Source organism: Tyto alba, unplaced genomic scaffold, assembly GCF_018691265.1.
Source record: "Tyto alba isolate M040663 unplaced genomic scaffold, T.alba_DEE_v4.0 Super-Scaffold_33, whole genome shotgun sequence".
Classification (NCBI taxonomy): domain Eukaryota; kingdom Metazoa; phylum Chordata; class Aves; order Strigiformes; family Tytonidae; genus Tyto; species Tyto alba.
In genome coordinates this window covers 10,567,917-10,640,005 of record NW_024881308.1, presented here as the reverse complement: position 1 = coordinate 10,640,005, position 72,089 = coordinate 10,567,917, and the positions used below count along the sequence as shown (strand labels likewise).

Here is a 72,089-nt window from a genome sequence, read left to right as displayed (position 1 = left end):
AATTCATATCTCAGTCTTTCCCTCTGTAGAAAACCTCTGCTTTTCTTTAAGTTTGTGGGAAGTTAATGATCTCTGAAACCATGACTGCAGTATAAACTCAAATGCAGATTACAGTCAGTATGTTTAAACAGCTAGGTGCTCTGACCTGAAAAATCTTTTATTTTGGTGTAAGAGTGCTGAGATCTTTTTAAAATATCTTTTCTAAGTTGGGCATCAATCAGCTGTGTCCTCAGAAGCTGGCTCCTAGAGCCTTTGCTGAGTAACTTAATATGAGGGTTTGCTGGAGGCATATATTAATGCTTTAAAAAGAATTTTCAGCAAACAGTGCCTTGGGAACACCCCTTTAGCCTGTACTTCAGAAACATTTTGAAATTAAATATAGTGAAACAGACAGCTAAAAAAATAGACCATATTAATACTAATAAAAACCCTAATAGACAACAGACTGCAAGGCCATTAAAATTCTAGTCATGGCTGGGAGAGCAGACTGCAAACTTTAGAGACAACAATGGAGAAAAAGCAAATAACAGCAATTTTTAAGAGAATCTGATATGATTGTAAGAATATCAGCTGGTTCTGCCTTAGTTGTTGTTAATAGACTCTTTTGTGACCCCCTACACAGCAGAAATATAACATAATGAAAGACAAGGCACATAAATCAGCAATCAACTCTTTCTTCTTCTCAACACATCAGTAACAGGTAAATGAAATGAAGATCTGGGATGCTCCCCTGAGCTAGTTCTGTACCGCTTAAATTGCACCCTAATCTGCGGTATTTATAATGCAAGCAACTTCAATGGATTAGGTTCTTCAAAATTCAGTGTAATTTTGTAAAACAAAGTAATTATAAAGCCAGTACTCTCCCAAGGGCTATTAAGGCCACAGCTTACTACAGTGACAAAAGCATTTGGTTCCATGGAAGTTTGAATCTCTGGATTGGTATCAGTGCATCATAAATAATTTTCCTTTGTTCTGATGGTAGGCACCAACACATTGCTTTGTGATCTAAAATCTCTTTTAATATAATGTATCTATTGCTGTGTTCTGTAGAAAATGCTTGTGGCATGGGAAAAACAAATAAACAAACAAACAAACCAAAACAGAAGGAATTATAAAAATTACAATATTTTAGGTTGAAATCGCCATCCTGATATCTATGTGTATTTTTTACCTCATTATACAGTTCAGATACCTCCATCGGTGTTCATTATGTAGTCAGCTGATTGATCACCAAAGGACAGCTTAAAACGGCATTTCACCAGGATGCTGCCAGGTCCCAGTAAGAGACAAAGAAAATGAAATCTAGCTAGAACTTCTGATTCTTGACTATAATATGGATTGTGAAAATTGGCAGCACGTGGCGGGAAAACAGTGATATTGCAACAATGCAGCTGGAAAACTCCACTAAATATCATCAGGGTAAGAAAAGCAACCTTCTTGCTTTCATTCATTCAGAGGTAACTGACATACTTTATTTTAAGGAAATCGGTTTGAGTTGCCAATCTAGTTCATATTTTTAACAGATGCACGGCATTGCATATTGGCCAGCTGCCCACCTCCGAGACTGACTTGTTCTCTGGGAAGTTCCCACATTGCTAGAGACAGAGGTAGAAACTCAGTCCTGACAAGTTATTATAAAATAAGACTAATCTTACTGCTCTTCAACTTAGTGCTCTTCCGAATGTGTGGAGAGGCCCCTTTCCACTAATTTTTCACAGGAAAAAATATCTTATTAAGTTCCATTTGAAGGGAAGGCATGAGGGATGGGATGGAGTGCTCTCCCACTGCTGACAAAACCATAGTGGGGCGGTGAGATGCCTGTTGTTGGGTACTGGCTCCCATTTCCATCTTCACCTGCCTGAGGGCAATGACTTTCCTATGGAAGTGAGCCAGCCAAGAGCTGGGAATTGCAAGGCAAAGGAATCCCTTTTGCAGGGTCTAAGACCTAGAACCAAGACTGCTCTGCAAAAACCAGGATGTCAGTTCTCTCTCCCTATGGCAGACACTGAAAGGAAGGTGAGAGTTCACCAAAAAAATCCTGAAGCTCAGACACTGCCAATGACAGCACACCTAGATATTGAGGTAGTCATTTAAGTGATAATGCTATGTGGTTCACCTACTTTTATCCCATTTCTCTTTACCCTAATCAGAGTTTGGTACTTTGACAATAAAGTACTTCCAGCTTCAGCTGATGATTCCCTTTTTGAGGGCGTCAGGAGAGTTATAAAAGAAATGTTCCCTTGCACAAAGAACCAAAACAAGCGGAGTTCAAACGTGTTTCAGTGTCAAAAAGCAAGTTCTGCTTCATTCAGCAGCAAGAGAGCTCACACTTGCCTGTATGGGAAAGCCAGAGCAATTATGTGTTTGAGTAACTCTCCAACTTCCTTGACTCAGGCTTTTCACAAAGGAAAAATAAAAGCATGTAAATCTGGTAACAAACTGCTACATCTGGAAGAAGAGGGGCTCTTTATTTCCCATCAAGATGTTTTTACTGAACCACTATGAAAATGCACCTTGGTGTACTGTGTCAGAGACAACATTATTTGGGACTTTTGATGAGAAACTTGTTCACAAGCTGCAAAAGTGGCAAAAAATAAAATGCAAGAAAATAAACTATAAAATTATAATGGCTCAGGTCTTCATTCAGTCAAACATCATCCTACTAAATGATTCCTTCCTAATAACACTCATTAGAAAGTGCTTTGGATCAGGTTATTCTCTATAGTGAGGGGGAAATCAAGGAAATGTTACCATTTAGGAAGATGAAGAAGGAACAGTGAAATCTTCAGGAAATTGCATGGACAACAGGGACAGGGACTAAACTTCCCACATACTGGCTGTGCATTTCAGCTCCTGGCTTTCTCTCCCAGCAATTGTCTGCTGGTTTGCATGGCATTTCCATGCTCACAGAAGCAGCAGCCAGATTTCCTATCCTACACACATTTGTTCAGAAAAACAGTACTTGATCCAACTTAGAGCAAGCCAAAAGCTGATTTAACCTGCAGCTGCTTCTAATAACTCCAAGCAGTCAAAGAGCAGAGGTCACACATAGGTGATAGGTACTGACAGATGCATCCAAAGGATCCATATGGCATCTTTGCTGGAGAGCCACTGCAGTAGCAGCTACCAAAAGAAAAAAGAAAAAAAAAAAAAAAAAAAAGAAATGCACCTTGTTCATATTTTACTATCATAAAACAACTTGTCTCCAGCTTATCATATTGCTTTAAGTTTCAGTCCTTGATTATGTCTGGGTTTCTTAGATGTATTTTGAATTATTTCTCTCTTGTTTTCTGACCAGTCTATTTTTGTCTTCTTTCTCATTTGCAATAAGCCTGAATGAGATATTGCTCCTGGGAACAAAAGTAGCATCCCAGCTCAACACTGGAAATCAATACAATTAGAAGATGCTATAAATCTAGTTTTCCCTGCAAAGCAGGGGTTGTATTTTGAATTCTAAATCTGTAAAACCTCCCCACATTTTGTAAAGCAGGTGAAACCACATCTGAAAGTAGCTTCTGGAGTACCAGGGTTTGTATTCTTGGCTTATGGGGCAGATAAATGAACAAGTGCCAAAAGCAGAAGGAGCACTCACAGCCTTTCATGGATAATGATGTGTCGATCTTGACTCTTCTAATAAAGCAAAAAAAGCTAGCATTGTTCTTCAGAATCCCATAATCATAATCAAACAAAATAAATAGCACAGAAACATAATCAAGTAATATGGAAAGATTTGTAACCAGCCTATTAGTAGATCCAAACAGATTAAAATTAGCATTGCGAGCCTTCCCCTCCTAGATTTCCCTTCCTTATTTCCACCGCGCTTCGAATTCTTGACTCATTTTACATGCTACAGACGCTGACTTCCTGCAGTTCCAAGAGTGTTAATAAATGGTTGCTTGATCCAAGCCCAGCAATATCAGTGGAAAGGATTCCTGCCACATTCCATGGCTCAATTGTTCACTTTCCCAGTTTAAGTTTGAATTAAGAGGTGACTATTGTGAATAACACAAACATCACCTGGGCTTGCTCAAATGTCAGCTTTTATTTTGGATCGTGTAGCTCAAGGAGGGAGCCTGGAGGAACCATGACACTGAAGGCAACCTTTTCTTATATAATCTGCTATATGCTCGTATTCAAACAATGGTTTCTCAGGAGAACAACATGCTGTCACAGGAGGTTCCCCAGGAGAAAGAAGACACACAAAAGAGAGAAACAATATTCTGCAAATGCATCTACTTAATGGATTCTTAATTCCAGTTTTCTTACAGGTAACAAGTTTTTCCAGCCAGACTCTCCTCATCTGACATGATATCTTTATCAACAGTCAAACAGCACAAACCTAACTGGTTAGAAGCTGGTGAACAATCCCATCCTCTTTTGGTAAAAATAAAGTGACACTTAAAATAAAAAACAAACAGACAGACAAACAAACAACAAAAACAAAACAAAACAACAACAACAACAAAAACCCAACCAACCAAAAAAAAAAAACCAGAACAAAACTTGAGTCAAACTCAAATCCAAAAGTGCTCTTGATACTGAACCAGATGTAAAGATTTTCAGTGTCAAAATCTGCCTATGAATTTTCATGCCTGCCTCCCTTTGTTTCACTTCTGATTCAGAGAGGGCTTCACACCACAACTCAGTGATCTTTATAAGCCAGCATAGCTTGGCATTGATGCCAAAATTCTCCCCTTTATTTGCTCCTGCCTCTGCTTTGGCCCTCTCTGTGCCAGCAGCCCCAGGGTGAAGAAAACCTGGGAACTAATTCAAGTTAAATAAACCTAACAAAAAGCCAGACCCAAACAAAACATTCCCCAAATCCAAGTGCCACTTTAAGCAGATCAGTTTTCTGCTGGCAAAAAACAAACTCCCTCTATGCCAGAACAAAAATCTAAAGGCAGAGATCTAAATCAAGGCACAGGCCATTTTTTTTCCTCTTTCCATCAACCAAATTAATATGGCAGTAAATTGGCATCTTAGGAGCCTGGTTACAATGGAAAGCCGAGCTTTAGGTACCTAGACTGCCCTATGGGAAAAACTTTCATCCAATTGAGCTGGTGCCAGATGAGGCACTAGTCGGTAAGTGGTGGATTTCAATGTCAAAAATCATAGTTCTTCAGTAAACCCTATTTCTGCCCTTAAAAACATTGACTGAAATAGAACATAACATCTGGTTCTGTGTAAACCCATCTGGAGTTTTTTAGGTAGTTAGTCATCAGCTCTAAGGATTAGGCCCATGTTAACAGGTGTATTGTACTTTTCTTGGTAGCAGGTCAGTTGGACAGATATACATGTGAGCGTGAGACTGAAGAGAAAATATATTCTTACACGTTGGTGACCTGTGCAGTTTCAACCTGTACACCTGGTTCTGCTACAAATGAAGACACACTTCAACAGAGACCACTGAGCAAGTAAAGAAATAAACCAAAAGCAATCAAAGAGCGACAAATCTTCCAAGATAATTAAACTCTAATTAAGCATTCTGTTCTCACTTTGAACCATAGATCACACAATTTAAGCAATTTTCCACAAGGATTTGACAGTCACGTGTGGCAAAGGAAAAGCAACTTTCAATTGATTTTGTTTCACTCTGTAAGGAAGTAAATTGAATAATACATGGGATAAACAAATGCTAGAAATAACAGACACACACACCGCCCCCCCCCCCCCCCCCCCCCCCCAAACAAAGCCAAATGGAATTTTTATTTTATATATTGCTGCTCTAGGTGGACCCTGGCCTTGGATCGATCTTTACTGGCGCACTGCAAAAGGTCAGCCAAGGTCTGCCACAGAAGCATTTTTTCTTGAAAGTATTTGCTACCTCTCCAGAGTAGAGAAAAGGATAGACTGTGCTAGAGACCTGCCATGGCTTTCAGGAAGGAAAATGACCCAATGCTTCTTAAAAGTATGTATTCTGCCTTTCCTTTGGTTTGATACTGAAAATGCCTTTGATAAAAGCTCCAAATGTCCCCAAAAGAAAGGGCAGAAAATAGTAAGAACATGCAGTTAGCCCAGGTCAAATCATGTCACTCAAAGTATTTCTAGTAAAGCACCTCTGCCTGGGTATTGTGCCAAATCAATCTTCTTTCCCAACCACAGGAATGCTGATTGTGACTTGGAGGGATCATCGTGGGTGTACATCCAGCCCATTCCCCACTGATGGATGCCTTTGGGTAAAAGAGAGGGAGAGGTTTTCTTCTTGAGAATTTCCACTGAGAGTCTGTACCCAAAGAGGAATCAGGTACCTCAGTGCCCTTCCAGCCCCACATCAACGACCGCTGGCTCTCTCTTGGGAAGGATCAGCCTCTGCTGGGATTCTTTTGACTCGCGTTGTGAGCTGCAGGGTCTGTGCAAGAGCCAACAGCTGGAGGCTCTGAGCAGGCTGGACCGCGGTGTGACGGACCGAGCCTGTGAGTTACTGCAGCTCATCTCTGTGAGGCATCGTCCTTTTTGCGGGCTGCCACAGTTGCAAGGTGCGGTGGCACCTGGAGAGACCACAGACTTGTTTTTTCCAATCGACCTCCTCATTTGGCTTAAGAAAAGATGTCATTTTGTTGGGGCTTTATGTGAACATCACTCCATCACAGTCACTCGTGTTCCTCCTTGCTGTCTGTGTCCAGGGGCATTCCAGTACCTGAATGTATAGAATTCCTTTAAGTCTACCCTCCACACATTTAAAAGGTACATGAAAGTCTGGCCTGGTCCTCACTTTGAGAGAAATAAATGAAACAAAGGACAGGGACACCTGAGAAAAGGGGACACCAGATCAGAGCTTCTGAGCAGCTCCAACTGTGATAGGTCCCTCCAACTCCTTATCTTTCACAGCTGGCAGAGGGGCTACAAATCTAATTTTGCTGCCGCTTCCCTTGCCACACTGCAGAACAGCATTTAGGTGTTTCATTTATGCTAAATGTAGGTACATTTTCATTTTACTAAATGTGCCAAAAATAGAGATCATACATCATTAATACTGTCTGGCTTTCAGCTGAGTCATTACATGTTTATGGAGAAAAAAGTATTTATGCAACTATTTACTTCAGTTTTATGGACAATATATTCCAAAAGGATGCATTGCCTTCAGCACAAAGGGTTTTCTAGATCATTTGGTCCGTATACAGTTTATCTCATGTAAAATTAAGCACTCTTTGTTCAGTCAAAAAGATACAATAAATTATACTAGCAAGTGAATTTCTCTTACTTATTTCTCCTAGTCATTTTGTAATTACTTTTATCCAGTGATCTCAAAATATGGACAACATTTGTTTAGAAGCCATAATTTCATACAACATGATTGCTTATACTACACATAAGTAAGTCACTCCACTACTGTGGTGGAGTACGCTAGATTTTTTTAAGTTCACAGCAAAATGTAAAAGTATAAGACAGAAGGTTAGGGAAAGTCAACCCAGAAAATTGAGAGACAAAATTCAGGCAGTTGCCAGAGTTTAAGTGTGGCTAGGGTGCAATTCTCTTAAAAAAAAAAAAAAAAAAATAGCAAAAGCATCTTAACAAGCACAGGTAATTAGACTCTCTTTTTTATGCGTCCTTTAAAAACCTAATTTGTCCAATAGGACCAGAGGTCTTCTTCACATTATTTTATGTGCTCCTTACTGTACTGTTTCTGAAAATGGCAGGGCTGTAACTACACATTTATCCTGGGGACTCCTGCCTCCGGATGTGCCATTCCCTTTTTTAAGATGTGCAAAATCAAGTGGGAATCCCAGGTTGGATTGGAAATAGAGCCTGAGCTAAAAAACAAGCCCATCTAGACATTGCTACTTTCCTCACCTGAGGATATAAAACTCTTCACTTAGGTTGTGACCTGTAGCAGCAGTGCAAGGGCAGGGTAAATCATCCGCATCCCCCATTTTCTCTGCTCAGCTGTGATGAATTGGCCCAGAAGTATGATGCTCCTTTTGCTAGGAGGTAGCTTTTTGGGAGCTTTAAAGAAGACCTGCTGCAGTTAGGTGACTGTGATGTAACATCTGTAAACTGGAATAAATTAATAAAAAAACCCCAAGCAAACAAATGAACCACATTCCTTCGGGCAAGCCTCAAGCCTGCCCCTCTCCATCACTCAGGCAGAGCTGCTGTACGGCTGAGCTGCGCCGTGCCAGCGCAGACACTTTTGGCGAGATGCAGTGGGAGCTGAAAGTGGAGGGTCAGGGCTCAGTTACAGGCTTTGGTTTCTCAAATCTACGTAAGAGGCAGGAGAAATCTGTGCAAATCTAGTTGTTCGCTTGCCACATCTACCATCCCTCTTTTCCCTCTGCAAAACCCACTAAGTCAGCAGCAAACTGCAAACGGTCTGCACAGGCTGCTGCCCCCTCAACCCTGTTCATAGGGTGCAAAAATGGCAGAAGTAGTACATAGGAAAGCATTTTTGTCCTACGCATGAACTCCAGAGTATATTCACTTCTATTCTGTTTCTATAAGGTTTAGCCACAGACATCCCTTTTAGAATAACCCAAACGTTTCACTTTGTTTCTATTGATATGCAAGCAGGGGAAGAGATAAAGCGTATAGGCTTGATACGGAGGAAATGGTGGAAGGCGCCACAAGGCAGATAAAGGAAGAAAAAGTAGGAGATATTTTGACGTTATTAGCTATAACCCCCGGGTTAGCGGGAGAGGAGAGCCGGGCTGGCAGCGAGCAGGGACGCTCCGATCCCGTTCCCGTGGCAAGGCTGGCCCCCGCCGGCAGAGCCCGGGATCGGCCGGGATCGCCCGGGATCACCCGGGATCACCCGGGATCGGCTGGGATCACCTGGGATCAGCCGGGATCAGCCGGGATCAGCTGGGATCGGCCGGGATCGCCCCGCCGGCACAGACCCGCCCGGGCAAGGGCCGGGCACACTCCAACCTGGTTCTAGTTATTCCTTTCTGTATTTTCTCACATTCATATGGCGGGAACACTGGGAATTAATTTCACCAGAGTGAGTCTAACTTTTTTCAGATGGCTTAGAGTGAGGTGAACACCTTACATCTTTTCTTTCTAAGCTTTCTACAGTATTTAAAATACAGATAGCTGGGAAAATACTCCTATACAAACCCAACCATCCTGAATGTCTCAGCACCTAATTCCCTGTTTTTTCAGCTTGTCAAGAAATAGAACAACGCCTAGACTAAGTATTAAAAGGAAAACCACTACAATAAACTTTTTCCTGGCATTTGTAAATCCACTGAGAAAGTGTAGTGCAATCAATAGAGCTGAGGCCCAAGTTCTAATTAGAGCCTTCTGTTTGAAAACAGCTTTTCTTTAAACACTACGTGGCTAATGGTAGTGATAGAATATTCCCTGAAAATAAGAAAATGGTTCATTAGTGTTCATGGAAACAGAAGATCAATCTGCCCTTGTGAAAGTTAATGAATACACAGAAATATCACATCATGACCCCCAATCTCAATGCCTGAGGCAGCAGTATTATTATACACACACCAGAATTGCTCAGCAACAGGACTCAGAAACAACTCTTATTGCATTAATTTTATCTGTGTGATTATTTAAATTAATGACATTCTGGCTGCAAGTCACAAACTTCAAGAGATGTTCATCTGTTTAAATATTAATGATGCTTTTCTGCTGTAAGGTGTAAGAATGGAAAACAAAACTAAATATTAACAATTTTAAGAATAAATATTAACAACAGTACAAGCATGAAAAATACAGCTGTTTCACTCAGACAAACGCTGAAACAATGCACTTAAACCACTACTCTCCCTACCTCAAAGAAGCAAAAATTGGTTTGTTAAATCTTGGTCATGCAAAGAGATCTCCTTCATTAAAAAAAAAAAAAAAAAAAAGAAGCATGATGAAAATACTTTGAGCTCTTAACCAACTTTTGTCAAGTTCTTGTTTGGCTCCACCTCCCTCTATAAAATGGAAATGGAGAGGATGTCAGCCATCCCATTTCTCTCAGCAGCACAACAATTTGTGGTAGTTACGTTGTCCTCTCTGCTATTTTAGATAATGGCATTTGCATTCTGTTACCTGTAATAAGAAAGTCTAAGAAATGTAATATGAAGTCTTAATATTATGATTTTTTTTTTCCCTAATGTACTTGATTCCAAGATTAGCCTTTTAAGATCATTACTTGCCGAGTTCTGCTGCAGTTTGGACTGTCTCCACTCACCCACTGGGCTATTAACAGTTTGCTGGTTCATTCCTGCTCAAAAGACAGTTACTTTTCTTACCATGCATTTGGAAAGTGGGGTAAGCAGCTCTACGCTTTCTCTTCCAATCCCTTCTTCTTTTGCCCTTAAAACATATTCTTCCATCTCCACAATTATGACTTGCAGGTTAGCCACTGCTCTTTTGTGGGATGAAAGGAACCAGGGGGTACAGCATTTCTGTCCAGTCTTTCAGGAGCAACAGTCTGAGAAATCACATGTCACTTAGAGCCATATGAACGTGAGAAATTACACAGAGCCAAAGACCTGCTCATCTGGATGACTTTGCAGAACACTTTCATGCCTTTGAAAAAAGTACCTAGGAAGATCTGTGGACATTCAAGAGAAGAAGGTTGAGGAATATAAAAGGCCATGCTGGAATTCGGTGGAGCAATTGAAACTAGTCCATAAAATTGATATCCTCATTTTTACATACAGGACAAACTCAAAAAAAAGCCTTGTGAAGTCCTGCTAATGTGGAGATCCTGTGTGTAGGGCAGAGACTGGAGAAAAAATAGTTCTCAAGGATTTGTCACACACTGAATCTTGAAACCTGTAGTAACCCTGAGCCCCACAGCTCTACAAATGGATTTGCAGCACAATTTCTGAAGTACATCTTTTTTAAAGAGAAGGTAGCTCAGGTACCTGAAGGATTTCCACTCCAGTTCTGCATCTGCCTTCTCCAGTGTATCACGTACCATGGACAACCAACTGGCACACATGATGGCATCATCATATCTGTGTTGTACACACACAGTCTGCTGCACAGTCTAAACATGCCAGCTTCAAATACAGCGAAGACCTCAGCATAAAGCCAGTCACTACAGGAGTAGTAAACCCTCTCACTTCCTTCAGCTAATAACCTTGCTAACTAAGCGAGTCAGCAATGATGCAAAGATTAAGTGACTTAATCTGTTGATATCACAAATTAAAAAAAAAGCAACTTCTTGATATTGTGTCATAAACACATGGTAATTCAAAGCAAAGTCACTTTTAGGACTTTTTTCCATCCTTTGGAGACAGTTTCACTAGAAAGAATTGTATCAGAGCTAGCTGATTTAATGACCCTTCATTTAGAGGCCAAGGTTGAAGTGGCTTTTTTTCTTGTCTTCTTTGTAATTGGACTGTTCAACCACAGATAGTCTTATTATGTCAATGATTGCATAACTGAAATGTGAATAAAAGCATTTACCAAACTGTCATATCCATGATAAAACAACAGATGCTGGCAGCTCTAAAGGGAATACATTAGCAGAAGTAAACCTGAAAGATAAAGCCCTATTAGTCATAATGTGCCTTTCAGTTGCTTATTTATGTTAGCAGTTCAGCTTTGAAATAAAGTGAACATAATCCTTATTTATAATAAACTAAGCTTACCTTTGCACTATGGTGTATCTTAAGCAATGATGGCATGTTGACTTTTTTCCTTCAGAAACACGTTTACCTTCACCACACTGATTGGTTTGCTTCCCTGAAAGCCTCCCCCACCTCCAGTTCCGTTACTACAACCCTTCTGGATGTAGAAACGCAACATTTTACATTTGCCCAATGTTTTACTTCACAATTGGTAATATGCTTACTACACTGATACACAGATCCTAAGCCCAAACCAGTTAAAAAGATCTTACTGGAGCGAGTGGTTACTTAGGACACTGGAACAAACAGAAAGGCTGAATTGACTTGAAACATCTTCTTCTTCCTTATTCCTGGAGAGAAAGCCGGTTTAATAAAGGAAGGCAAAGACATTATACAGTGCACAGTGCAATTCAAGAGCTGAACCATCCCAGCGTGTCAGCACTGTAACTACGTTGTAGTAGCTGAGCACATTTGCTTGGGATCGGCCACCATACGGGACTCCAGCTGAGACCTTGCCAGCCTTAAGCGGCGCAGAATTACTTCAGCTGTCTTGAAATCTAAATGCTTTTACATTCCCTTATGACATTCAGTTGTTTTGCAGAAAGACGGCCTTGTTGCCTCATGTTCCACTTGTAATCTGCTATAAACCTTACATCTCTTTCTAAAGGGCTGCTGTCGTGCTTCTCTTCCCATTATGTATTTGCGTAGTCAATTAGCCTTGCTTAGACGCACTTGTCCCTATTGAATTTCTTCAATTTGTCCAGATCATTTTGTATTCTAATCTCGTATTCCTGTGTCCTTCCTTCCCATTTTCTAGATCTGCACTTTTATTAAGCATACTCCCTACTGCTCCATCCAAGTGACTAACTAGGACTGGAAGCAGACCCAGAACCACGTCACGCAGGACAACCTTCCCCAGCACTGAACACTGACAGCACCTCTGAGCACTGCTCACTGTAACCATCAGTATAGTTTTGAAATCTACTTTTAGTCATCATGTGGGTCATGATCAACATCATGTACGCCCAGTCTGCTTTGAAATTTCATATTCAGAATTAAAAGCCAAGATATTTGCTATTTTTCTCAAACTGTAAAACCATTACCTCTACCATATGAGAAAACTAGCCTGTGCTAACTCATTCTCTACAAACATGAACAAATGAAACTCATTCTCTACAAGCTTACTCTGGCCATTGCATTCTTTTCTTCCAGGATATCTGCTGAAAAATTGGCTGCTAACATTATACATGCCTAGATAAATTCAATTATCATTAGATTTGGGTTTGTTTGTTTGGTTGTTTTTTTTCAATTACAAATATGAAGAGACCATATTCCCCACTGGTGCAATCAAAATAAGGCCTAGTCCTTGAACTTGTAAGGCAGGCAGGAATGAGATGGTTAGTGACAATCAGTCAGACTCGTAAGCTGAATAGGCATTCTTACTCAGAGCTTGTTAACAAAATGATTTAACTACACCTTGTTACACACAGTGCTTCACCTGCATTCAGGGTAATCTCAGCTTTCTATCTACAGCTGTTTTACATTTCTGATGACTTGGCATAGCACACAGTAGTCAACCATGCTGTTTTTGAAGTCTGTTTACTGTTAAATGAAGATGCTGGTGACAAACTATGAAAGTAGTGCCATAACATGGATGCTGGTGACAAACCAGAAAAATCAGCTTTCTGCCATAAAATGTTTTGTAGCATTGTGAGATTCCTGTTGAATCTACTACTCTGCTTCACTAGGACACCTGACAAGTGGTTGTGTGTCTTTAGATGTGGAGCGAGGACACACAGCAAACCACTGTCCCCCTCCATCATCCCTTCTGGTGCCCTAGGGACTCCACAGCAGCTCTGCTCATGATGCTGATAGTGATGACAGAAAGAACTATACCACAAATTAAGTGAGACTTTTTTTTTATTTTAAACATTTACAGAGATGGAAATAAATACAAGCAATAGAAGATAAAGAAGGAGCTTTTAAAAGAAATCAATCAAGTCTTCATCAGGCTTCAAAGAGGAAAAATCGTATCCAATAGCTGCTTAAAACTGGCCACCATTTCAAAGGTCAAGGATTAGGCTGAACAGTTATGTAAATAACTAAAGATAAGCATTACAACAAACGAGGATAACACAGATGACATCAGTGAACACACAGCTGTAATAGACAAAGTGGAACCACACTACAACAGGAAAGTCTCATGTATTTACAACATACCTATCATACAAAAAATTTGGAAATATTTAGGGAGTGATTTCTTCTTTGTTCAGCTGTAAGATATAAAAGATACACTGGAGGGTTTGTTGGTTTTCTTCCCCTCCCCAATATCTACAGAATAGTTTTAGCTTTTGGCAAAGTTTAAAAAAACCTTTGTATTGCAAGAATTTTTCATCCAACCTGAACTCTTCTGTGTTTCCATCCTTGCTTATCATCAGCACTGTCATCCACTGGGGCAGTTTGTCAGAAGACAAAGAGTCTGTAAAGTTCTTTACAGTCTTTTATTGATGGTCTGACCTGTAGGTTGGAAAAGTGTCCGTGCGATGAAGCTTCACTGGGCTAGAAACATCTTCGTCAAGTCAGATGCAAAAAAACAGAACATTCAGTAAGACATAGGCACCTTATTCAGCATTTTATAAAGGACTATGTGAACTACACATTACAGCCTTTTAATTAAACTTATCCCTGTTTAATCTGCTGCTCCATCTCAGAAACACCTCCACTCAGATACCCCTTCCCAGTTTCTTAAGAACAGAAAGTTGTATGAAGCAAATTAACTTTTTAAAAATTCTGATTTTGCATTTTAAATTAAAAATGCACTTTAGCTCACAATATTATTATCAGTTCTTCTATGTACATTAGAAAAGAAGACGAGCAAATTCAGAAATCATATATTCCAACTTTGGTGGAAGAAAATTTTTGCATACAAGATTTCAGGTGCCTCTACCACTGAGTGACTGAAATGCTGCTTCATATATATGGAATTATACAAGTCACTACAACAACTACTTCATATTTCTTTTTCTAGTAGTAAGTGAAGCATTTCAGCATTTTGGAAATCTAATCTAATTAGAGGCAGTCGGGGTACCAGGGAAGTAATAGCCCTGACTGCTGAACTAGACAAGGACTTCAATGTATATCCTAATTACAATGTTGGCTGCATGGCTTACTTATTTTACAAAGACTTTTACGCCATTCTCATGATGACAATCTCCTAGCATCCTTTATTTCCAGTTTAACAGGCATGCTATTTCTCTAAATATAAAACAAGTGGTTTGTACCCATACAATCTATTTATCTTCTGTCAATTCAATGGTGAATTATTGTTTTAATAAAGGACTCTATAGTAAGGCACAGTAAGACCAATCCACTGATTGTGTCAGAGTGCTGCAAGCAGTCTTGTTCATGTGTGCCACAGGCTGCCATCAGCAGGTCATCTTCCCATGCCCTAATTTCTTGAACAAATTTGAACAGGCATCTAAGTGCTGCTTTTATTATTCATCCCTCCTCTGCAACATTTGCTGGGTTTAGCTGGTTCTTTTTATGTGCTGCCTGCCCCCTCTAGTGTTGAAAAAAGGAAAACGGAAAAATACTAGCTTTTATGATTTGCTGGAAATCAGAGGACCAGAATGGAATAAGGCTATATATGTCAGGGCTGCCAGCACCTGTAATTTTTAATCACAGCTTGTGATATTCCATGTTACGGAGGTGCTAACCTTTACAATTTCTGGCTTTATTAAAAAAAGTAAAATAAATATCTATCATTCATTGTTCCTTGTGAAATTGCTAGTATCAGAGAGGAGGAAAAAAGAAACCAAAAAAAAAGATGATTCGGAAAGTTTTCCAAACCAGGATGTTTAAAAATATCTGTTTAATGATTTCTGAATGCTTGATGTTGGTAAATGGTATCTCCGTTACTAGAAAGCCCTGCCAGCTCCTGAGGTTTTCTGCTAAACACAGGTTTAGCTGTGGGGGTTTTTTACAGTAGGATGAGGCACCAAGAGCAGGGTTGCCCTTTGGTGCAGCACACACCAGGACTGACCTTCAGGGATGACAGAGAAACAACTTGTATCCTAATGGTGAAGCTGAGCTTCTCGTTCTAATACCCCTGATGGTGAAAGGAAACTGCTTCAGGCCATCTTCATCATCCAAATGTTTAATCAAGCTCAGCCTTTATTCCATACAATGCAAAAATAAAGTTTTGGCAGTTATTGGCTCCTTCCATTTAGTACTGCAGGCTGCTGCACTCCTATTAAGTGTTTAATCTGTTTGCTGCTGGCTTTTTCAAGTAATGCCCTGATCCTGACTTCCCAACTCACCAATACCAACTTCTGTACAAACACTAACTCAGCCAACCCACGTAGCTTAGAGTAGAAGAGTGTGTTTTGAAGTACAAATGGGGTGTTAGTTGTTTGGTGGTTGTTCTTTTTTTTTTTTTTTAATTCTAAAGATACCCATGGCTACAAGATGCTGACTTTGGACCAGCTCCTCAAAGGTACTAAGCACCTGTAGCTCCTGGGGAAACAGGCACAAAGCAACAACAGTGCATGTTAGGTGCTGCAGTTCTCACTGTCTCAGGACACTGAAGTTCAGTTTTGAAAATACCCGAGCAGAGATGGCTCAGGCCAGCACTGCTGTGGAGGCCCCGCTAGCCATCCTTCCCGCAGGCACTGCCCCCTGCATGCTCACTAGCCACTAGATGGCCCTTGGTGACCACGAAGGGACAACTGGGTGCAGAGACCTCCCTGGGGAGCGATTCCTCCCTCTCTGCAGCGTGGGGAGGTTTTCAGGCATGAAGGGATTGAGCTGTGCTCCACCCTGGGCTGACAGCAAGGAAGGGATTTGGAGAAGACATCTGCCCATCTTCAGGCCACGCTGCAATGCATGGTGGGCAGAATTGCAGCTGTTCAAGCAACAGTTTTCTACAACTACTTATCATGGCCATTTCCTTTTACCTTCCCTAATTCAGCTGGTTTTGAGGATGCAGTTGTTTTGGTTGAATGTTAGCAAGTACACAAAATGGATAATGAAGACTGCATCGTTCTTAGTATGAGGCAGCCATCTAAAGGAGAGGGGAGCCAAATGGATGTAAATCTGGCAAAAAATCAGGTGCCATTAAAAGAGTTGGGTAGCAGAAAGGATCGGGCAAACCTTGGTAATTGGCCATCCTGTAAAAATGGTCAGAAAACTTGTCAAATGAAGGATTCCTTTCTAATGGCAAGTAAGGAAAGCACCTCCTGATGTCAACCCCTCTGCCAAGTTGTCCATTTTAAGGCGGGATGTGCCCTTCTCTCCATCAACCAGTGGTGGCAACTGGCTTAGACCAAACATCAGCCTTCAATGAGATCAACAGATATTGAAATGATTCAACAATGCCATGTTCTGATTTGTACAATGACATTTTCCACCCCAGCCCCTTACCTTGCAGACCGTAGAGCTGGCCGGTGCTGTGCTGTCGCGTGATGTGCTGCCAGTAGGCACTGCGGGGCAAGGGCACCATGGTGCTGAGGGACACGGCTCGCTCGCTCATTTTCATCTGAAGCTGCAAAGCAGTAAACTGATGTGAAGGAGACACTCTGAGAATAGCACAACCACTGGCTGCAAGAACTTCTAATGAGATAGCCAGCACAACCTCTGCCTCCCTCCACGAGCCCACCCTACCCGAGCAGCGACAACTAACTCAGGGGTTAGTCTCCACGGGCACACACCACTCAGGTTAGGAGGCCACGCTGCTGTTGCACACCAAAGCTCACCTTGGTGCTCCCCTGGTCCTGGGATAGCACTGCTTCCCCTGAGGGGAGTTTTATCTCAAGCAGCTGAAACAGAAACGGGGAATCAGCGGAAGGTAAGAGTGCCAGTATGTTCCCCCTTTAGCAGCAAAGCCATCAGAGGGTCGGCCCAGCTAGGCAAGCAACTTCCCAAAGCTAAATACAGACTCAGCACATCGTGAACCCAATGGGAGATGTTTCACATGCGTGAGGACAAGTTGTTCTTGTTAGTTTTGAAGTATTTTCTCTTCACCTCCCCTCTCCTACAGCTGAGGAACATGCCAGCTGGATGGCACAGGAGTTCAACAGGAGATAACTGCATTCTTCAGCTGCATTCCTTGAACAAACAGCACATCCAGGTGTGCTGAGAGGAGAGCACACGGGCTGCAGTGCATTGCTGGAAGCACATCTCACACTTCCCCCTCCATACAGGGTCTTCAGCTACATTTTCCTACATAATCACAGCTGTTATTTATACTATACTTAACTCAAAAATGCATGAGAACTGACTACTTTAGGGCTTTTTTTTTTTCCCCATGAATTCAGCAAGGTGTATGTGCAAGCTGATAAAAAAATATTTGGATTTTACTTCACAGTACAGCTAAAATTCTCTTCCCAAAGCTTGGGAAAACATCAGTTCAAATATACCAAGACTTCACTTGACTTTTCTAATTTATAAAGACAGCTTTTTACAAAAGAGTAAGTTTTACATTTACGTTTCACAAAACCTGAGGTGAAAGGACCTTTTACAAGATACTCTGGAGCAAAAACAAACAGGTGAAGCAAGCACAGAAAAGAGGTGAGGGCTGGCTGTATCCGAAGAGACCCATTTCCAAGTTTTTTAAAGGTGCCATCTACCTTCAACCTCCTCTCTGTATGGTGGACACTGTGCCTGTGATGTGAAGGTAAAACAAAACAAAACCAAACACAGATCAACTCCTGCTCTTAAAACACCCACCTCCACGTCAGCTGGATGTGAATCAGTGCACCATGCAAGGTTCCACCTACATCGTACAGCATATTTATTACAGCTCCTTCACTAAAGCCCCGACACCCTTAGCTGTGTCACCACACAGACCTCAGCACCATGGAAACAATCAATGATAGATATTTTACTGAAAATAAAAATCAGCAGAGCATTGTGAAGATGGCATTTCTGGGCTGTAGATATCTTTTTTTGGTGGTTCCATTTATTGGCGTGTTGGGCAGCAAGCTAAGGCACTTTGAGCAACAGTTCAGCTGTCAGGAGGAGTGCAAAAAAAACAATAGGCAATTTTGAGTGAGGAAAAAAAAAAAAAAAGAAATTAAAAAAAGGAGATATGGCTAGAGAAAGATTAGCTGAAGACACGGAAAAAGGCCAGAAGGGGTGTCCTTCCTGAACTCAATCAGCAGCAGTAAAAATTAAAAACCATACAGCTGGAGATAAGAATTAGTATATTATGTCCTGAATACACAGCATTTCATCAAAACACCTTGGACTGTGAGCAAAAGGCAGCTTTAATGACGATTGATTTCATTCTTACAATTAACCTACTGTATCTCTGTGGCAACAGAAAGAGTAGGAATAACTTGATAATGACCTGGCTTTATGCCACAGAAGCACCTGGCACCGTAAGCAGGTCGAAAAGTCAGAATTAATATGCTGGAACACACATCTGCGAGCAGAGCGCCAGGTGGGATGTGTGACTCCACATCCCGTCAATACAACAAATAAATTGTTAACTGAAGGGCATCTAATCCATAGCCTCTCACCCTCTTCTGCCCAGAGGTGAAGGAGGATGCTGAAACCTGAAAGGAGATCAGGATCCCCAAAGCAGTTCGAACGCAGCTCCCTGCACACCTGGCAGGGATCAAGTTATGTTAAGTCACTCTTAAACCAAAGAAGCAGCAAAGATATGAGAACTGGTGAGGGACAACACAAAGCCACCCCGCAGCTCCAGTGGCTACAAGAGATTTGCAGAGGAAAGGAATGGAGAAGCAGCACTTGCAGCCATCAGCAGTCAGTGCCAAGAGCAGCTGGGCAGCTGCTGTGCCACCTCTTGTCATTTCTTGTCACCTGAATGAGAGATGTACAGAGCTATACTAAGGCAGTTTGCTGAGCTAAGGCACAGGTCTGGGTCAAACACAGAGTGCAATTAGTCCCCATAAGTCCTGGAGGCTCAGGGAAGAAAGACTAATATTTTCTTTCTTGGATCCCACCTTAACAAACTGGCAAAATTGCATTAAAAATTAAAGAAATTAAAAAGTACTGCTGAGAAAAGAAAAAAAAAATCAAAAAAGAACCAACATAAAAACACAACCTCCCCACCCAAATGTTGGAGTGTGTGTGGATTTACATTCTTCTCAAGTTAGCTGTGAACATGGATCCAAAAGGAAAGAAAAGAAAGATGATTTAAGATTTGTTAGGTTTGGTTGGTTTCCTCAGGCTGGACAATCCAATTTTCAAAGATTTTTCAGAACAACTTGCACTAGGTAAACCTTCATCTTGAAATCTAATTGATTTTGATTGATGTATTCAATCAAAATCAATTAGAATGGTAATTGCTTAAGAAACATTTGCTAAATTCATTACAGCAAAACTACAGTATAGTAAACTAATAGAAACAACTTCAGAAATTAAAGGGCACTAATGTATGGCTGCCATTTTGACTACTATCCATCTTACACTAATACTCAATATTCTCCTCTTGTTTCTAAAGTTAGTGAGCATCATTTCCACTCTTAATTGTGAATCTCTGTGGAAGTGGTCAGAGAGAAAAGCCAGCTCCAGCCTGGACAGAGGCACATCAGATGTATCAAGTGCAAAGTGTACACCTGAGTTGCTGAGAAGGAAAGAAGAGTCAGGGAAGGCTGCTGGTAATCTGGCTGATAATATCTTTTTATGAAGCACTGAGGTTTAGCTGCCAAAACTGGGAAGCTCACTGTTATTACTTCTTAGTGAGATGTCAAGTTGTAATCTTTTTTAAAGCAGCCTGAACTGAGAGCTGGCATAAATGACAGCAGTCAAGTCACAGCACTGCTCCCGTCAGTTTTCATGGCAACCAAATACTCATGAAAATATAACCTGAATAGATATTATCTTTCCATTGTCTGGCAATGCAAAAGTGAAAGGAAAGAGACAGTTGGATGAGATGAGTTACCAAATGACCAGAATGGCTTCACGCATCACCAAGTAAAGCCAGCTCTTTCTTCCCTTTAAAAAAAGAAAGGAAGAGATATTTGATTTCACTGAAAAGGAAAATAAATGAAACCCACTTGTGGAAGTGTCACAGACTCTGGTCAGCATATGCTCAGACCTCAGCAGAAAGCAACAGCACATTAACAGAAAGTGTCAGGGTGAGGTTCCCACCTGAGGAACCACTATTGCATCAATTTTCCACATGCATTTCAGGAGCCAGAGCCAGTTATAGTCACAAACTGAACCAACATACTGTAATATAAAGACAGTGACTGCTAGGGAGGTGATAGACACATTATAGCCCACATTCTCAACAGTACTTGGCAGCTTTATTTCACTCTGTCATCATGGGATATTCAACTCCCCCTCCCCTTTTTTTGTTTCCACAGGCTCCAGGAGCCCTCAGGTAGCTTAATGCCATCTTCACCTTACTCTCGGATAATCATATCACTGGTGTAGCAGTGGTCAGGATTACAGGAGCAAACAGAAGACACTCAATTTAGACTTCATTTCTCACTACCGTATCTCCTACTTCCTTCATTTATTTACCCTTTCTGTAAATAATAGCTCAAGCTTCACTGAAACAAAAATTCACTCAGGGTAAATAATTCTTGGAGATAGGAACAATATAGACAGCCGAGCATGAAGTTCAAGCATCTAAAATGAACTCCTTGTTGAGGCGTTCAAAGGCAGAAGAATAATACAGAGAAAATCAATCAATCTGAACAAAGATGTACTTTGCAAATATTTTGTAATCATCAAAATAAGCCACCTGAGTTCTACACTGATACAATGATTCTCTGTCTCGAACCTCAGAGAAGCCACCAAGTCTTACTGAGTATTTTGGAACCAGACAACGTTTCTATGACAGACTTGGGAAACTTGCATTCAGAGGCATATGAACTCATCTGAAAAAAATATATTCTGCTACTAAATTACAGGACTTTCAGTTCACCAGGAATATGTTCTTATGCCCCACTTAGCACTATAGGGTCTATAAATTTAGATTTAGGGATTGTGGTTGGACATAGTGTTCATGAAAAAGCTTTTAGAGATTGTGCAGCTGCTCTCTATTGAAATCTATAGCAACTGTGCATCTGTTGAGTCTAATGGCACTTGTAAGACAGAAATTTTACAGTACAGCATCAGACATCATCTATTAAAGATGCTCTTACATAAATGTAAAACCAACAAATATGAAATTGCCTGTAAGCTTATTCACTGTTGTTACAGAACTTGTCCCTGGTTTTTAAAATTAAATTGTGCTCTCAACAGGTTACTCAATCACTTTTGATCCTGGTGGGCTGCAAATGTTAGCTCGTTATGCTGAGTTAGCATAGGTTAATTTTAATCTGCTTAATTTAGTTACTGTTTGAGTACTTGTATCATCTACCCATCTGTCTCAACTTAGATAATTTTGGCTATCTTTGAACAAGAGCTCCCTTCATTAACTAGAACGAAAAGGTTCTTGGTTTTAAAAAAAAGTCAAAACCAGCAAAGATGGTGCTAGATGATACTTTACTGGGAAAAGGAAAAATGCCAGTGCTGCTGGCTCCATAATTCACTTCCTAGTTCTAATGTTTTTGAAAGAAAGCAAGCAAAGCATCAAGCTGTTCCTAGTGAAACTGGAAGTGCTAGGAAAAGCAAGTGGTCTAAATAGACCCAGGGCAGATGCTGTCACAAGAAAGGCTCCGCGTCAGGACTTTATCCTCACAGACACAGCGCTCTCCCACAGGCTTTACAGAAGTGACCACGTTGTAATGACACCAGCCAGAAGTTAACAGAGAAGCCTCAGCTGAACACTGATATATCACAGTATATATAGTGTGCAATTTATATACAAACACTAACCAGTCCCTTTCCTGTTCAAAGTAAAGACATTGTATGACCCATATAAAACCAAAGCTGAATTTGGCTCACTTTCCCATTTCAGTTATCCCACCTGCTCTACAAACATCAAAATTACCCATTTGCCTGAATGCTTAGCTGAAGCAATCAGTTGTTCAGTCCACAAAATTGGTCAGGACATTTGGAAAGAGTATCCTGCTGCTCCTTCTCTCCTCATTTGCTCCTCTTCATCGGACTGTTATTAATAGAATTAACTTCCCTATCATATATTCTGTCTCATGTCCAAGAAAGTGGAAGAATTAAAAGAAATACAAGTACTTAAGAAAATTTTTTCCCTTCTCCATTCCCTCAGCATCCACTCTCATATCTTCTCAAGTTTCCACAAATAGTAATGGTATTTTCTATTTCATCCCAGCTGGGTCATCCAGTTAATACTGGGATAATTCATCACAACTTATCCCTGAAACCAAGATGTTAGTAGAATTACTGAAAGGATTAGACATGGATGCAGATAAACAGCAGTGCTTATGTTTACAAGAAGAAAAAGACATAAGTCTTGTTGCAGATTACATAAACCAAATTACTACTGCCTGGAATAGAGATGTTGTTTATAGTCAAGTTCTTCCACAGTTGTCCATTCTGGATATTTTATGTATTCCAGAAAGTCTGTTATCTTCAGGATACTAATTTTGCTGCCAGGGTCATCCTGATAGTCCTCGAGTGTAGAGATCAATTGTGATATGGGATAAATAGAACATTACTTTTCACTCTACAGGCTTCATAACAACAACAAAAACAAAAAAAAAAAAAACTCCCAAAAGTTAATAAGATGCTGAAACTCATTAGGTACAAGTGCCATAAAACTGCCTTCCCTAGACATAATGCTTTTAGACATCCCACACTATCTTTTCTCAATCTCTATGTTAGTAACCTACCAGCCACGTGTGTCATAAAACAAGTTTTGGATACAAAAACCACATGTGCAAAACAGACATCCACTGAGAGATCAGAGAAACATCTAGTCTTTCCGCATAGTTTAATCTGAACCATATGACTCTTTCCAAATCATCCTTGGAGTATAGACATCAATTAGCAAATGGAAAACTGAGCATGAGCCACAACATTTTGCAAATAGATTGATGAGAAATGCTTCCAAACAAAGTCATGATGCTGATTAATCAAAGGAACCCAATAAGAATGTGCAGTGACAGGAGGTTTTCATCTCTGTATTAATTCACACTTATTGATAGCTTTGCAAACACAAAAATCAAGGACTATGTTTCCCTGTTGTTTCGATTCTTGAAAAGCAATCCCAGTTATATATATTACCCTAAATATTATAATCAAGCAGAATTTAATAAGAGTGATAATCAGACTGCTTATTATCTGTGAATCAAAACTTAAAATCACATTGAAGAAACACTGTTCATTGGTGCCCCATGGGAAATAACAAGCCTAATGAGCAGGCGTACCATTGAATTTTTCACACTCTGCAACAAGCGCTCGTGTTGTTCTGCTATGGCCAAAGCAGCCGAGTGAACCTTCTGATAGATCGCTTCCCCATCTCTGGTCTGAAAGATGAATAGTCCTTCTCCTGTGTCACACATCCTGCCAAAGCAAGAACAGATGGGATCCACTTGTGAGATTTAAGTTTACAGGTCACCACGAACAAGAAAAACTTTACCATGCTGCTCTAGAAGCACCATTGCACAAGCAGTAAGAAAACAAAGGCTGTTGAAATATGGAAAAAAGTTATCTAAAAGACTTTGCATATGGGTCTTAGCAGCCCTGGTCCAATCTTACTATTTTAGCCCATATTTGTATTGCTCTTGACAAACATGGACTCAGCTGAGTACCACTGATCTACCATAAATGCTTAAACTCTAGAGAGTTCATGCACAAGACCCAGACTTTAAATATTTAGACGCAGTCTAGAATCTATGCCAGGTAGGATAAATTTGTCTTCCCCTTTCAGACTTTTAACACCACCTGTAATGAGTTTTGCAGAGTTCTGTCTTCCACTTGAAACAAGAAATACATATCCTCAGCATCCCAATTGCACTGTCCTATCATGGCTAATGCATGATCAGCTAAATAAAAATGTATCCTTTCCCCTCCCCAGAGGACTAAATTCTGCAGTAATATGAAGGATGGACATTTAAATGCCTCTTCCCTTTCCAGATAATTTAATTGTACGATCTGTTTCCTTTTCCTACTGTAATTCTTTAATGTGCCTATCTAAAATAATACATCCATATTCCTTAGAAAGGATTTGATAATTTACTTCAGTAAACAAGTGTTCCAACTTCAGCCAAAGACTTTCAGCTCACTAAGACTGAGCTGCAGGAAGCTATATAGAACAACTTATCTAAAACAAGGAATTGCATTTGAATGTCTTAAAAATCCATTGGTGAAAAAAATGGAAAACAGGAATATAATAAATGGAAAACAGGAGTCCCTTCTCCATTACTTTAGTTTGCTTTTAGGAAACAACTTGGCACTCACTACTCTCAACTTCAAACTCCACTTCTCCTAGTACAGAACCCCAAAGGCCCACGCTGTGCAAATTCTGGAATGATGTTCACCCTTTCTTCCCAGATCTGTCCATCCAATTCTCTGGCTCATATACAGCTCTATTTAAGAACAACCCTTATACAGTAATATACAATGCTGTCAGCCTCCACCCTGCAATCCCCTGGGATACCTCAGCTCTCCCATCCCCATCCTCAGGCACTGTTATTTGGCAGCTGCTTCCATTCAAGCTGTAACCTGGGATTAAGAGGGGTTTTTACTTGGTTTTATATATGTTTCAATATTTTTTTTTATTATTTTTCTTTATCAGAGGACACAGACTAGACTCTGTCCGAAGACAAGCTCTCATGTCCTTCAACAACCTTCAGAACTGCTCTAGAGCATCATCCAGCACCACCAAGGAAAGCAATGCAATATAGTCAACACACACCTACCTCCCTGCTTCAAAGGTGAACCAAGAGGGGTCCCGCCCGTAGCGTCGGAGGGCACTTAATGGCCAAGAGATGAGTTTGACTCTGGGATTCTGGATGTCCCAAAGACAGATATTCTCAAATGTTATCTGCAAGGTACATTCCCCATGCACATCTAAATTAGGGGATGGCATCAAATACACATTGAATCTCTCTGGGAGAAAAACAAAAGGTTAGTCTAAAATCCCTGCCCATTAAATGTGCAAGTCATTAAAGGAATTTCTTACTTTCCATCTCTAATACAAGATCTTATTTCCACTTAGAACAGTTCATTCAAAAACAGAGACTCAATTCCTTCCAGTAACTCAGTAAATTCTGACTCAAAAAGTCAGAATGCTGAACTCAAAGGGTGTCAAACATTTGCGTGTGCATTCAGACATGGAAGAGAACTGCACTATCATAATCCTGATATTTGCAAACAATTAATGAAGTTGTGTGCATGAATAAATACATTGCAATTGCATTTATGCATGTAATTAGTCAATTTGCATAGGAAAATAAAGTATCCATGGGCTCAGGTTCTGCATGCAATTACTATTATTTATTATTTGCTTTACAATGCTGCCAAAGAGCTCAGTCACAGACTGAAACTGCTGTGCAGACATCATACAAGAAAACACACACCAAAAGATTATCTCCATCTCCAAGATCAACTAACTTTTCTGAGAAAGAAAAGTACCACACCAAAATAATTCTCGTTACCTTACTTATTATCTCTGGTAGCAATTAAAAAACAGAAAAGCCAAAAAAATCACAAACAAACAAAAACAATCCCCACAAAACAGGAAGGACGACTTGGAAAAACAAATCTGCTCCAATTTATTTCTGATATTCATATGCACAGCCCCAAAGACTTTAAAATAATGCAGTGAAAGATTTAAAAGGTCAATATTGCTGTACCTACCGCTCTGCTCCCTCTCTACTCCAGATGCCAACAAGTCAGGCTCTCCAAGGCTAATGTCATTAATTCGTGTTCCAAGACACTCCATCTGCAGCACCTTGCACCACTCATCTGCCTCAAGTTCTGTATAAATGCCCAGAAAATCTGTGTGTAGGTATAATACATTTATAATTTCACAATTAATGCTCTTATATTTTCTAATGTGCGTTGCCATTTTACGCACCTGACTCACAAGCAAAGGTTTTCGATGTGTCATCATTGAAATAAATTCCAACAGCATGCTTCTTTGTGCTTTTTGGCATTCGTAATATATCCTTCACATTATTGAGCTCTGTGACCTGAAAAAGCACAATTTGGAGTTTTAATTAGGAGCTTGAAAAGCTATACATCCATTATTGACTGAAGAGGGAGAGAAAAGAATTATATCGTGTTGCAAAGGACAGAGAAAAGGAGAGCATGAACATGCCTATGATTGCTCTTAAAGAAATGGAGCCTTGACATGAATCACCTTAGACAATCAACTTGAAGACCTTGGATGATGAAGTAGCCACGTCCTTCACTTCTCTCTTGTCTGTAGGCGAGCTTCAGTGCAACACCATCTGAACAGGATTTTAGCTAAGAGGCAGGCAGAATCAAAACTCACTCCAGTTTAATAAATATTTACATGAGGGACATGAGAAAGACCAACCTTATGTAGCAAAAGCAAAGAGAGGTGAAGATAAAAAACTAAAGGATTCACCCATTTGTAGGAGCAAGTCCAATTCCAATACAGCTTTCATCATGGAGGACAAAACTGTAAGTATGGTGAAGGGCTGCTCTCTAAATTATTTTTTTGATGAAAAGTTGAGGATTTGTTAGAATGGTCCATTAAAAAAAAAAAAAAAAAACCACACAACACATAGTTTTGATTATTAGAAAGCTTTTTAGCTTTAAAGATTCACAGACATCTGTTGCTTGGTTGACAAAAACTGATTGGAAAAACAGCTTTCACACCAAAAAAATACACATGTATCTGTTACCTTGTATATAGCTTTAGTAAATACAGACTACAGTTGATTCGTATTTCTAACTTCCACTTTTCACCCTCACAATGATAAGTAACACTCCTAAATTTGACTGAGGAGGAACTCTTCATTATTTAAATTTCTTTTAATATAAACACTAGCACCTAAACAGGAAATCAAGAAGTTATATTTAAATGTTCATTATCAGAAAACATTTCAATGATTTTTTTACATGGTAGGGGTTGAAGAGAGAAAGAGGGGGAATTTAACAGAAATGTTCTCAAAGCTGTACAACCTAACAACTTCACTACTTTGGTGTCATTACTTCTGTGAAACAGTCTCCTATCAAACTTTATCAACTCTAAACAAAGAAATGCAGCAATTTTCTTATAGGTAAGACTCAGGAAGTATAAAGAGTTACCAGTGTGGTAGGGTCCAGCAACAGAAACCTATACAACAGATGCTCTAGAGCATCTTGGGTTCACCAGCACACCTGCTGCATCTCTTCTGGCCCTTCATCCTAAATTGCTTTCTTCTTGGAGTCAGTTTATTGCCTACTCCCTTCCAGCATAGGAGAACAGACAGCCAAAAATCACATTTTCAAGGAAGATCCCTGAAAAGGTAACCCTACTGTGAATGGAAGGAACAAAGAGCAGTTGGTGGGCAATATCTCCCCAAAATAAAAATAAATAACAGATACAATGTCTGGAAATGCATTCTGTAGGCAGTAGCAGAAGAAAGTAATGGAAGGAATATCCCATGGGGAACACACCAAACCTTCTGCATAGCTGTCAAATTTAGAACTCAGGTTTTTATAGCCTCCAGGTTCAAGATTTGAGAAGTGTCAAAATTGAGACTTCCTAATTGTGCTTAATTTTGCATGAGCATTTTTTACTCTTCCAGGAAATCCTGTGATGGAAGCACATCCCCCAGTGCTAACGAGACAGCGACAAACTCATTGTTAAATATGACAAATCTGTCATAACCTATTCCCATCGTGTTCAGCACATGACAGGTCAAGCACAAATTGCCAGATGCCAAGTTCAACTCTCATATTTTTCTCATATGCCAAGAAAAGATTCAAATACAAGAGGAAAAAGAGCTCTAGACTTTTTCATTCAGGACAGCAACTACCTTGACATTTATACTAAGCACATTTACATTTTCTGCAAGTGAACATACTAATGAAATTTTGTACCTACGAGTACAAAAGTTAGCAGAAGCAGAACGTACGCATACATTTTGGTAATGAATCATTTAGCTATCTAGGATTTGTCCTAATGGAAAGCTCATTTCTTAAAATCAGGCATGTCACAGTCCTACTGCCGGATCTCCCGGTAATTGCCTCTAGTGTGATGAATCCCAAGGATGCTGTGACAGGGCTCAGAGAGATCATGAAAGGTTTATATTTGTCAGGGAACAGCACACTGCCTCTCCATGCCAGCTCAGGAGCCAAAAGCACATTCAGCAGTTGGGAGGCTCAGAAGTACCAACTGGTCGGCTGCTGCCCATGCCCCCCGTCAACCCCCAGTGATGGGTGGCACGTGGAGACACCCTACACCCCAGCAAGGGAGGCCAAGGGCACTTCACCGTGTGGGTGGCTGCTTGCTACTGCACAGGGCTGCGAAAGAAAAACAACCCACTCAAACAATATCACTAATGACCCTGTGTTCAGACTGCCATGCACCTCCAGGCCAGATGGGAGCAGACGTTCATAACACTGCTGGGAATGTGAGAAGGACAGGAATAGAACATTTGCTTTGTCTGCCTACAGTAAGGGAGGGACATTTTTGATCACTGTTTCTTTTACTATGACTCCAACCTTGTACATCTTACATTCACCACACCTATCATCCCTAAGACTACACTCTAGCCCCCAAGTTGTCATGTTTTATTCTCATTAGGGCTGCAAGCTGCAACTACCGGCCAACCTACCTACATGAGCTTCTGCAGTCTCTACATCCCTGGCACAGAGTATTCATCACCCATTTCCTCTCATTTCTGTACTACTAGAGATATCCTGTACTCTCCAGTCTCTGAACTCTAATCTCCAGCTCACCCCTACGCACCCAAAGCCTTCCAGCCTGGCACACTGATGCTTATGAGTCATATCCACATTGCAGCTCTGGGACTGCACCACCGCTGAACCCAGCCGCAGGGACTGAGAGTTGCTCCTCAGATACCTACAGTCTCCCTCCAGGCTAGGGCTTCACACCAGAAGCAGCTGGTCATCCCCACAAGATCCACCCGGCACACAGAGTATGACAGCAGCCACAGATATGCCTTGCAACCAAGCATTTTCTTTCCTTAGGTCTCTCAGTCAATAAAAGTTTCACCAAAAGTCACACAGCAGCTCTTCCTCCATCCTATGGCCCAGCACAGCAATCTCGCCTCTCCTCCACCCACTTTTGCTACCGTCACTTCAGTGAACCATTAGGGAGCTGTGCAAAACTCAAGGTGTCCAGGAGTATGGTGGCTGGGTGGCTTGACCTCAAGACAGCATAACTCACAATTCCTGCCCTTTAGAAACTACTAAATACAAAAAAGAGCACTAATATAAAAGCACCATTATTTTGGAGCTGAAATAATTTTTCCCTTCTTATCATAAATTCCTCTCAAAAGCCCGTTAGTTACTGCAGCAAAGTACTTCTTTGTAATCTCAAATGCAGAGTAATATATTCCAATTGAGATATAGCAAGAAACAACTCATGCTTGAAGTCCCAAAGTTCATCTTTCTGAACAGAAAAATTTGTTTTAATTTCAATACACCTTCACCTACATTTGCTTTTTATTACTGTACCCCCTCTAAGCATACTGTGTTATGAAGAAGACAATGCAGGTTAACCAAGACATTATTTATTCCCTCATCTATTGCCTTTGCAGTATTCACAGTGGTCTATTTTGCTTTTCTGGGGTGCCAACCAGCAATTAATTCATCTTTCTAAGCAAAAACTCTCCCTGAGTCAACATAAGAGCAGAGGATGATGACAGAGAGCACACAAGTGTGCCACTGACCTGGGTGTTTGTGGAAGGGAAACTCAGACTGATGGGCTCTTCCCTGGGTGTGCAGGATGGGTGTACAGGGAAGGGAGGAAGGAAAAAGGGGTACAGAGATGGGGTGAACATGAACAATTTAATTATAGGAGGATTATTTTTTTTAGTGTGTTTATAAAGGTCTATCCTAAGTCCCTTCTTCATCACTTCACCGGACCTTCAAGTGCTACATGCTGGGAGAAGGGACAGGACGGGGTCCCAACGTAAGTCCATATGCTGCAGCAGTGCTCAGTAAGTCAGATAGTTACAGGAATCCCCTTACGCCCCGTGTGATTGCAGACTCGCTGCACAGCAAAGCACAGCAGCCATGTACCAAAAACACACTCCAAGAGCCCTGGCTTACAGCCTGGTCAAGTAAAAATGCAGGTGATTTCACCTCTTGGGTGATAACTTGAAGAAATACTGAAATCAATAGTACTGTGTCATTAATTTTACTGATCATCAAATCCTTTGTAACTCATGTTTTAGCTTTGAACTGGGAAAAAAAGGGTATTTATATTTGGAGGAATTCTAGCTCCAACATTTAGTAGCTCTTGGGTTATTTTGTGCAGTATTGACTGCTTGAGAGCTCTTGTATAACGACATTTCACAGGGCACGGTCTCAAAGTCCTCACACGCATCTGAAGATTTCCTGATGGCACTTGCTTCTTCAGAGCTGCACCAAAGCATCTCCCTTTGAAGTGTGGCAGACAAGTAGCCCCCAGTTCTGATCTCTCACTCAGGTCTGAATGTCTCCAGTAATATGCACATACTTTAATCTCCTCCCTGATAGTTTCAGACTATGTTTGTCTTCAGTACCAGACCTAGCAGACACAGGTTGATTAACAGAGGGACAAAATCTGGCACTCTGGGACTCCTTCTGAAGTCAGTGGTACAAGTGTTAGCATGTAGAAGAGTTGCTTCCATTCAGTCTTTCAGCTCATGCATGTCTTCTATCCTGGGTACACAATCTTGTGGCACCTGATTTTTATGTCTGGCAAAAATACATTCAATAAGCAGCTGCCCTCTCTTCCATTTTGGGGCTGAATTTTCACCTCTCAGAGGTTCAGAGGTACTCTAGCACAGTAATAGCCCCTTTGGGCAAGATCCAGCTTCAGCCAAGAAGCTATTCCTGCTGCCAAGGCTCCACAGTGCACCGGTGCTCCCAAGGGAGAAGTTGTCTAAAGATCACTTGGTAGCTGATCTGCTGTGTCACCCAGCAAGGTGCTTCAAAATGCCATCATTATCCCAGGTGCCTAAATAGCCTTCCTGTTGCTCACCCTTGTGCAACAGATTGTTCAAATTGCCTGGCACATATGCACCAAATTCACACTGAAGGAGTGGCAGGCTGCTAACATCCCCTCTACTGTGCTTTTGGAAAGGAGTCAGGAGCAGATACCAAACACCTGCAAATATTTGAGGCTGAAGTTTTCTTTTTGTTGGTTCGTGGTTTTTTTTTTTTGTGTGTGTGTTTTTTTGCAGTTTTTAAAAAACTCTCCTCCTGTCAGGCTCTTGCAAAACAGTCTTTTCATGGGTTTTAGTTTAATTTCTGTTTTATCTGTGCAAGATTAGTAAATAATGTATATTTATAAACTTAATTCTAAAAAGGTGGGTAAACCACAAATATCAGACCTAAGACAGTATTAACAGAGAAATCACAAGAAGAATAATTATATTTTGTTAGGGGTTACAGACCTCCCTTTGCATACTTCTCTGCTCCCCTTTACTTTCAAGCCTCCTTTATGTTAAGATGACAATCCATACAATTGAAATGCATTTCTTTAGATTAAAAGCTAAATACTTGCAGAGCTGTGTGGTAAGAGTTCTGAACTAAGAACGGGGATTAATCATTCATTTCCCAACCGACAGCACAGAGCTTCACCCTGACCAGATACACTCAGACAAAAATTCTTCCGTTATTCCCATTCCCTTCAAAAATATGCCAAACACACAGTTCACTAAAAAGGGTGTTTAGCATTCAAATTATTGTTTGAATTGGTACATAATTCTCAAATACAGGTAGCCTTTCAGGGCACAGCACAAAGGAGTTTATTTATTGCCTACATAACTGCCACATTCAATGGTTTTCAAGTATTTTGGGTTTTAATCTTAATTAAGGACTTCATGGTTCTGTCTTGGCTTCCTGAAAACTCCCATGATGAGTACAGGTAGAATGCTTGCCAGGATATGCCAGGGGAACATTTAATGGAAAATGCTGCTTCAATTCCAGCCCAGTCCTGCTTATAGGATTTGCCAGTACATATCTAACTTATTAAGTAGATAGGTACATAACATACTGACATTTTATACAGTTTTAAAAATATTTAGTAAAAAATGTAAATACATATACACAAATAAAATCTACAGCCATGCCTATATCTCCCTTTCTTCAGTTGGAAAAATCATCAGCTGCTAGTTTTCACTTGCTCACATACAGAATCACACACACTTACCACAGCCCTGGTGTAGTCCAACACTGCCTTATTAGAATAAATTAAAGCCAGGAACAACTACCAGATTTAGAGACTCAGTTTTCACCATTACTCTCCTTCACTCACAGGTTCAGCAGACAAATGGACAAGATCTGTCCTTCCATGTGGAAGGACACGCACCTGCACTGCAAACTTGCAATGAGCCTTGCCGTATGGCATTATAGTGAAGACACCAAAATATCCTGACAAGTTACTTTAATTCTTTTAAAGCCTCAAACTAGACATTTCATTCATAGTAAGTGATAGTAATCATTAAGATAAATGTTTAACAGCCAGTTATTAGCAGAGTGGTCATACTTTAAACATTTAATTTGCTACCGATACAGTTTTGCATTAGCAAGCTTGGAAAACAATTACAAATTACACAATTCAATTTTCCAAATGGATTATTCCATAACTAGACAGAAAGACTGTTTAAATTACTTCTGCTGTTTCAAGGCAAGATTAATACAATCGGATTAAAACTTAGATTCCCCTCGAGGAATCAGTATATTCCTGTCAGCAGTATGCAATTAGTTGGGTTTGTATTGGAATTTTAAGGATTTTTCTGGCACATTGCAAAGTGAAAAGTCACTCGGAGAAATAAGAATTTCTTCCTTCCTCCAATATTATTTTGTTAAAGCATATGGCGATTTGTGGTTGATTATTTACATTTAACAAGTGAAAAACAGACAACTACCTGAAAGGCAACGCTCTGCGTAGATTTTGTAGCCTGGATCCTAATTATTTGCTCTCCCTTGGGGGACCAAATGAATTAAGTGGGCAATTTGCTTTGTGTATGCAAATTTCCAGTTCACTTAATAAGCTACAGATGACAGTTCTCAAATGACCGGTACTTTAGGACACTTTAACCTTTCATTTTTTTAAAAAATAGAACACAATTAGAAAGTATTTAAAGGTCAATATTCTACAAAAAAAAAAAAGTACTTATTTCTTTTGCTGTTTTAAACTTCCATCAGCAAGGATGTCAAAATTCAGCCCCTGGTGCAGGGCTGCAGAAGAGGACACATACATTATGCATTCAAACGCAAACAAGTCGGACCCCCATTATAACAGAAATATCACTGAGACATCTCAGAAACACTGCTTGTGACCCAGACTTCAGATGGATAAGGGGGAGACCTTGACTGCATTAAGGTGCAAGGAGATGTTTATGGTCTCAGAACACAGCAGCTCAGCTCCAGTGACTGGTACCACCGTGGTGCCAACAGAACAAGTGCTCTGGACAGCCTCTTTCCACTAATAAATGGAAGTAACATTTGCTCTTTAATTTATCACAGGAAAAAAAAAAAAAAAAAAAAAAAAGCAGCAAAATGAAACAATTTAACACTTCAGTGAAGGAGGCAGGTGCTATTGAAAAATTAGCTCCATTCATCATTTTTCTTTTTCTACCCTTTACAGTTTTATGATGGATTAAACCTTTTCTGAGATTGATGGGGTGAGCAGTGGCTCCTCAGTTTTTTAGATTTGATGCTGCTTTCAACAGCATTTGAGAATCACTTCAGAACCCAGGTAGGAAGTTAACAACCGTATTTCTGAAATGCTGGTAATCTTTAAGTGAGGTTTTCCTCTTACAGTATCATCTATCAGACTGAACTGCATTCATCCTTCGATTCATTAGCACAAGCTTATGACACAGTGACACTTGACATGTTAGCAGGACTGGCTGGGCTTCTCATTTGTAGGATTAACTTTATTGTCAGAGACAGTGAGAAGCAGCCTTCTGTCCAGGACAGAATTAGAATAGTCACAGAAAAACCTCTACACACCATCAAGCTATTATTACACCAGCTGCTCTTGCTGACCAAATGTGTGTCAAGACAACAGCAATGACTATCCTAGACCTCTGGATGATGTCTAGAGTACCAAAGTACCATTAATACTATATATCAAAACCAGGTGATAAGTAGTGTTAGCTGAAGACTCTGCCATATTAAGTTGTTTGGGTTTTTTTATTAATAATTAAGTATGCTTTTTATAAGAATCAGTTCGATTATAGAGTGGTATAAAGCAACAATGATGTTCTCCTTTTTCAGCACCTCATATTTAATACTGTTAGAAGCTGCATCATTCACCACCTTAGAATTTCACACATTTCAAAGCTTTTTTAAAAAAGAAGCTCATTTTTATCCACCTGTGCTCTTTGTAAGTTAACACATTTTAGTCAGAAAATGCTATTTAATATTCATTAGCTTCCTTTCAGAAAGGTTTGTTAAAAATAAACAGGACCCATCAACTAGTATATTTGACATGTATGTTCTAGAACTAGAACACAGACTCATTTACTATCACAGCGAAAAAATGGGGACACTGCAGAGCCCCACTGCCAAATACCAACACTGACTAAGCGCCAACCCACTGTCCTGAGCAATCACATTTAAACTGCTCTGCTTGGTTAGCACTGCTTCATTTACAGAGTGGCAAAGAGGAGTGATAAACATGGAGAACAAATGCTGATGGCAATGTTCCCAGAGTGGCTCCCACAAATGGCAGGGAGATCGCTGCCCAGCTGTTCAGCCTGTCTGCACCCCACTGTAGAAAGCTCACCCACAGCGCCCAGGCTGGCGCAGTGCTGGGAAAAGACATCTCTCCATTTTATACAGGACTACGGGTGTTCTGGCAGAAACCTCAGCACTGCATCCCATAATTTGGGTCTACATATCTGGGACCTGAAGCAGACAGATGTTTAGGGGAAGGGCACAGAGCACTGGGGCTGGCAGTCTAGCTCAGTAGGTCCAAGACTCAAAAAAAAAAAAATTAGAAACTCAGACTGATCATCTTGAGTATACTCAGTGTAAGTCTCAGACCCCAAGACACCACCCTCCAGTTCCTGAAAAGGAGACTGAGGATGCAACCTGTCACTTCACTCCAGCTGGAACCAGTGCTTTCAGGAGTGCACAATACATTCAAGTGTCCTGCATTCCAGTTTGTTTTACTCCTCCACAAGTTACTGATTGCGGAGTTTGACCATTGTTTACTCCTGTCAAATAAGCTACCTGAGAAATCCAGATTAAGTTTATAGAAGAAGCAGTAGTTTAACATTAAGTAACTGTTAACTACAGACTAAGCTTTAAATAAAGTTGAAAATCCCTCAAAGGTAGTGGGACTTTCTACAGTGCTTTAGTCTGCAGATCCGGATGCTGGAAACTGATGCTAGGTTACATACGTGATAAGTCCTAACCTACAGATTTTCCTGGAAGAGAAAAATTCCAGCCTCATTTAGATTCCTCTAGGGTTTCATATCCATTACCTAATCTGAACTTCAAGTCAGCATGTACTACTGATATAATGTATTAATACCATGGAAGAAATACAAATTTGCATCAATAATTGACAGAGCCATACTAATATAAATGCAACATTTCACACAAAGCTGGAAATTATCTTATACACACTGTGCAACCCTAACACACAACAAATGAAACAAAAAAATGCACTTCTCATTACTTTTGAAAGTTGCTTAATATAAATTTGAAGGAACTATTTCTGGGCATGACTTATTACAAATAGCCACAGGTTTTAGGACCAATAAATTATAAATTACACAGCATGTAGACAGACAAGTCTGAATTCAGATTCAGTATTCCCTCAAGATTTCCTTCTAAATGTATGTCAAAGTGAGTAAGTGCAGATCAGCCTCAAGCTGAGCTTTGCTCGCCCACTCCTAAGAATTTATGCACGTAATTCCTAATCTTCTAATATATTAAGCTTTTGCCAACAATGAATATAAATTAAAGGTTTTCTTATTTTCATCTTCATGCCCAGGAGAATTACACATGTAAAATCTCAGATGAATATGAAATGTGCACATAACCCCAGAGAAGTGATTAGTGGAAAAAACTTCATCCTTTTAATACCAGTGAATTTAGCAAATGCTTTCATATCATGTTGCCCTTCATATCTGTAGCTGTCTACTGTCTCCCATGGATCCAAAATCCTACTGAGATGGGAATCTCTAAGTAGCCAGCTTTTTGAATTCACATGTTACCTCAGATGTTTGGTCCTGTAATTATGAAGAGTAGTAGTCATTGCAAAGTATTTCAGCTCTAATTTTAAAGGGCTGAGGAGAGGAAAGGACATCTTCTCTAAAGATAAAGTCATTCTCTATTAGCTTAACAAGATGTTTGCTTCAAAATAGAAAACAGAACACCTACTCTGCCTCTACTTTACTCAATGAAGGAATATACAAGTGGGTTTAGGACCTCGATAGTAAAAAAACTTCCAATTTTCAGGCCAACTAATGCATGACAACTTCATATTTTATTCTTGATTGTATGTAGAAAGAAGTTTGAGAAACAACCATATTACCAAGTCTTACCTTGTGATAGCATCTAAAGTAAGCAGCTCGTTCATCTGAGAATTTCTCCAGCCTCTTTGGCCCTTTGCTTGAAGCTTTTTTGAATACTAACCAGCATCTCTGGTAAATCTACAAACACAAGAGAATAAACTTGGCATCTCCAATGACTTGAATATCTCTAATATTTGCATAGAAGTTAAACTCATAAATCAGCTGTTGCTCTGGAGCTACAATGAATGGCTCTCGGTAGCTTAGACAAAAAAATAAAAATCAAGTTAATGGATAGTTACATTCTATTTCTTTTGAATTGTGATACCATCAGAAATTCTTTTGAAGACAGTGCATGCTTGCATGAAAGGTGCTAGGAAGAAAAGCTGTAATTATGCTTGCAAATGTAGGACTTTCTAGGAAACAGCTTTTTTAAAATGAAGTGAAACACTCTTCCATGTGGATTTGTTACTGGATCCAGTCTTGAATGCTGAAGACAGACATGAAGAAACCTTGACCAGACATGCAGAAATGGAACCTCTATCACACAAGTAAGAGATAAAACTCTAAGTGTATATTCCATGTATAAAGGTAAATGAGGATACACAAGGGAGAAGGAATTGAATTACTGGGTAATGGAAAAGACATCATTTAACTGTAGAACCCAGGACCATTCTGACAACTGGTGTTTTGCCTTCAAGGTCCAGCTGAATATAAATTGGAGCAGAACATCTGTGCAGAGTGGTTGAAAAAACACCTTTCCACCTGCAGCACCGATCCATTTCATCTCTCAAACTTCTGCCCCCATTTCTTGCAATCTTCCCACCTATTCTTTAACTGTGGTGCACTTTCTACCATCCTCTTACATTCAAAACCATAGCTCTCAGCTTAGATAACATACTGGCTGTATAGAAGGAAAGAATTATAAGCCTTGCCAACTGTTCACAGCCTACATTTAATCAGTACTTCCAAAGTAACACCTGGCAAATTAAAACTAAAACAAAACTGCCACTAAAATTAGTGTGACTTCAAAGAAAAAAATCTGATCAGCCATTATCAAGTAGTTCACAGTTCTGACAGAGCTCCAGTGCAGCACAAATTCACTGGAGCGATCAGTGATGAGACTCATCAAAACCTCTCACTGCCTCCAACTAAGCCGGCACCCAACAGGTAACCAGCAGACAAGGCAACTCCATCCTTTGAACCTTAATGGGTTTCTAAACCGTGTATTCAGCACAAAACAAATATGTCCATGAAAAGTAGCTATAACTTTATTTCTGTGCCCTCAAAATGATTGTTAGCTGACTAGCTGTGCTTTTTTCACTGGCTTTTAGCTGTTTCTATAAAGACATTCAGGGAACCATATTATTCCCCCCCCAGCTTTATTATTCTGCCTCACATGTGGGCAACTCATACACCTGGTCCACTCGGTTGCAGAAGCATTTAGCATATGGACAGGCTGCTCTGATGCCAGGCACCAGCTGAACTCATCAAGATTTTCTTCCAATTTTCCAGCTTATTGGCCACTCAACCTGCTCTTTTTAATGCAAGGGTTTGAATTAAATTGTTCAAGAATTACTAGACACTGACCAAAATGAGGGTTTACCACCAAAAAAGCAATTCAGATACGCACCCACTTGCACTGGAAAAGACTTCCTACATTTGCTTTCTGAGAAACTTGTTTGCTGGGCCCAAATAACCTCATCACACATGACAAGAAAAACCTCTCCAAAACCCCACCTAAAAGAGATTGTTAAAAGTTCGAGTATTCAGTCCTTTTGCTTTTCAAGACCCCATAGTTTTAACTTAGCAATTAGAAGCCCATAGAAGAGTCCAGAATCCTTTAGCAATGCATTTGACATTGTACAACACACATGAGGACAACAACAACAAGATGATGATGTCCTACTCAGACCATCTGCAATCAGAAGCACCCCTCTGAGTCACCAAGCATCTCAAAGCTGTAACTGCCACAGTGAGCCCAGCAGCACATAGAATTGGGGACAAAACAGGAGAATAACATTTTAATACAAATAAGGAAATAAAGTTTTGCTCTGCCTCCAGCAGGGCACACATCCAGGATGGCTATTGCCCTTCCAAATGCTACTAGGAGCATAAGTACTATTAACAATCAACTCCAGTCAAGCATGGTAGATGGCTATAAATTGGTGCTACTGGAATTTATTACTGCAGTTCAGCAATGACTAATCCAAGACTAACTCTTGGATTTAGGTCAGAACTGGGGCACAGCTAGGGGCGAAAGAAAAAAAGAAAAAAAAACAAAACAAAACAAAACAACAAACCCCCAAAACTGTTACATGTAAGTACCTCCAAGGATGCAAAAGCCAAACCAGCCTACAATACAAATACTGGTCTCTGAATTTTGGTTCTACTCCCATATTACAAGAATTTAACAAAAGAGTCCCAGGGCGGGAATATATTATGCCAGTGCCTCAGGACATCATCATTACGACCCAAGTAACTACACCTATGAAGAATAAATGGCATTCATGATGATAACTTGAGCAAACTGGAGGAAAGTCAGGTCATGAAGGTTCCTCCCTTGAACTTCCTCCTCCTTCTGTATGAGCTATTCAGTTCTCTCCTCTTATGAAATCTCCAGGCAGAGATTCTCCTGCAACAGTAGTTTAAAGTAGAATAAAGTACTTTGTTTTGATTAGAGACAATGAGTAATTTTTTTGCCTGAACATATGTCTCAGAATCCCATTAATGTTAGTGATCTGATGGTTAACTCCCCTCTGCTGAGTTTATATAAAGAAACTCAGAAAAAAGATACATCCCCTCATTTGAAACCTGCTTAGCACCTTCAACAATGAGATAATGGAGCCATCAAGAATTATCACAGTCCCATTTCTGCACTCCCGTGACACACAAATCTCGCAGGTGAACATCTAACACCGTATTAACAGAGTATAAACTACATGATACCCAAAATCCCTAGCAATAAAGCAATTAAAAAAAAAAAACAAAAAAAAGGGTTGGACTAGATGACCTTTAAAGATCCCTTCCAACCCAAACCATTCTATGAACAACCAATTTGGCAGCATCTGCTTAGGAGCAATGAAAGCCCTTCAACGCAGTCAACGCATAGAAGAGATAATGTGCCCAAGACAGAGAGCTAATCATAGACCCTGTTATGAGTTACAATACAGGGCAAGTAATTAGGTCTTTGATGCCATCATGATCTAGTATGTGTCTGAGACTTGTCAGTATTTCTTCAAATTGAAGACAGCAAGTGAACCATTTCCATTGTTACAGCTGTTTTGGCAGCAGCAACAAGAAACATCCCCAAATGCTTAGGTGCCTATTCTGTCATGAATACTTAGCTCACTTATCCCTCAGATCAACATTTTCACTACTACTCCATGAAACGGAATTAGTTGAAAGTACTGCTGTAATTACTTCCACTCCAAACACTTGGGCTGACAGTGATTAGATAATCCAAACAGCAAATCAGGATCTGATGTGCTGAGAGAACTGTAATACCTGTCATTTGCATAACACCTAAAACTTACGAAGCTCTCTCTGACAGATCTTCTGAGAAAGCCTAACTCAAAATTTAATTTGGGTATCAAAAATTAGCATCTACTTCCTATGGTCTCTCCTGAAAATTTCAGCTTCTAACAACCCACCAAGCAGGTAACAACAGAAAACTCGAGGGAAGTAATGCAACTGTTTATGAAGTAGATCATCCAAAACCCAGATAGGTGATTCAATATGCATGTCCAAGGTCATGTCAAAACAGTTCTATTCTTGGCTCTAAAGATCAGCTCACATAAATAATTACCACAACTGAAGTCAAAGAGGGAATGACTTCAAAGGAATGATGCAATCTGAGTATTTGGATTCCTGCTCTCAGTGCTGTGCCTTAGGAATCTGGCAGGATTGCTCAGCCATCCCAATGCTCCTTCTGATGCTGGAAATACAGTGTGAAGCAAAGGAGCTATTAACCTCAGCTGGAACTGGTCAGCATCTGGCTGAGTAAAGTGGAAAAATTTCTTTTGACTTCCTGGGTTTCATGGTTCAGTTGTGGTTTGAGAATACTCTCATGCAGAGAGGGAAACTGAAACCAGAGGCTTGCTGTCCTACATGGTGACCCAAACCTGTGGTCCGTCCTGGAAATGGGTGTGGAGAAGAAGACCTGTCAGCATTCACCACACCTCCCAACTGATCACAAAAGCAAGATAACAAAGAGCTAGATTTTTGAGTGCCTAAAATGTCGTTCTTTATACATGAAACACAAACTATTCCACACAAGAAACAAACACCTTAGTTTATAAACTAAAACTTGCATTTCAGTCCAAAGCAAGTTCACCTCACCCCTCAATACTTTTGTTCAGCAACTGATCTAAAAAAACATCCGGAAATAGCCAAATATTTAGAAGTTGGAGGGGGAGGCTATTTTCATATCTTGGTGCAGGATGTTTAAAACTGTCTATTTTTAAAAACTAAGATATGTGGCTTTCACTGCACTATAGCAAAGCAAGTCTACTTTACCTCAGGACCAAAAAATCCCACCCCTTTTTGTTTGTCATTTAAGAGGAATACAAAGGTCAGAGACAGTATCAGAGAGTCTCATCTGGCAAATTCCTCCTTTGTGAACAAGTGAACCTTCAGGGAAAGCTGCCCTATTTTATTCTTGTGTTATGTTTTTCTGCTCTCTGTCCTAAAACAAAGATTCCAATGAGCTGCATTTACAGAGACACTGAGCTTGCTGTCAAATAAACACAAACTTTGCTTTTTCAAAACAGTAGCTAAAAGTACTATCATGAAGCTTAGGATGCTTGCCAGAAAGCCTGAGCTATCGCTGAGAACTTGCCTTTTGTGACCGATAACCTGTAGAAATAGATAACCTAGTAAAGGCACGGCACAATAGCACAAGAAATTTCTCACAGTATATTCTGAATTTTTTTTTTTTGGTAGGAAAAAAAATGCTGCCACTTTATCCAAGGCTGGTAGATAGCTCACCCACTGAAGTACCTCTGTTGCATATGGAAAATTATTTGAGCATTTCTGTTGAACTTTACCAGGGAATCTCCAGTGAATTGCAGTTCCAGGTACAAGGTCTCGTCCAACAGAGTTGTTCACACAGGAAATTAGCCAGCTAATGCTAAGTGTTTGGACCTGAATTCTTCTATTTTTAAAAAAAATTCCATAGTAAGTCACTTCTCATTCAATAGGTAGTAAAGAGCTCTGAAATGGAATTCTTAGCCCAAGGGAAATTTGTGAGGAGACTGGATCTAGAATTTTGCTTTCCATCTAGAAAAATGAAATATTGCCAAAGGCAGACTGAAGCTCATTCATTTAATTATATTCACTTCTCAGACACATCTGAAGCAGTATATCTCCATTACGTACCCATTTCTTCATGAAAAGCTGAAGGACATCTTTCTAGTAAAGAGATCTAGGTTTCAGCATGTGTGATGATGCCTTCTGTATAATGTTGAATGGGACTGTGCGACTCTAGTGAAGACCCCACAATCTTTCTGTGACTCCACAAAATGGAGGTACTTAATTTGAATATTTTTTTTCCATAAGGTTATGACTCGCCACTACTTTTCCAGCCCAGTTTTGTCCCTTGCCCCCCTTCATTCCTATATTGGCATCTGTCTTCAGCTCTATTTCATTCTGAAAAAGCACAATGTAAGTATAAAACAATTACAAGTACATGGATTACTAGAAAGAGTCACATAGCTGTAAACATATCTAAGTTGTACTGAAATGTGGTGAACATGACTTAAATGGTGCATAGAAATGTAGACTGGTTCACTGGCTTTGCAAAATAAGCAGCAAAGTTGTCCACATGTTGTCTGTAAAGATACCACTGCACTTGGCAACAAGACAATTTCACTTTCCCAGAATACTCATTTAATGTGAGTGTGTTATGAGTAAGCGACATTGCATTATTTGTTGTGATCAGGTTATAATGACTACATAAATCAAAGTTGGTTTACATCAAGCTACCTTATTCTCTGGAGGACTAAAGAAAATAATCTAGATTTCTCCTTCCCCTGAGAAACACATTTGTGGAGAGAGAAACCTCACTCCTTCCCCTCATTCTGCGTCCATATTCAGAAACAATATTTTACGCTAAGAAGTCATCCACAGCTGCTAATAGGGAATGAAGCTGTAATCTTGTCTCTGTGTCTGTTCAGAATGCACAATATTGCTCAGTATTGCAAAGTTTTTTCATCATGCTACAAAATCCAGCTTTGGCACTGGTCAGAACTTGCTATAAGACCAGCGCACAAAAAGATGCTTGGCAGATCTTGATCAATCTATACACCTTCTTTTACTCTTACATTTACTAATGCAAGTCACAACAGATGCCTACTGATCTAAAATATGAGGCATTTTAATCAGTCTTTCCTGTTCAAAAACTCTTTCTTTCTACCCCTTCCCTCCCAACTGGAATTACATCAACCAGAGGTAGGATTTTTGGTTTTTAATGGTTCAGGCTCAGAACTCAAAGCCATTCCTCCAGCCCTAGTTTAAAACAACAAACAGCTGGAGCCTACAGATGCATTCCCACTTGGCACACTAGGTAAAAGTCAACTTTGTTCTAATTTTTTTTTTTTTTTTCCCCTGGTCCTTCATGATTACATGGGATTCACTGCACAGATGAGATTTACTTACTACCAAAACATCCTCAGCAACTGACAGTTTGTGTGCTGTGGTCTAGGGCACATTGTCAGAGTCATGGCATAGTGGTGAGGAGCATATCTAAGCACAGACAGTAAAATGTTTCACCCAAGATTACCTAACAATTTAGTAATGGAGCCTTAGTTTAATTTCATGGCTATACTACGCTCGGTGACAATGGACATTGACAGAGAAACACAAGCAGCATTTTACAGTTTTTGCTTCTAACTGGTATCTATTAATCATTGGTTCAGGCAAAGAGGAAAAAATGTTCAACAAAAATGCTGCTGCTGCTGACACAGGTCACCTCTGGAAGATTTCAAGATGGAATGGGCTCCCTGAAAGACAAAAATGGATTTGCTGATACAATCCAGCCTGGTAGAAGATTTTTTGTTTGTTTGTTTGTTTTTCTTAATTTTAAAGGGACACCCAGGAGCTTATCGGAGCCCTTTACAGTGAATCACTGCAACCATCAATAAAGTAGTTCAGAAGTGATGTACCCCTTCAAATTGTTAATGCACTCAGCAGCTGGAAGTCTAGAGTTCAGATGCATCTTAATTACAATTCCTGGCTGTATGATGAAGCACATTACCAGTGAAATCTCTCTGACATACAATGTTTTGAGGGCTTTAGGATACTATGGTTCAGTCCAAACAGGGCAGAGAAGCCACCAGACTTGGAGGGACACCTAAAACTGCATTCTGGATCTCAAAGGACAGGAACGGGGCTCCAGGAGCTCAGGACACCCAGGAGGTTGGCACCTGGAACAGAACGGTAATAGCTCCTAATGCAAAATGTCATTAAGAAGATGGGGCTGGGATTTAGGACTTGCTTGTCCCACACGAGTATCGTAAGTGTACTGCAAAGGAGTCCTTCCTTTCCCTTCTCCATTCAGTTCATAGTGCCTTGAATTTGCATTGGCAGGTGCTCCTTACATACAACTTACAGGAAACTTGTTGGATAAACTAATGCGTAAATAAATTACACTGTGTAATAAACTACACGGGGTAGTAAGGGATAAGCAGTCATGCTGTTTGACGTGATGGAGGGCAATACAGAACTTGACAATTTTTTAGTTTCTCTAGAATTTCAGGACCTAAAAGACATTAAAAGCAAGACTTCAACTTCCAACCTACTCTCCCTACAGAAAAGATGAATTGGATGCAGTATCATTAGAAAGAGAGCATTACCTGAAATATCCTTCCACTTTCAGCCCTTCTTTATGGACTTGCAGCCTTCAAAGTATAGAGATGCTGGTTTGTTGGGTTTTCTTAAAACCATACACAGAAAAGGTTAAAATTCTGGGCTGCATAAAGCCATTAGAGGAGAGTGCCTTCAAGTGCCAAGAAACATTTACAGCAGAAACACTCTCCTGCTAGTGACAGTTTAAAAAAAGTCAGACTGGAGCTAAGTATCTGATTTGGTTCCTTGAACATCTGCTAAGCTTTATATATGGGCACAGTTAATTCTAGGCATGAAACTGGATAGGAGAAAATCAGCCTAGGACTCTAACTGCTAAAGGAAGAAAAAATAGTAAAGGCTTCAATGCAGACTGAAAACTGGCTCTGTGCAGCCAGCTCATGCTGGCTGAGCTCTACAGCGTGCGGCGGGATGTGCTGTCCTGCTGGGTCAGGCCGTTAGAGCGGTCCAGTGAATTAACACAATTTAGTACAGTGTTAGATTTACGTAACTACTGAATAATTTAAAAGGAGTGCAATGAATTATGGTTTGGAATTATTCCTTTTTGTCACTAAGTATCTGATTTGGTTACTTTAATTACATGGGCTATAGGGGGAAAATGGCATTGATACAGCTCATTAACAGTTCACTGTGCTCACTAATTAGAACATCAGATGCAAAGAGGCTGCAGAGCACACATACACTAGCCCTGGGTAGCAGCCACTGTAACAAGAACACAAGCTCATCTGCTAAAGCCATGGTGATGCTCCCCTGAACTCAGCTGTCCGAAAGCACAGATGGGACTTGCTCCGTGTTTGGAGATGAACTGTACTTGCCCACAAACTCCCAGCAACAGGCTTTGTTTCAGCCCACCTGAGAATTTCAGAGTGGGGCTTGTAATTTTAAGACTACACATAATGAGACAAAAAAAAGGGCTGAAAGTGAACATTAATTAGGCCTTTATCTCAGTAGAGTAAATTCTTCAGCAGTAGGCTGCCAGCATCCAAAGCCAGACGCAGGAGAAGGGCTTTAGTTTCTCAGTCTTCAGTCGACAACTTGAACAATTCAGCAATACCTGTAGCCACTTGTCCACCTGTTAAATTCAGTTAATGATGCTTGTTGTGTGCTGCTTGTAGTGCCAAGGATGACAAATGCCTTGCAAGCCCATAACTAACAGATGGGTATAACTGCCCATTTCTGGCCTGCTGTCATTCTTTGACATTCACCAATTAATTTAACCGCAACCTTCAGAAAGCATCACAGGTTTTCTGTAACAAATACATTACCTCCCATCCCTACAGACACGCTCCAGATACCTCAGGTAAGTCTCAAGGTTAGTCCATCGTACTGTCCCAACACAAGGTAAACTTATTTTATTCCTTCCACATTTTTCTTTTAACCCTGACATCAAAGTCATCATAGCTCATTCTCCCAATCTCTCTGGAGCTTGGATCAGTTTTAAAATCAAAGTGAATCTGCATGAAAGAGCAAATAATGCTACCAAGTGAGTCACTGCAAGATGGACTTCACCAGAATATAGTGCTTAGTTAGGAGTGACAGAATTACAGCCCATTAAATCATAGTAACAAGCACTCCAGCATTGCCTTACAGGATTGCATCAAATAACTGAAGCCATTTGCCTAGACTGCTAGATGGACTGATACTCTGATCAAAGCTGCTGTGGGGAGAAGTCCGCAACAGTCAAAATGCATTTCCCTTTTCAAGCACTTTGGTGCACTGGCTTCACAGTGATAACCTGCAGTGTATCCTGAATTACTGAAGGCACGTGCACAAAAGCATCCAAGTCCCATCAGAGAGCCCACAGGGCCTGTGATCAACAGATGGGCTCCATCCTGGGCGTAAACTGGTGCTCCTGTGCACAAGAGCTCTGTTGCTCTGCCAGAACTTTAAAGCTACTGAGCAGATGAAACACATCACCAGCTTGTCCAATATTTTAAAAACAAAATTCAGTCAATTTTCTAGTAAAGGTGCAACTGAGGATGGGGAGAGTGTTTTGTTTGTTTACTGGGGTGGGTTTTTTCTTTTGGTTTGGGTTGGGGCAGATGGACTAATACTGACTGAAAGAAACACAGATTAAAACAAGGATTCCAGAGCCAATATTTCCTCGGTAGACCTCAGCTTTCCACTGGCTCTTGCAGTCCTCTTGCATTTGCTCAGGCTAATCTACATGTTAGTTCAAATGGACAAACTCAACTTCTATTCATTTCTCATGTCCTAGATGTGTAGTACTAATTAAAGAAAGAGTTCAAGAGTTCATTCACATCTAGGTAGACTCCATCCTCAAGAAAGTATGACTGCTGCATAAAAAATGTCTGTGAAAGCTTAGCAGAATACTGTCTCAATTTGCACTACTTCATTTAACAGAGAATAGCCACTTTTATTTTACCATAAGCACTCTGCCAAAAGCATGCCACTCAATAGTATGCAGTTAATTCAATATAATCAGCTAACATCCATCCTCACTGGTGTGGAGACATTAGTGAGAGCATTAAGAGGAATTTTTCCTTTGCTGACCGTAGGGCATCAATAGTTACCCAGATAAACAGTACTAGGTGAGCAAAGGGACAACTTAATCTCCTACACTAACATTACTGGGGAGAAATACCACAGATTTTACCGTATTGATAGTTTGAATTGAAACAAGTTACATTATTTTCAGTAAAGGAGAAAAAAAAAAAAAAAACAATGAAACAAACAACACTATTCATTCCAATAGCTTGAACTTCACTGGTATTTCTGACAGCACTTGATGAAGTCAGACAAGAAGATAATAGGAACAGTCCATCAACTTCCATGGCATACCTAAACCTACACAAACATCAAATTAAGATGTCAGTCTCAGGTGCAGACCTTACATCTGTTACTTTCTTTCAAGTGTTTCCACAAACACTGAAAAATGTTAATTTACCACTGATCTAACTATAGGGCAATGCCCAGATACACCAGCAGGAGAATTACCTCCACACTGTGTAACAAACTGATGATGAAAAGGCATCAAAATCACGAAAGACTAAATTTCACCTGTTCATAATTGGGTTTTCATTTTCTTTCACTGCCTTCACAATCATTCCTGGCATACCTTTTCATATGCAGAGCAGCTAGTACAGTTGCCTCCAGAAACCACACAGACCTCTGTCTAACAAAGGAAGAGCAAATAGTGAAAAATCCAGAACTGGGACCCACAACTGGCAGAAGATGAGGGAGGTATTTGAGATAAAAGCAGAAGAAAAAGTATGTTCAGGTCAGGTTTGCATTATACTTGTTAAAATGAAAACTCCATTTTTAGAATGAGATAACAAATGGGTAAGAACCACTTGTTTATTAGTTAACTCAGTTTATGAAAAAAGGCAAATTCGAAATCTCATTGTTTTGCTTCACAAACTAAGCCCATCTTTAAAAGAATGTGGAGGGTAATTTGCCAGAAAACATATGCTGGAAAGCACAAGAAAAGCTGTTCCTGCTCCTAAAAAGGGCCACCATCGAAACAGGAATTTCATACTCCAAATCACGATCTGCATAATCGCCCATCTTCTGCTTCTTGGAGAAAAATTGGAACAGTTCTTAGGCTTGTTTTCTGGTATTTTGGTGGGGTTTTTTTGAATCCAAATTAGACTCTCTTTTGTATCTCTGCACACCATCCTAAAGGTCAGATTTGCCTATTTTTAAGATACACAAACCTCCAGATTTCCCAGCTCAGTTTAGAAACATAGCTTGGGCTGTGAGTGTTACCCAAAACAAATGCAGATGCTGCTCCAAAATGAAACTCAGATAAGAAAAGCAGTGTGAAGAAAAGGGGAAAAAGGGAAGGATAAGACAGACAGCAGACCTCTGCTTCTGCGTTCTGTTTTCACAAGACAAAAACTAAGATACCTTAAAGAGAAGAAACAACATGTAATTCCACCACTGAGTTGCAAAACCTCCTTTTAACTCATCCTGAATGCAGTGCTAAGCACCCTGGTGCTCTAACACATAGTGTGTGCAAGGTGAGCTGCTCCCAAATGACAAGCACTGCTCACTTTCCCCCAACTCAACTTCTTTGCTTCAGCTCCAGAGATAACCCATCAAGACACCTACTGACTTAGACTCAAACCTCATTAACTTTGTGCCAGAAGAAATCCAGAAGAGACTTGCTCCTGGGATGACAGACCCAATGCCTGCAGCCAGATGGAGCTGCATTAGGTCTCAAACAACATTCGCAGGTATTCCTCCCCTTACCAGCTCAAAGGTAAAAGCTCAAACTTTCTAAGCAATGTCCTGGATCCTATCCCTGCTGCCACTGACAAGTTCCAAGCAGTAAGAAATCTTAATACTTGTGAATATGTTTCAACATGTTATCTAACAGTTTTCTAAAAATATTAATATCCAATAGGCTTAATATCTTGCAGGTTGAAGTTGGTACATAAGACATCTGGTCAGTTTTTCTCTGTCTCAATATTTCCAGACTGAAAGGAGCTGTATAGGTGAACACAAGAGTTTTATTAATAGAGCTGCTTCAAATTTAGATATAAACAGACAACTTTTCCTTCTCCCCTTCCCCCCACCCTAGCATTACATCATTCTTGTTTCCAGTTTTCGCAGCTCATACTCTAAAATCCCCATATTAACTTTCTGGCATGCTTATTCAAGCACCAATCTCTTTAACCATATGGTTCCAGTCCTGCAGATTGTCTCTCCCCCATTTTACCTCTCCTCCCACAGGGTTTCACAGAAACAGTGCTATGCAAAACTTGTAAAAGTACATGTCATTTTAAATGTTCAACAACAATCTTCTCAATGAAGTTTCTACAGAAGTCAGTTTAATAAAATCAAGAACAGAAAACCATGAAAGGTTTTGACAATCAAAAATTTCCCCTGAAGTTCTTACAAAAAAAAAAAAAAAAAAAGGGGCTGAAGTAGGCAAGTCTAAAATTTTTGTATAAAGTTTCTCCAAACTATTGAGCATGAATCAGAAGTTTTCCCATCTTGTCTCAATACAGCTGTATGCAGGAAGTGTTAAAGCTATACTGAAGAACAGTCCATAGCACAAAATTGTTGTATTTTCCCCACTTTAACCTAGCACATGGCCACTGTCCAACATGTACATTCTCAGGCAATACTCAAATACACAAGAGATTAACATCCTTCTAATTTAGGGGAACGTTTAATATTGCTGGTAAAGCATTAATCAAAGTAAGAAGTGGGAAGTCCAGAAACCTAAGCATGATTTCTTCATTCAGTTTTTAAATTAATCCAGAAATATTTGAGTACTTTTCATGTTACTCCACTTAATCAAGCATTTCCTAGAAACAAGCAACTAATTACGAAGTTGTGAAGAAGTCAGCTCCCTCCTGTGTCACAAATCGAAGACTAAACTATTACAAATTCCTACTATGAGGTTGGACAGGAGAGCCCTAGTTCTGCACTGGAGGACACCACTTACACTGCACTCCTTCACACTGATGTGTTTAAGAGTTTTTGGGCTAGTCAGATCCATCAAGCAAAGCAAATTGACACACACAGATGTAGTTTCTGTTCTCAACAAGGTTGATACCAAAGAGAGAAAAAGTCTACTGTTGTAGTTCCAGCAGTCACATCTTTCAGAAGAGACCCAGTTATTGTTACCTACTAATTTTTACTTCCCCAATTTCACTATGATGAGGACTTTACTGAATTGGGTTAAACTGGTTCAGATCAGTGTTAAACAGTGTTCAGAACAATGGCACCCACTTTTTCTACTACACGTTAATATGATCCTTACACCAGTGAGATCAATGGCATCAACACAACTGCTTTCAGAAGTACAATTTCTGATTTTTCTCCTTCCCTCCACGCCAAGAAGTCAGGCCCTACTTAGCAGACACATTTCCAGTCACATTCATCATTTGCATAAGGCCATCCTTGTAATGTGAAATCACTTAATCATGTCCAAGTTGATTTGGAGAGCTGCAAAAAATCAAATTATGCTGCCCCATCAGTGAGGGCAAGGGCACTGACAAAGGGCTGAATCCCCTGACCCACACTGCCGCCAGCCCAGCCAGGAAAGTGCCCTGCAAAAGGAGCAGTTGGAAGGAAGAGGTCTGGGCTGAGCTTATTTCATTTGTAGCTCTTCAAATTACCTTGTTGCTAGATGTATGGGCAGAAGTTTCTCCATTTTAACAGAAGTGGTGAAAGCCATAACTTAAAACTCCATTCTACACGTTTAATCCCAGAAGATCTGGCCCCATCAGAGGATAACGACAGAAGCCTCCCCCAGGCAGGACTTCAGGAATATGCCAGATGCTGGACACCCCAGTGCTTGCCATGTCTGAAACCCTGGAGGACAATGGCTGGTTTCCATGTCCTTAGGAAACTCCCATGGACAAACACAAGTAGTATCAGAAATGCGCTTTTGGGCTTCAGATGCTAACACCCTATGAACCCTTACGTTGGGTGCTCGGATCTTTTCCTTGGACCCAGACCAAATTTCTGTGGAGGACCCGCTCTAATGTACAGATGAGGCTGATCATTCCTTGCATAACAAGAAGGTGCCTCCAACAGATGGGGTTACAGACAACCCCAAGAGCAGGCTGTGCAGACTGCAGATTTAATTAGAAGTGTTGTTAAACAGATACGACTGCAAGAAGAGTTCTGTGCCTCGCCTCATAAGTGCAAAGTGGAAGATACCTCATGAGACAGAATTCTGCAAAAATCTGTTAGCAGCGTTTCCTTTGCCAGACAGAGGTACAAGAAACAGATTGCTAGGTGAAAAAAATTCCACTTTACCCCTCTCTTCCTCTCTGTGAGCTTTATTCTCTGACAAAGAGATACAGAAGTCTCTGCAGAGACCTGCATTTTAGGAACAGACACTTAGCTGTTAGCACAGCTCCATTAAAGTCAATGGATCCTCCCAAATGAGTGTTTTTAATAGCCTGTAATAATCTGATAGTAATACAAACTTGTAGAGCAGAGTCCCAGACCTCCACATGCAGGAAATACCTCCATAAAACCATGGCAATAATAAAATAAATCAGGCTGCCTGTTAATAATGTCCAATTTTGAGAGCTCTGCATATTATTTTTAGTGTTCAGATTGTTTTTCTGGGTTGTAAACATCCAATGTATCTAGTTAGCAATAGTATATGTTCTAGAAAGATAAATACTTTGTAAGGCTTTTCTAACAAACAACAAATTGCCAGGACTATTTGCTTTAAGTACTTCTGTCATGCAGAAGCAGTAATCTATGTATATTAATTCAGCAGCACATGCTGTCCTACACTTTTCTGATTTTAATAACCCTGCCTTTTATAAACGAAAGAACTTCATCCTCTTCTAGAATACGTCACCTTTATTTTCATATGCAAATTATTCCAGCATTTCCTATTCTGCTTTTGGATCTATATGATCTTTAGTGTTTTCTTGAATCCTTTGTGAAAACATGCATTTAAGCTTGGGAAGGCAACTTCTCTACATCTGTGAGAGCCAAAGTTGTTTAACAGACCCGATTTCTGCATCTTCACCATGAAAGTAAGAGACAGACAACCTGAAGTAACATGTTGTGAAGAGCCAGGGAAGAGAAGTAGTTTCAATGTTAAAGAGAAGTTTGATGAAGCAGAAAGCATCACAACTGTTGCACTTCTTTTGCTTTATAATGAAAGAAAAAAGTACACAAACAACTGTACATTAAATTTTTTAACCATAATTCATTCCATATTTCAACCTGGATTTATACTGGATTATGGCATAGATCTCTTATATTAAAAGTCTTCCAGAATAAAGACATTTTAACAGTTTTATTAGCAAGATAGATAAAGATTACTTCAGCATTGGGAAGTTTGTGACAAGAGGGAAGAGCACACAAGAGCACAAACTACTGTAGATGGCTCCACACCTATTTTTAAGCCTTAAAAATTTAAAAGATGCTGTCCATCCTTTCTGCTGGATTTTTCCCAGAAGATTGTTCAGTAACACAGTCTCCTCACACTGCATACACAGAGCTTTGATCCACCTTGTACCACAGCAGATTGGGCATCACAGTGTACAGAACGAAGCTCACATTTTTATATACCTGTTATATTAATGAGTTTAAAAGCGATGCTATATGAGAAAGGGGGATACAGTGGAAATACTTGCACACAAACCAGATGCGTTCATAATAGACAAAGCTTGGGAGAAAGAGTACGATTATATTTGTATCATCTTAAAGTATGCTCAGAAAGGTATTCGACCCCTCCTGGAAAGCAGCAACATGTAAGCCACCACAGCCAAATCCTCTGTCAGGAAGAAGATACCTAGTTTCCAAGCAAGCCAAAGAGAATGTTTTTGGAAGCTAATGTTTTCTAGGCAATAAAGTACTGTGCAGAGCCAATCCAGACTCTGCAAGGCTTTGCATAGCTGTGATATGTACAACTCCTTAACAGAGACATCTCTGCTCACCACCAGCACATCTCAGCTGGTCCTTTGAGGCACTTCTGTTTGATCAGCAGTATTTTGCTTTTAGCTGCAGACAGCTCAAGGCAGTTGCTGTTCATTGAAGAGATTGTTTCCCTCTGACACCAACAGTACTTCATCACTTAATGCAACAAGACACTCCAAACGTGTTGCTGGCATACCAAAAACTAGGGGCTGACAGCTAACCCCATGGCATCTTGCTCCAGCAGTCTCCCATACATCAAGAGGCAGGGACAGGCCAGATGCCTGCAAACTCCCAGGGTATTCTGAGGGCAACAGCATCACCCCCGAAGCCCCGTGTAAAGGAGGGCAGCCAGCAGCTTCCCAGTGCCACGCCACCAGCACTCCCAGCACTGCTGCCTGTACTCTGAGGGTACAGACTTCAGGAACGTCACCTGCCTCCACTGTGAGCCTCCAGCACTTACTTCTGCCTACACCTTGACAATGGCAGTACAGGATATCCTTAGAGCAGCTTCTGTGCTCCTTAATCCTTGCTCAGATTGAAACGTGGCTTCCAGCAAACCTGAGTTCAGGTGGGGACGCAGGAGGGGTAAGCTGAGCCTTCACAACGGGGAGTTCAATAAAATTGTTAGACTGCAACCAACACCCGCTGCTGAGAGCCTCCCACCCCACGAGGAGAGGTGGACTGGCTGCACCCTGAAGAAGACTGTCAAGTGCCCCTTTCCTTATAAAGCTCTTTGAGCTCACGAATGTAACAGAGGCTATTTCAAATATTTGTTCTTGTTTTGATTTTTAATTGTTATTTGAACACTCAGTTGAACCAGTCCAACCTAAAATGAAAGCTCAAGCATGTTCACAAGCAGTGCGCATCCACCCATCCTTAAAATGAAAACACAAGAGCTAGACTTTTCATTGAGGAAACAGCTCCATAATATATTCTCTCTCAGAAAGGTCACATCTGTATCACAGAACAAGACATTATTTGAAAATCATAAGCACAAAAAACCCTTTTTAAGTACAGAGGCCATAAAACAACTCCCCTGTTTCATATGTAGATCTAAAGCACTTAATCAGATGAAAGATGACCGCAAGCAAAAGCGCTCAGTGCAGCAGAGTAATTTCTTTCCCAAAACATAAGTCCAGTGGTCACTAGTGGTCATTGTTGGAAGCAATGCTCAGAGAGCAAAGCTGGTTTTTTTTAAGGAACTGGGAGGTTATGTTTTTACACTGTCAGCAGTTTTCTAGCACACAACCTCCCCTGTGTCACTGCTAATGACATAACTGAGGGAGATCATCGGCTGAGGGAATTATTTTTCTCCCTACAAGGATGGAAAGAATCGGGAAGAATATGCTTTCTTCTGAATATATTTGGCTCTGCAGAAGACATATGTGATACAAATGTTGCTATGGAAACTATTCTATTAAATCATATTAAATTAAATTTACATATTTAAAGTGCGCAAAAACAGTCCAGGTACAAAACCAATTAGCCTAAATTCAATCCTAAAATTACAAAGTAGGGCCTACCAGAATTGACATTTTTCTTTTAAAAGAGGTTTGGCTTCGAGCAAGCTACTTCTCTGCACCCCTTTCTTTCCAAATGTAGCACCTGTACCCCAGTTATTCAGAAAAGTCATTTCTGGACATAATTTGTATATACAAGCTCTGCTCCTAGTTCCCTTGGTGATGGAATTACCATAGCATTACAGAGAAAAACCCAGGAGCTGAATGCAGTCTAAAAAGACAATGCACTGATTACAGCTGTGCCACCACAATATTGGAATGTATTTTAATAACTCCCACTTACATCTCACCACACACACAGTATTGAAATCCTTCCCAATTCAACAGGAGTCCTACATAGGGCTGAAGTAGGTTTGTCCGTCCTAATGTTTTCATGGTATGGGAAAGTTCTTTAAAAGTAAGTATTTTAAAGTCTAAAGTATTTTTTCCCCTTCCCACCTCCAGCTCCTGGGTGTCCCACAGCCTCTACAACACAGCTACCAGAAAACAAGCTGTTTGCATAGTTCCTTCCCCTCTGAAGCAGTCAAGCTCTCATTAGCCACTGAGTAAGACTGAACTCAAACTCTTGCTAAAGCCGGGCAGCAGCCCCAGGTGCTCAGCCAGCTTCAGTACCAGCCATGCACATACACCTGCAGCAAGGGGAAAAATGCACAAAGGATTACTTTTAGCTGGGGCTGTGTACTGAGAAGTGGGTGCTGACACTTGCACTGCTGCCACGAGCAACACAAGCTTGTCCTGCATTTAAAGAACTCAGGTTAATCATAACTACCCATTTCTACTTGTGTGTTGTGAATCAGGGCGCTGGACTTTTAAGCAGCTTATATAAAATACAAGTTACAGAAAGAAATCTGCAGCCACATTTCAACCACCTGTTCTTAAGTAGTGGGCCAATAATCTAACAGAAAACTAGGAGAGAAAAGCATTACTGCTGGTGAAACTACTTATTTCTAAACAAATGGAGCAGCAAGATTTGAATAGGTCACCTCTCCCTCATAAGCCAGGCCTCCATCATCAGACCTAAAGCAGTGACAGACAGATCACAGCAGCTACTACCTTCCCTCCTAATGTCCTCCGCAGCACGGGAAAGCCGGCGGGACAGCACGCCCAGAGCCAAGGGCAGCTTAGGGCAACAAGCTCAGGGTTCTTCATTTTAACAAATCTATGGCCAAGGGAACTCTCTGGGACTTTGCTTGGACTTCTTCACAAAAGCCCTTTCCATCACCCCTCTCACACTTTCCAGCCATTGATAATGATACAAACCTTTGGAATTAGAAGGAATGAGATCAAATAGAGAAACTGTCTTTTCAAATAAAATATTTAACTTTTGTTCGATTTTCATGGACTTAGTGTCATTCTCCATTTCCCCCTCTGGTTTTGCATTCAGCTGTCAAATGCACTTCTACTGAGAGCGCACTGAACCTCACCACCATCATGCTCGAAATCCTTTGGAAAGCCCTAAATGAAGGCAAGACACAGGCATTAACAGAATTTACATCTATCTCAGTTAGATGCACCTTATTCACATGCCCAGTGGGTTTCACTATTACAGTATGGAAAGATGTGTCAAAGTTTAATCTTACTCTTCATTTATGCCAGAGCAAACTGAATACTAATATACATTCAGTAATGAAAAGATAATTACGATACACTAATTCTGCCAAATTTACTACAAGATCTCTCATAATGATGTTATCTCCATCTGTCACAGAATCATGTGGTTCTTAAAGAATGAACTATGCCTGCAAGTCCAGGTACAAGAAAAATAGCCTGCTGGAATACTGTAAAATGCTTTCCAGTTTCCAAACACATCAGGGAGGTGCAAGTTAACCAAAACCGCAGAGAAGCCATTGAACATGGATACAGCAAGAGAATGAAACTATAATTGTAATGAGCCAGCAAAAGCTTTCAGATGACCGCATACAACCCCCCCGTAACAAATCTTGATGCAAAACTTACGCTATGAACAATTCAGAACTGCCAACCCATCATTTCTCAGTAAACACAAGAAATTAGTTTCTGTCCTGAGAGGCAGATATAGCAATTAAAACATTTTATATAGACAAAGCCCCCCTCCAGTTTGCATCCCCCTTAAGCCACGCTGGCTCCCTAAGGGAGGCAGGAGGTGTGGAGCACACAGGTCCCATCGCTGGGGCGGCTCGGGTACCTGGCTCAGGGGAGCAGCAGCAGCAGCCCGTGAGCTGTAGGACCAGACCACGCTTTCAGAGAGCACATGCCAGACCAGGTACTGGAGGGGACCGGCCCACCACCACTGCATATCTGGTACCTACAGCCGGAACCAGGCACACTGCACGGTAGTAAAAGAACAGCCTGAAAATAAGTTTAAAATTAAAGAAGGAGCTAACGGGGGGTCCTTGGATTTTCATTTGACGCAACTCACGTGAACTTAAAAGCCCTAAAGGTATCGCAAGGTCTCCACCTGTCCCACACCTTAAAGCCCCGATGTGCAGCAGCCCCCCTCCCAGGAACCCCAGGACTCCCGCAGCTCTCGGTCCTCACCCCTGCCCGAACTTCCCCGCACCCCTCGACCCTCACTCCCGAAGGCACAGGCACCCCCAGACCCGGTCTGCCCCCGGGCCACCCCCTTCCCCGCCGGTGGCGGGACCTTCCGCGCTCCCTTCCGCGGCAGCCGCGCAGCTCCGGCCCAAAGTTGGCGGCGGCCGCCCGGCTCCGGGCGCCCCGGGGGGCTGGGGGTGCAGGGCAGCGCAGCCAGCCAGGCAGGCAGCATCCCCATCTCCCAACGGGAGAGAGAAAAACCATATTTTTATATATAAATATAATGCATATCTATGCGCATTTAGGTGCCTTTATTCTTCTCCCCATCCCCCCAGTTTTTTTGTTTCACGTCTCCCCAGCGGAGACACCCACTGAGTTCAGTTTGCAAAAAGAGGAGGACAAAGGAGTGGAAGAAAAAAAAAAAAAATTTAGAAAAATATGAAAAGCCCAAAGGCAGGTGGACCTCGGGCGAGCTCAGGAGGGGGCCAGCACTCACCCCCAGCCGCCTGCTCCGGATCCGCACGTAGCCCTGCTTCACGATGTCGTTAAAATTGGAGGCCATCCTTCCCGGGGAAAGTTGGCGGCGGCCGGCGCCGCTCAGCCCGTCCGCATGGCGCGCAGCAGCCTCCGCAGCCGCGCCCCGCTCCGCACCGCCCCGCGGAGCGCCCGGCGGGCCGGGCCGGGGGAAGGGCTGCGGCAGCGCCCGCCCCTCGCAGCCCCGCGCCCCCCCCGGCTCCGCGCCCCGCGCTCCGCACCCCGGGGGGGTTGTCTCCGCGCCCGACGGTGGGTTCCGAGGAGCAGAACCCCGCAGGGTGCCCCCGGCCCCTCGGGCGATTTTGGGGAGTTGCGCTAACGGCTGCCCACACGTTCTACCGCACCCCGCGTTGTGCCGAGCGCGTAGGGTTTCCTCCAGCCGCAGGTGGGTCAGCTGGCAATAATCAGATCTGCCCCCTCCTGCTGAGGCGATGTGGCTCAGACCTGCGGTTTTCCCCGGGAAAGTGGGGTTCCCATAAAGTCTTTCAGGTGCCTGAAAGCCTGCCAAGCGGCGCAGCTCCGGAATCTCCTTCTAAAGACTGGTAACCTGAGCTGCTGTCCTCTGGTGCACTTCATGTCGTGGAAATGTCACACGAGCACATGCTGCATTTTCTAGGCGATGTGCTGTTGCAGTAAGGAGAGACTTTGCCTGGCACTGGGCCCCGGGGTTGCCTTCTGCATCCCCTGAGTTCTCCTTTTCCGAGAGTGTGCAAACATTGCCAAGTACGCCAGTGAGCCCAGGAGAGAGGGGCTCCAGTCACCCCACTTGCTCTACATGGGTTACCTGTTAGTGGTACACTATAAATACTGTGTCCTGGAAAGAGGGACTGTTCATCTCTTCATAACATCTTTTAATAGCATTACAAATATAGGCAGTCTGAGGAGGTCAGCCAGACAGATGACTTTGACTTTGAGAACTATCATGCCATGGAAATTACAAACGAGGTAGCAGGGACGAAGGTAGAGCAGAGAATCACTGAGGAGCATAAAAGAGAGAGCACCTCGCAGCTGTGCTGAGCACAGGGCGACACGGAAATGACACCCATTTTTATTTAGTTGTTCAATGACTACAAAGCTCACTTACACTAAATCTGGCCCATCTCTGGTTTCAATATGTAGCTCCTTCACTTTAAGAGCAGCCAGAAATGATGCTGGTTGCTCTGCTGTGGTAACAGCATGGTGCTTTCAATTCCTGCTTGAAGATGTGATTCTGCCTTGCAAGGCTTTACAAAATATTAATTGATGGAGTGGATTACAGAGACAGAGTGTAAGACTCTGTAGCTAAAGGGCTAATTCACTTAGGATGAAGGAGACAAGTCTGCAGTCCTTGCCTCGGAGTCCACTTTATTATTTTACACTTCCCTCTCCTTTTCACTGAGCTATTTTACAGAATGCATAAAATAGAACAGCTTCAGCTAGAAACAACAAAAACTTCCACACCAATGCACCAAAATATGCCAAAAGTGAGAAGAATATTTTGAGGCAAATCTGTCCACTAGAATAATATGACCCTAAATCAACACAGAAGTTGCACATTACAAAGCATAGGTTCCTCACTGCAAAACTGCCAAATAAGGTATTTTTGTTAAATATATTGTACAGACCCAAGAACACTGTTAATACCAGTTCCATAGTACCATGTTAGATTTCATTGCTGGTCGAAAGCTAGAAAAGTTAAGACACCCAGCCTGCTTCATCTTGTATAGAAGTGTGCAATCAGCACAGAAACATATTTCACAGTCTCAAGCACCATAAAAATACTAATGCTGGAAGCATCAAGTATATTCTAAACCCGGAAAAAAACAGAGCGCACTTATTTTGGTTTCAAAGACATTTGTAGCAGGAAACAAATTACAGAGCCACTTTAGATGTCTTTTCAACAAGTTTAGACGTTTCTTCTAATCCCTTCCAGTATCTGTAAACACATACTGCTGATTTCATTAGCCACCAGCATATTCTTTCAGGTAAACACATTCCTAAGAGCTTTGCTAAATAAAGGTGGATTTAAGCCTGTGCTTATTCTTTGATGAATTGGGATATTAGCGTCCACTTACATCTTGACTTTGAACAACATAAATCCCTTACACATGCTACGGTTCAAAGAGAAAATGCATTTTAATTCCCATGTGTGCAGTATGTTCCAAGAATGTGCCAGAAAATCTCATTGTTCAGGTTTTCAGCACAGTACTGTCACTAGAAAAAAACTTGTTTACCAGGTGCTCAATACCGATGCAAATGTGTGTTCTCATTGTTTTGACAGGAGTCCTTCTTTCCCTTCCCTAGGGGTCTATTGACCATTTGCACTCCCTTTAAGGAAACACGGAACATGTTTATCTATATTCAAAACTGTATGAAACCTTTTTAATAAGTTTTCATTGAAATTCAAATTCTTTTCCTTTTAATGACAATGTTATTGCTATTATTTCTTACGAAGATAAGAGTCAAGGGTCACTTCTGAAGTACTAGCCTGCTGTTAATAATTTAAGTGGATTATTGTTATATTCTAATCTCATAATAACTATCATTGTATTGCCCTACAATGAGCTCATTTCCTTTTAGGGCTCTGGAAACAGAAATCATTGTTATGCATTTTAAATGAAAATGAAGGCATCATTTTTTTTTTTTTTTCAGAATGCCATACTGACATTTTTAAAAGAAGTTACATTCACCTTATTATATTTGCAGCATGTGATCCCCTGTGTCCATGACATTATTTCATCACAGTCTACAGGCAAAATTTGACAACCATCTCTGAGACTTACCAAGTTAAAGAATAAGAAAACTGCAGAGGCCATTTTAAAGAAGCAATATTTTCTGTGGAAGTTATTTCCTTGAACAGATGGAGCTAGTACTAGTCAAGCATTTCCTGACAAAAAAGTTTCTCATTTGATCACCCTGAAATGATTTTCTGGAAATGTATAACATGCATCAATATTTTTTTTATTAAAAGCTCCCATAATATTTTGTCTCCATAAGGTCAAGATGTCAACATTTTTCTACTACTGTTTTGGTTTTTCAGAGTAGTTCAGAAATTATAACATCACAATATAGTGTTCTGACCTTATCAAGTATTTTGAGGTTACTGTAATACAATATTTCAAACCCAGTATCTCCATGAAAAGCTTTTTGACATTCCTATGTTTAATTTTGTTTCGGTGTGAGATAAATTTTTGACATTTCATTCTGATTTTTGCAATGGAAATTCTGAATTTGGACCAGTTCTAGCTGCAAGGAAATGAAACAGATAGTGAGCAAAAATAAAAAGAGTATATTCTTTAAAAAAAAGTATTTTTTTTCCCTATGCAAACCTTGAAATCCCTTATTCTCCTCTTTGCAAAGCGAAACTCGTAGTGCTGCCCTGGATCATTAGGCCAGCCATATTTAATTTTGGAAAAAGAAAAAAAAAAGTTTATTCTGAACTTACTTCTTTCACAATGCACAGATTTCATTAGTTTTGCCTTATAATTAGCACTGATGCTAATGCAAAACCATATGCTGGATCCACATAAAAAACTGCTCAGAAATTCCTTTCCTTCACTATTTACGTATCATTGTGCTAATTAATTTTGAGTGAATGAATTCTGCAGAAATTAAGTTTTCTCAGATACTTTTCTCTGCTGTTACGTCTTCTGTGTCTTTGTTTCTAATATGCTGGTAAGGCTGCCTCTGCAATGGCCAGCACTGCCAAGCTTCAAGCAGAGGAACAGTATGTTGGGTCACAGAATTTAGGAAACCCTCATAAAAACAGAACTAACCCTTTGAGGTAGCTTACCTGGTGAAGAGAAGGCAGGACACTTGATTAAAACATCCACATTTGCTCCAGGGACTTTTGAATACATTAGGTATAAAATTGCATTAGTGAAACGCACACATAACTTATTGGCAGAATTAGTATGCAGATGTCAGTCAGTGCCAAAGCATGAAAATTCATGAGACTGAACAGTTAACTTTAAAAAAAAAAACCTACCATAACAGAATGTAGGCATACAGCTACTTGCACAGTAAACAGGAAAGTGCCTGCCAGCATAAGCCACTGATAATCAATATTTAATGAAAATAAATAATCTATTAACCAGGCTAACATGTCGTTTTGCAGAGTAATATTGCAATATCAGGCACTGAAATTACCTTGCCACTGCACGATTCATTCAAATAATTTTGCTTCATGTAGACCAAGGTGGTGAGAGGCGAGAAGATAGGGGAGGAGGGGAAGCAGCAAATGAAATGCATCCTTTTACTGGAAACTCTGGTTCTGATTGTAATATTTTGTCCCTAACAAAATTACTGTCAACACAGTGGATGTTAAGATAGAAATAAATATATGCTGACTGAATCTGCAAGCAAAGTGAATCCAGGGTAACATTAGCTATTGAAAAACTCTACATTCATTTTGCTTGCTTTGTATTTCTGTGACAGTTACAAGCATTTAAGCAACTTTTTCATCCTCGCTCTCCTGAAGACACACATCAAGGGACCTTCCTGCATCTGCAGAACATGGCTGGAGGGATTAAGCGGGACTGAGTGGTGGGTCACAAGGTCACCATCCATCCTCCCTTTTTCCTATAGGTAATTTATCAGCATCTGCAGTGTCTCAAAGTGCAGCTCTGGGACTGGCAGCTTGCTCTGATCTTTGGCGATGGCAGAGCTGGAGTGATACAGCCTGTGCAATGGCAGCTTCCCTGCCTGCCTGTTTGATATTTCCCATCTGAGCCAGCACAAGAACATTAATGCCAGAGTAGGTCCCAAAATATGCGACTGTAGTCTTTGTCGAGCCGTGAGTAGGCAATGCAGCAGTGCCAAAGGCTCAGACCTCAGCAACAGCTGAGTTCAGATTACGCCATATGCACATGAAAGACTCATTCACATTTATCTTTGTGTTTGGACTTAACTATGTTGCTTGTGTAAGGGGATTTCACTGTCCAGCATAACATTGTTGTCACTGGTGCTGGCCCAGCTAAACCCCCCAGGCACACTGAATAATTCTTCCAAGAGATCCTTCAAACCAGGACCTACCACCACTGATGATAAAATCAGTATCTGCTGGGATAAGGCAGAATTTTCCAAGGCAAGGAAGACAAGTCTGCTAAAGGGTATCTCAAGACTCAAATTGCCAATATCAAACTGTGAGATTTAGCAGACAAAGGTGTAGAAATCATACCATAAATGAGCATTTTGCCTACTGTATGCTCTCACAAAGGAACTTGACTGGGAAAGTATTAATGGCACCCAGGGACATATTTCAGTCAGGGCCTATATTTAATGGTAACTGAGTTCTTTAAGAAGGACATTCTGTAGGAACCTAGACCTTGTCTCTGCTAACATTGTCTAGGAAGAAGGTTTGCACTCAGACTGAAGTATGCCTCATAGGTGCTGTAACAGGATGCTGGTTGCTATTATTATATAGTATTTGAATAAATAATTTACTATTATCACACTGCAAGAAAAGCATCAGCTAAATTTCAGTCAAAACCCAAATGTTAAGGGTTTCACTTGAAAATTCAAATAGAAGCTTCTTTACATTACATCACAATTTTAAATGTGAGAAGTTGTTTCTAAATTAGACTTCAATTTATATATTTATAAATATTCCAATATTGATTGATTCCAGTGAAATTTATTTTCTGCTGTTTTGGCCTAAATACTCATCACTGAGCCACTGTCAGGCTAATTTGATGTCTGTGTTAACAATATGTCTACAAGGCAAATTTTTATCTTGACTCAGTGCATATTTCAGCATTTATTGCTGCATGTCTACTGAAAATTTATGCCTGAAAGTTTTTTGATCTTTTTGTTGCTGTTAAATGAGTTAGAAAAAAAGTATATATTCTAATTATAGTATTTGCAAATGGCATTTGGAAAAGATATCAAATAGTGTCAGTTTACGATGCAGCATTTGGGATTATGTGCTGCCTTATATAATCAATAGATTCAGGGGCTGGATTTTAACATTTCATTGTGCAGTTGCAAGGTTAAATTTGCATGAGTATTTACCAGAACAGGGCACCTGAATAAAATGAATGAATATGAAAACAAACACCATTCCCCTTTGCAGCATGACTTGCAGGTAGGAAAAGCCAAAGCTCTCACAACACTCTGCATCCTGGAGCTATTGAACAGGGAAGGCATGAAGGGTGGATCTTGTTCTCCATGTCATTCCCCCAACATACCTTTGCATGGAGGTGGTGAAAGTAGAGTTGTGCTTTGCAATGCACTAAAAGGCTAAAGCAAGTTATTTGCCTTTAGAAGCAAGACAAGTTACTAGGAAAGAATGATGACTGAATCACAGTACCTTCACTCCAAAGTATCAGAAAAGATAGCTAACTAAAAAAATGTTTTTTCTGACTCTCCTTAACTAGAGCTGAGACAAAAGACTGCATCAATCACCTTCCTACATGTGCAATTGGAACCATTTGGTTCATGTGTGAAAACCTGCATGTCACTTTTTTGAAAAGGCAGCCCAAATTTACAGATGTTCTTTCCTAACTTCGAAGGTGGAAATTCAAAACAGCCATTATAAAACAAAGACTAACTCAAATAAGGCAGACACCAGGACAGTAAGTCATTCTCTTCATGGCATGCAAACAAAACTGGAATTTGTACCTCAGTACTGAACTAAAAATATTATGAAGACTTTCAGAGTGGTGAAACGCAAATGACAGGCACTCTACTCAAGGGGTGATCAGAGCTATTTGCATGACTTCGTAACACCATATAGCAAAAATCTCTGTATAGGATACAGATTTTGTAAGCTTCTGCTAACTGCCCAGCAGCTGCAGGTACCTCAAATTGAATCACTTGTGACATTTCTTTGCAAAACACCATTTATTCATTGCATTTGCACTGGTGATGAAGTTAAAGCCTTACTGAGGATTCTCTTGCTAAACCTCACCAGCAAGTCTGGTATATAAATGGGAAAGGATTCTCAGAGGCTGAATGGTTTCTCAGATTTCCCAGGGTCTTGGTCAGAAATAGTATGAAAATTCATTCCATGTGCTTATACCTCCCGAGGGCTGTAAATATTGCTGTTGTTGAATATTTTGAGGAGCAGATTCCAGCACAGGCCTAGATTGACTAAAACAGGAAAAGTTTGCCAAAGGGTTAATTTCAATTTTATGTCAGGCCACTCAAAAGCAATGCAAAAAAGTCAGAGGTTTTGGCTATAGAATGTATCAGTATAATATTTGTTTACTATTACCCAAAGTTAACAAGTTTTCTATGAAAGCTGCCATAAACTGAATATCTGGGTGTATTGGATGGAATTTACAGACCTTTCTCATGCAGCTACTTCCCTGAGGAACTGAGAAGAATGACTTAACGCCCAATTATCCTTTATTTTCATGGAATTTACACAGAAAATATTGTAAATTGCACCTCTCATGTAAATTATTTCAAATGAGTATTCATTAACACAGGTGACTTTGCTTGCCAAGGCTCAGCTGGCTCTGGGGACTCATCAGTTGTCCTAAATGGTGGATACACACACTGATTAGCAGGAACAGAGAGAGGGAGAAAAGCACAGGCATAAATATACAAAAAGCGCTCATTTATAAACAAAACCAACAAGGACAACTTGAGAAGCATCCACTGCCCAACGTTAACAAGTCTTGTCAGCAGTTCCTTTGTTTCCCTACTGATATTTAAATGTTAGATTAATTCAAATTTAACTGTCATTATATGTGGCCAGACATATCTATCTCACTTTATGTTAACATTCTTTCAATAAGTAGTTTACAACACATTAAAAATGTTAAATTAATATTAATAATGTGTGAATTTGGGTGGTAAAAAGCACTAACCTAGAGGGTATAAGTTGTTATAAAATGCAGTGCTGAAGAATTACTAACACACTGCACAGCCTGTGTACTCTATAACCCCTAACAAACCGTTTGCTGAAATAAAACTTTGCAATATCTTTATAGACGGGACTTTTATGTGTCACTCAAGGTAATTCAGATCACTCTGAAGCACACCACCATGCAGTGTCACAGCCCCTCCAGCTCGCTCCTGCCAGGACACAAACCTTTGGTGGCGAGATGGTGAGGAACAGCAGCCCTGACTACATCCAGCCCACTCTTTGCACAATAAGTATCTGAAGGCCCATGATGAGTTTGTCCTCTGTGCACTTTGAACTGTTTTTTAGTTCTGATCATTCTTTGACACATGTACAAACCCAAACCACCGATAATTTTCCTTTAAATAGATTATACTGAGTATTACTTTGAAAGAATAACTGCCGTGAATTTCTATACAGCACAGGTCATTCGGGTGCATGAGGTTCTCTGCTGCTTTGTGTCCCAGCCAGTGACCACCCATCCTGATAATTATCTACTCAGCTTTGCATTAATCTTTTTCCACACATTTTAGCAAACAACAGGAAATTGAATGGAAGGATTCCACGTACAATTTACAAACAAACTAAACTTGCCCGGCGTCTTAAAGTATTGAAATTCAAATTGTCATCATTTGGGGTGTGTCCTTATGAATTTATACACTCAAGCTCAAAGAACCTTCTCTTTCAAAACAAACTATGGCCAAAAGAATGGTGGGGAAAGTAATTTTTAAATTGTAACTAATCTCACTGTAACAATATTACATGTCCCTTTTGACTGCCAGGGCTTGAAGCAGGAGTGAAAAATTGGCAGTATACTCTGCTCTTGGCCCTACTGCGAAACTTCTGGGCATCACTTTCATGCTTCAGAAATCACTTGTGTGCACTAGACTTTTCAGAAGAGCTTTAGGAAGCCCAGCTCTTAATGGATTTTCAGTGGGGTTTGGCTGCCTACCTCTGCCAGGTTCCTCTAAGAGCCTGTTTATCACATTTTGAAGGAGGCTTTTGCAATGTACAGGAAGAGCATTCAGAATTTTCCTTGAGTTAGATGCGGAGAAATATTCATTTCTCTCCTGCAGATCTCTTCTTGGTAATTTTTGACCATGACCACTAAAATGCTACAGCCCTGACTCATCACGAGCCTTAACTGTGAACCTAATTTAAAGCAGTTCCGCAGTGACGTTATAAATTAATGGTCTTACTCATGTAATAATGTTTGCGATGTGCTCGGGCGATGGCTCTTCCAGGGCCTCATTCCTTGAATGATGGATGAGTAATCCCGAGGCCTCTGTTTCACCCTCTATCAATAACACTAGCTTTGAGGGTTTTTTATGGAGAAACTGGTGTCTGCTCATTGTAACTTTATTATGAGCTTTTGGTTGGAGTCTCAGTAAATTTAAACTGGCAGAATTTCATTCTCTTCAGCTGAATGCCAGTTTGCACTAGCAGACATGTCGGTCTTTATCTTTTGCCTTGGGAGTGTTCTTCACTGTCTCCAATCCCAACACATGCTGCAAACTTAAGATATCAAGTAACTGTCCACAATTAATCTTTTCCTGCAGGAGTTCACATAAGATCTAAAACTTTAATACAGAAGGTGGGGGCACCAATGACGACATTTAGGCTGGCAGAGCAATTCATTTGGTCATCAATGTATTTTCTGCCAGCTTCCTTGCAGAGCAATCCCTTAGATCTGGATAGAAGTCACCAACTAATACATTTTTCTAGCAGCTTGTTCCCTCTTTTCTGAACATCCTGCAACTACATATAGGGCCAATAGTGCATTTGTCACTTGATGAAAATATGGGCAATTCATCTCCTGTAAGACGCAGATCTGCGCGTGGCTGGTGCGAGCCCCCGGGGGCGGTTGTATCCCCCGTCGCGCGGCCGTGCTGCTGAGAGCGGATCGACCAACTACTTCGTTAATTGAAAAGCCTGCCTGGTAAGATTGATAGATCGGTAAGACTGATGAGCTTTATTGAAAGAAAACTAATTCCCAGCTGTGGTTCAGTTCGGGATAGCAAAAGTGATGCTTATATTTAGTCTTGGAAATAAATAATGCATGAGTGTTACCATGGCATTTTAGCAGCATTTGGGTCTGAAACAGGAGTTGCTGTCATCCCTTCTCAGTCTGTTCAAGCCTTATACTTTGTGACAGTTCATTTCCTTAACATTAAACTTTAACCAAATGTTATTTCCTTTTATGAAAATCAGTGGTTTCTATTAGACTTGCTTGGGGTAGATTTGCTGAAAAACATTAATGTGCAATATTTAGTGTCATCTGAAATCTACTCATGACATTTAATTCTTTGTTTCAAACTAGAGAAGGAATGTTTACCAATAAACAAAATGTATAATTGCAAATCTAATTGCACATATTGCCTTTATGAATGTGCTTGCCAATTGGTTATTTTCATGAGCAAAACACATACCTACAATTATGAGTTTTAAAGGTCCAGTTGTGAGATTTCTAGCTTTAAAAGTGTAAGCAATTGGTGATTTTGTTGAATAGAATTCTTCAGTGGCGTTTCCTCATGAGCCTTTTTTCTGTATGTATCCATCTTAAATTAAGGAACTTGACTATACTGCATTGTTAACAGTTCCTTGAAAAGATTGATAGAATAAAATATGTATCTAGTGGAATCTGTAAATCCATTTTAGATATGTTCAGGTATTGTTGCCACCTCTCAAGACTGGATTGCAAATGTGAAAATTTGAAGGTTTTTAAAGACCCAGCCCCTTGTTTAATATCACTACTAGGTTTGGGTTTTGGGGTTTTTTGGTAAATTACATCTCCAGGCATTTTAATTTCAGGGTAATAACATGATCCTGAATAACAGCTTGGTTTGAAACATCTTTTAGCTACCATAGTCAGAATATGTACGATCGGAGTTTTGATTCAGGTTTTCACACAGTTCTGCACATTTCTTAATGGATATCTCAGCCCAGACAACCTCAATAATCCCAGAAAAATTTTGCAACTGATTCACTGTAATTTCCTGACAATTTTTGCATGTACATTGATTTCTAGAAGAAAGGCAGAAAATTTACTATATATATTTATGTTGATTTCACTTACTGAGTTTTTTTAAGGACTTTCAGTTAATGTTACCAGCTAGGCAGAATGAAAAACGGATCTAGTGTGTGCTTGATATTGAACTTCAGCAGAAGCACCATGAGAAAAAATAAAACACTCTCATATATAAAACACTGGACGTTTTGGTCTAAAATTCCTAAACTAATACAAAAGGAAGATTATCCTTTCATTCAACAAGTTGCAGTGGAGAAGATAAGCAATAATGCAAGAAGATTAGAAAGACTCTAAAATATCCTTGTAAAATAAACTATTAAGACTTCAGTGTTGTTTTATCTGCCAGTGAAAGATTTCCCAAATGTTACAAACTATAAACAATTGTACTTCATAATTGGAAGGCAAATCATTAAACTCTGTGTGCACTTTTTTAGCCTTTAACAACTGAGCCAGTGTAAAATGCAGTCCAATCTCTAAGGAAGCACAAACCATACAGTTGCATGCAAACTGCATCTACATTAAAAAAATCAATATTAAAGAAAATATAATATGTCTCTGAGAAGGCTTATCAGAAATGAAGTATTTTGAAAGAGCCAGGAGTACACAAAGCCATTCCTGAGGCTGAAGTGAGTCAAATGTCCAGCTCCTCTCCCAGCGTGCAGGCACTGGGAGATGCCCAGATACCAGCACAAACAGCCAATGCAACAAGCTGAACTGGACAGTGAGCAGAAATGAGACATGGTCCAGGGCAGAAAGAAGGAAACAGCACTTTGAGAGCATGTGTCCTAGCAGGACTAGCAGGGTCCAGACATCCATCCCCTTCTCTGCCTCCTCTGTCGTAGGAGCAGAGGGGCAGGACAGGGAGCAATACTGTCTGAGACCTCGGCTCAAAGGACAGCAATTTTTACCTGCTTAGGATGGTGAAAAGCCATTGCAACGGTCTTGAGTACAGATAACAGAAATCCATAAAGCCAAGAAAATCTGCTGCCTTGCATTTCCCAAAGGTAGCTACATGTGAACAGCCATACTATACATAAAAATCTCTTTAACCAACACAATCATTTTCCATGCAAGAATGTCATGCTATAACTTGTGTGTGCATGCATACATGGAAACTAAATACTTCCTTGTAACTTAGTGTAAAGAATGAATTGAGTTGGGAAATACTTTTACTCATAGATATAGGAAAGGGGGGAAAATAAAGTAATAGTTCAAGACTGTCATTTATTAAATTGACTTATGTGAACTTTGCAATATTTCTAAGGATGTTTGGCCAAAAATGTTGCTCAAAACTAATGAACTGGAACCCAAAATTCAGTGTGATGAAGCTAGAAGGCAGCTCTTGAAACTACTAATAAGATCAAAAGAGGGCTTCAGGTTTATTAAAAAGATCTGCTTAATTGCAACTGAATAACTGAAAATGACTGTGGGCAGTACATTTCATTTAGAGAAGACTTCATACGGTTAATGGTAATTACAAAATACGTGACATATGAACTGAAAGCAAGTGAGAATGTATATGACAGGCAGATAAGAGCAAATATTACACTACTGCTCACAACTCCAAAGTCCTTCAATTACAAGAATTTTAGAATCAGTCAGAAATTACTTTTAAAAAAAATATTAGACAAAATCAGTATTTTGGAAGATGTAGTCACAGCCACTGCAGTTGCAGTGGAACTATCCCATTTGATGTCCCCTGGCACTATGGATCTGATCAATCTTCATGGCCTTCAGTAAAATTAAGAATTTAAAAAAAAAAAAAAAAGTCATATTTGCTTCACATTCATTCCCTGTAACTCTCATTCATTGTCACAGCAGCAACCGATGTTTGTTCTTTTGATCATAAATAGGAAGAAAAAAACCCAACATCTGCTGCATGAAAGTAAAAACATTCCCATCTCTATTCCATTGACAACCCATAAACAACATCATGTATTGTATATCTCCTTCTCTTTCTATTGCTGAACGGAAAAATATTCTTAGATGCTTACTGAAGCTTAACCCAATGAAGCAATTAAAAGAAAAACTTAGTGAAGTGGTGTGATAATGAGACTGACTCAGTCTGTGGCAGAAGCAAATCGGCAGCTATCATGTAGGGCCACTTGGCTTTATTGGTTTCCCACCGATGCCCTGTATCAGCAAGCAGAAGTTCCCTCCCTCAGCTTTGCCTTTCACTCCACATCCACCACTGCCACCCAGTTTGTGGCGGGGAGCACAGGGACAGGCCACTGCTCGCCCCATGGCATGTGTCCAGACTTCCCCCACCTGCTCTGGCCAGTGCAGGGATTTGCTGGTTTTGGATGCAAACCATTCTCCTCACCCCGATTTTAGGAAAACCCCTATTGCCTCTGTAGGAAATAACTGAGGTGCTCAAGAGGTAATGGCTGGTAGTGGCATTTTCACAGTCCCACAGCTACTCTGACAGCCCCTTCTAAATGTGGACGGGGATAGAAGAGCTGTGATAAGACCCGTCACCATCACTAGTATTCCAGAGACAACTTAATAGGATTTGCAGGAGCTGAACTGTCTGTGGCTCCACTTTATTTCTTGATAAAGCTGACTGTCTTTCCTTTAGAGTCACCCTAATAGCATTATTTTTTTTATCATTAAGCTGGGGAATCTTGGTTCTTGTCCTGTTAAAACTGCTACAAATTCCAGCAAAAATGGTGTTGCCCTTTTGTGATATAAAAGAGCCTCTTCTGGTTTCAACGCAGCACCTAGTTTGAAAGCAAGAGCCAGAAAGAGTCAACATATTGGATCTGCCACCACAAAGCCACAGTGCAAATAAGCTTTTCGGTGATTCAGAGTTTGCACAGGGGAAAAAGAATGTGCCCTTCCTTCCTTCAGCACACTGTGAGGTCCCGGTGGTAATGTCTCATGAGGGAGACATGCCTATTTTATGCTTCAGAGAATGTTTGATTACAAGAAACATCTTCCATGAATCATTGCCAGATAAAGAGTACAAGATAGTTAAAAGCACCATTTGTACTGAGAAATGCATGCCTGTATACATGTGTATGTATTTATCTGCACGGTAATTATCATACCCTTTGCACCATTCTGTGAAGCCCTGTAATACCTCTGCCATGTGGGCAAATTGCTGGGGGTTTTGGATTGTGGGGCTTTGGGGTTTAGGTTTGTTTTGGTGGGTTTGGGGTATTTTCTTTATTTTTTTTTTTTTTTTCAAATTTACAGGTACTGAAACACAGGCAAAATGTTAAGTTACTTTTTTAGTACAAATTCACTATATTGGCATTATGGCAGTTCTGCAAATGCTGCTGGCTAGCAGACAAGGAGCATTAGGAGCGTGACACCAAGCCCAGACAACAGCTGGTGGGGGATCTCACCTCTTCCTAACAGCTAACAGAAGGAAAAAGTAGAGCAGCT

The 72,089-nt window shown here is 40.5% G+C and overlaps 1 protein-coding gene across 4 annotated transcripts; it reads right to left on the bottom strand.

The window, feature by feature from the left end:
* Positions 1-13,461: 13,461 nt before the first annotated feature.
* On the bottom strand, positions 13,462-57,967 carry DOK5 (docking protein 5). 4 transcript variants are annotated; one of them, XM_042801296.1, is made up of 9 exons: positions 57,803-57,967; positions 37,073-37,180; positions 26,449-26,563; positions 26,229-26,369; positions 25,289-25,478; positions 23,795-23,930; positions 17,282-17,344; positions 16,950-17,070; positions 13,462-14,097 (listed from the first exon to the last, which is right to left on the bottom strand). In XM_042801296.1, exons 1-9 carry the CDS (start codon positions 57,866-57,868, stop codon positions 14,030-14,032), a joined length of 1,008 nt encoding a protein of 335 aa, XP_042657230.1. In that variant the 5' UTR covers positions 57,869-57,967; the 3' UTR covers positions 13,462-14,029. The 4 variants fall into 4 exon arrangements, with proteins under 4 accessions (XP_042657230.1, XP_042657231.1, XP_042657232.1 ...); XM_042801297.1 differs by having other exon boundaries at positions 26,229-26,348; XM_042801298.1 differs by lacking the exon at positions 17,282-17,344.
* Positions 57,968-72,089: the final 14,122 nt, after the last annotated feature.

What these genes read in the sequence shown, in the direction of transcription:
- DOK5 (XM_042801296.1), bottom strand. Translation starts at nt 57,868, where the DNA reads ATGGCCTCCAATTTTAACGACATCGTGAAGCAGGGCTACGTGCGGATC. An exon ending in AACCTTTGCTTGTGAGTCAG is followed by an intron (nt 26,370 to 26,448) that starts GTGCGTAAAATG and finishes ACCTACACACAG; the next exon opens with ATTTTCTGGGCATTTATACA. An exon ending in AGTAGAGAGGGAGCAGAGCG is followed by an intron (nt 25,479 to 26,228) that starts GTAGGTACAGCA and finishes TTTTTCTCCCAG; the next exon opens with AGAGATTCAATGTGTATTTG.